The sequence below is a fragment of the Salvia splendens genome, chromosome 8 (assembly GCF_004379255.2).
Source record: "Salvia splendens isolate huo1 chromosome 8, SspV2, whole genome shotgun sequence".
NCBI lineage: Eukaryota > Viridiplantae > Streptophyta > Magnoliopsida > Lamiales > Lamiaceae > Salvia > Salvia splendens.
The window spans coordinates 14,781,360-14,853,448 of record NC_056039.1 but is presented as its reverse complement, the minus strand read 5'-3'; the positions used below and the strand labels follow the sequence as shown (position 1 = coordinate 14,853,448).

The 72,089-nt window shown below is 40.2% G+C and overlaps 3 protein-coding genes, 1 long non-coding RNA gene and 1 pseudogene across 7 annotated transcripts in view; 3 read left to right on the top strand and 2 right to left on the bottom strand.

The window, feature by feature from the left end:
* LOC121743965 overlaps positions 1–145 on the top strand; it is a 2,237-nt gene extending 2,092 nt beyond the window's left edge. Inside the window, exon 3 of the mRNA XM_042137384.1 lies at positions 1–145. This exon is cut by the window's left edge and continues 735 nt beyond it. The gene's annotated coding sequence lies outside the window, so the exon portion shown is untranslated.
* A 214-nt stretch (positions 146–359) lies between these two features.
* LOC121743961 lies at positions 360–4,083 on the bottom strand. Of its 4 annotated transcripts, none has more exons than XM_042137377.1 (4): positions 3,506–4,083; positions 1,465–1,533; positions 1,188–1,372; positions 360–1,078 (listed from the first exon to the last, which is right to left on the bottom strand). In XM_042137377.1, exons 2-4 carry the CDS (start codon positions 1,484–1,486, stop codon positions 614–616), a joined length of 672 nt encoding a protein of 223 aa, XP_041993311.1. In that variant the 5' UTR covers positions 1,487–1,533; positions 3,506–4,083; the 3' UTR covers positions 360–613. The 4 variants fall into 4 exon arrangements, with proteins under 4 accessions (XP_041993311.1, XP_041993312.1, XP_041993309.1 ...); XM_042137378.1 differs by having other exon boundaries at positions 1,188–1,369; XM_042137375.1 differs by lacking the exons at positions 360–1,078; positions 1,188–1,372; positions 1,465–1,533 and adding exons at positions 1,569–2,239; positions 2,330–2,555; positions 2,650–3,293 and having other exon boundaries at positions 3,506–3,899.
* A 1,495-nt stretch (positions 4,084–5,578) lies between these two features.
* Positions 5,579–8,911, top strand: LOC121743967 (UDP-xylose transporter 2-like). Its single transcript, XM_042137386.1, has 7 exons — positions 5,579–6,023; positions 6,416–6,600; positions 6,691–6,758; positions 7,157–7,289; positions 8,002–8,163; positions 8,241–8,510; positions 8,594–8,911. The coding sequence occupies exons 1-7, from the start codon at positions 5,903–5,905 to the stop codon at positions 8,708–8,710; spliced, it is 1,056 nt and encodes a 351-aa protein (XP_041993320.1). The 5' UTR covers positions 5,579–5,902; the 3' UTR covers positions 8,711–8,911.
* Positions 8,912–18,507: 9,596 nt separating this feature from the next.
* Positions 18,508–22,370, bottom strand: LOC121743973. Its single transcript, XR_006038353.1, has 2 exons — positions 20,796–22,370; positions 18,508–19,051 (listed from the first exon to the last, which is right to left on the bottom strand). It is a non-coding gene; the product is annotated as an uncharacterized LOC121743973 (long non-coding RNA).
* Positions 22,371–31,043: 8,673 nt separating this feature from the next.
* On the top strand, positions 31,044–68,693 carry LOC121745812 (annotated as a pseudogene).
* Positions 68,694–72,089: the final 3,396 nt, after the last annotated feature.

Sequence of the window (72,089 nt, the reverse complement as noted above, 5' to 3'; positions counted from 1 at the left end):
TATGTTTGGGTAACAAGCTGCAATATGTTTGCAGAACACCGCTTGGGCATCCATTCCTATTTTGGTTTTTGGTGTTTCATGGCAAGGTCCATAGTAGCCATAGCATTCTCGTTTTGATTAGTGTCTGCTTTAGGACTTATGATTACCTTCATTGGATGTGTTAATGTGTAATTATGGTTTATGGAAGTTCAATGAATTAGGTTAATCTACTGTTGATTTATTGTTGATGAAAGTATATGGCCGAGCAACTATCTGATTGTGTAAAATAATATGGTCTACAATGTGTTATTTTCATCAAACAAGATTAAGCACATACCATGATTATTTTCATTCAGACAAATTCTTCATATGGAAACAGATGCTACAAAGAGTCAGAGCCAAAATGATTCATACCCAACAAAGTCTACTACCCTGTCACTTTAGCCGAGAAGAATTGAAAAGAGGGTAGGCGATCCACATAATCTAGTACATATAAACTACTACAACCATATTACGGTTAAATTTACAAGCCAAAATACCATTACAGTGCACGAAGAAATAACATCAAAGACCGTGGATATATAATGAGTGCACCATCGGGACTACATTGTGCATCACCATACAATTCATGCCTTCATTTATGAAGGTGTGGCCACCGCCCTAGTGGTGAGTTGGAACCGTTGGAGCTTGCGTTCGATGCCCGGTCAAATTTCTTCACATTAGACTCATTCATTGGATGATCCTTAGGTAGTACCCGGCCACTCTCTAGTCTCGTACGTAGCTTTCCATCCGGCCCAACGTCAATGAAATATATGCCCGGCTCAGTTGTTGACTCCCTGTCCGAGGGTCCGTCTAAGTCGACAAACAACTTGCGGCGGACATTGGCTGGTGGGATGACATTGGGCGAGTTCACTTCTTCATTTCCATCCGGCACCTCGTAGCAACTAGGCTGCTCTGATGAGAGTTTCTCGGTAGTGTCCGAGATGATGATCACCTCCTTCACAGCCTCTAACTTAATATCGTCCATCCCAAATAGGCATGCTAGCTGAGTGTATTCGGGCTCATCGTTGTAGTAGTAGGCGCCCGCGAGATAATTTTTCTACAATAAAGTGGAATAGAAGAGTGAAAAAAGGCTACGCCAGGCAAGACACCAATGCGAACTATTCCCCAAGTATTTCTCCAAATAATATAAGGAAAGAAGTGATTACCTTACATATCTTCTCCCACAAACAGTCGGGAGCGATTACAGCTCGTGTCTCAGGAACCCATTGGACGCCCTTCTGCTTGCATAGTTCCTTGAACGTGAGGTAGCGCGTATGCAGTGAATCTACCCGGTCGACGAGCTCGAATTCATCGAACTGCACAACCAATTTGTCCTCGATTTGTTTGCCTGCTGTGGCCAAAAAATAGGATGGGTACTGATTTATAATCCCTTTCGATTTACTCCACCAATAAATACCAATTTCAGGTGCATTGAGTTCTTACAAAGCTGTGCTGCCGCCCACATTGATTATTGTGAATCAAATTTAATCCCCTTGACACGATTGATCGTCTCTGCATTCATTTGAAAAACGAGAAACCAACTTATATAAATGCAACTGCAATACTTCACATCATATTAATCAACACCATATGGCCAAGTTGAGCAAAGTGCATTTACAAGTTGAACAATAGTAATGACAGCCACACACACTATCAAAATAAACTAGGATGATAGTTTCCAAGTAATATCAAGTGGCAGTACATAGTTAGCTAACCAATTTCTACAAAAACATGAAAATGGAAATTCACAACAAGACTACACAGGTCTATCTGTTGTTCCACATGTTGAGGGCTATGTCATCACGTGATTGTGTCCATTCAGCTGAAGGCTCGACGAAGTCTACGTAATCATGTCCTATGAATTCTTCGTCTACTAAAGGTTGCCCATTCTCACCGTCGAGCTCAACTTCTACAGGATCCACTTCCATCTCCCGTCGGATGAAGTTATGTAGTAAGAAGCAAGCCATTATAAGGCGTATCTGTGTTTTTATTGGGTAAAAGGATGCACTTCGTAGGATACCCCATCGCATTTTTAACACTGCAAACGCTCGCTCAATAATATTCCTAGCTCTCGTGTGGCGCATATTAAAGAGTTCTCGAGGGTTTTGTGGACACGCTGTACCTGGGCCCCACTCCCGTAGGTGGTACCTAACCCCTTTGTAAGGTGTTAAAAATCCATTACTATTGGCATAACCGTTATCGCACAAGTAGTAACAACCTGCCACAAAATTGAAAAAGTGAATGTTATTGATTCAGCTTTGCAAAAAATAAAGCACATGACATAACGTGGTAAAGCAGCTTCTCTAACCTTGAGGAACCTTTAATCCGGTCGGCCGAGACACAGCATCCCGTAGCACACGTGAGTCACCCGCTGACCCCTCCCACCCGGGCAAGATGTATACAAATTGCATGTTACGATCGCATACAGCTAGTGTGTTAGTCGCTATTTGCCCTTTCCGTGTCCTGTAACGTGGTTTGTCAGAATTACTCACCAAGACGTTGATGTGTGTACCATCTAATGCCCCTAAACAGCCCTGCAATAAAACATATAATCAAATGCATTAATATGTCAGATTGTGTATGTAATATATTTGCAACCTAATGCAAGTTTCAAACATATTAACTTACTTTGAACCATTTCCAACGGTAGTCGTCACACTGATCTGACACAGGTGTCGGTTTCCGCAGAAGAACCGGATGTAGGTTAAGTACTGCTCCAAGCACCTTGTTAACATAATAAGACACTGTTGCACCTGACCTCTGGAAGTTAAAACGCACCACCCGATTCTTGGTATGATGTGCAAGTACTCCGACGAATATAGCCACTTGTTCTTCCACTCCGAGGCATTGACCAGTCCGCAACCCTCCTCTTTCAACTAGAACTCGACATAATCTCCCAAATGTATTACGATCCATACGTAGATTAGCAAGACAATCTGCGTCGGTTACATCGACTAGTCGGGATAGGTGTTCCAATTGTGCAGGTATTTTATTAAGCACGCTATACCGTCTTGCATGCTCTAAAATTACACGTTTCGCTCTTCGAGTCCGTGCGCTCGCATATCGATGAATGATGAAGTACGTTTCAGTGTGGTAAATGAGCATAATGTCTTCGAGTAACATGCACAGCCGTGCGGAATTATGCGAAGGGGATCTCATCTTATGTGTTAATATTGGAAAAAATGCTTTAGAAATTGCTTGGGTAACAGCTAAATGATACACCCACAGTAAAGTCCCATGAAGTCGGCATTTAGCAGGGCGGATTCAGGATTCTAGCATAGAGTCACGCAAGCGTAAACCAAATAACAAATGCGGGCAGCAAGTAATCATATGGAAACAAAGCGAAACGAGTCAAAACAAGGGTTTATCATTACCAATTACAATATCCCCTATGGATCAGAACATCTTTATAAACATTATACTCCCACAGACATAATTTTACCTAATTAGTGAACTATTATGAGCAGGGTATATGAGTGCATACCTTGTCGACTGTGAGAACAGGATCGACGTTACTTCACTTTCAGACACACAAATCTCGGTCTAAGTTGTGCCGTGGTGAGCTGCTGAAATTCAAGACATCCATGTGTGAGGAAACAACAACCAAAATTAACAGAGCAGATGCTAATGCTGTGAGTCGATAGAGATTTTTTAATTCTGAAAAGATGTGTATGATTTGGGTAAGAAATGGAGTGATGTATGTAACAGAGGTAATTTTCGAGGCCGGTAATGGCGGCCACTCCTCCGAGGTCGATCGCAGAGAGGCGTGCGAGATAGAGAGAGAGAGAGTTAGGGCTGGATTGAGGGGATGACGATCAAATTTGGGGGAAATCAAATTTTGTGGGGTAAAGTAGTCAAAAAACAACCTATTATGAAGTAATCTGGATGAGTCAGAAATTAATACCACCTTTTGTGGAAGATTTACATCCGGTCATATTCTGGTGAACAGTGCCGGGCCATGTTGGTAATAGAGGGCTGACCCTTTTAAAAACATGTACACTGAACAACCAGAAATATTCAGATTTAGGCTATTAACTGACTATATCCGCCAGACTGAACGGCTCCTTAACATATTATTGCTGAACTCTACTAAAAAAAATTATCTATCAACATGAAATGAAGGAAGGTGAAGCAAGAAATTGAAATTAAAGTTTTTTATTAATATATCAATACAAAGAGAGTGTCGAGTGTAACGTAATGCAAAGTTTTTTTATTTACGTGCAAACGTTTGACATCCATCTTATTATAATTTTACAAGCTGATTCATCATTTAATCACCAAATTATGTTGAGTGTAACGTAAATCAAGGTTTTTTTTCTAAAATTAACGGTTTTTGAAGTGAAAAGGTTGTTAAACCCATCGAATATTTCCTTAAGAATACGGCATAAAATATGATTAGTTGGTTTTCGGTTTCTAAGATAAAATAATATTAAAATATAATTTATGATTGAGTTGTGAGATTATTTTAGTCATAGGGGGTTAGCTATATCTAGGCATGCTTAACTGGTTCTCCGGTTCTCAGGTACCCGGAATCGGAACCGACCGGGTAATTGAGGAACCGGGAACCAGAGAGCCGGTTCCGATTCCGGTACCGGTTCTAATGTTTTTAAAAATTTCGGTTCCGGTTCTACCCGGAACCGAATAATATATCAATTTTAGATTTTATAAAACTGAATTTTTTTCCTAAAATTTAAGTATAGTAATTAACAGTAAATTATTTATTAATATTTGTCAAGGTTGGTTTTAATTCTTTAGTTTTACTGAATGTATTCTTCTGCTACTTGGATATTGCTTAACATAAATGCTAGCTTGGGTTGACCATAAGATTTTCTAATTTATGTGTTTGGATATTATACTTCATTTATGACTTCTATTATTTACCATCATACTCATCGACGAAACATGCGAAGGAAATACCCTATCTCTAGTTTGACATTACAGACAACTCGTGAGCTAACGGGAGGATCAAATTTCTTCATACTACTATTACTTAGTGGAGATGGTGTGATTTTTGTTGAATCTAAGTTAAATTTGGTGGTGTTAGATTAAAATTAGGGCAAATAATAAAGAACTTACCGTTACTTATTATATATAAATTAAAATTAACATTACAAAACGGTTTCGGTTCGGAACCGGAACCAACCGGTTCTTACCCGGTCCCGGGTCCAAGATTCCTGAAAATTAGCAACCGGGTACCCGGTCAACCGGACCTGGTAGAATCGGAACCGGCTGAATAAGTAGGCCTAGCTATATCCCATGATCATCCATCTAGGATTGAATTATTAGATTTAATCTTATAAACCAAACACACTACAAATTTAATTTCGGGATACAATCTTGCAAACCGAACATCCCTTAAGCACTATTGAAATCTTTAAGCGGGGATGAGTAAACGAAATAAGAATAAATCACGAGGAAAAAAATATTATTATAAATTAAAAATATATGGATTCATGAAATAAAACAGTTGAAGTTTGCAGTTGCAGTGTGGAGAAATAGGGAAATTACAATCTACTCCCTACAATGTGATACGTCATTGTAAATCAAGTAAGCTTTGAAAACTGGCGCATAAGCCCGTCTTCAATGGTGGAGGCGATGCAACTGCAATAGCAATACTCAAACCGAACCCGCCTACCTCTCTCTTCAATGTTGACTCGATCACATTCACACACAATCACACTCAAACCGAATTGACTGAAACCCCTTCCTCTATCCCCTCGCCTCATATACAAACCTCGACTCCAACCAGACTGCTCGCATTTTGCCCTAATTCAAACCTTCTCGTCTCTCAATTTCCGATCGCGCCGCCTGTCAACTACATTTCAATCGTTTCCTCGCTCACACTGCCTTGTTTTGTTTGAGGTCAGGTCCAGCAAAGAAGATGGCTGAGAATAAGAGTTTTCAGCTGGGGACGATCGGCGCGCTCACTCTCTCCGTCGTTTCCTCCGTTTCTATTGTGATCTGTAATAAAGCGCTCATGAGTTCTTTGCATTTCATTTTCGGTAAGCCATTAGCTATATTCTGATCAAGGTATCAAATCGTGGTATGGTTTGTATCAGATGTTGAGCAATTATTTGGATTACATCCTTTTTTTATCTATTACATACTCCGTGTTTTAGTAATTCTCGAGATTTTCACTTTTTCTCTACTTGTTAGTTCAAGATGTTAATCTCATATCTATTGTTAATTCTTCACTGTATTATCATCAACCATTTTCAATGCAATGTGTAACATAACACTGCAAATTTTGCTGCCTAGCTCTTTTTTTGGAGTAGAGCTCGTGAACTCTAATTTGTGTTCGTCGAATTGAAATGCCGAAATACAGCTTGTCTACAACCACAGATTGCAGATATATAACTACATCTGATTAGCATAAACTTTCTTTTGAATGTAGCTACAACACTAACGAGCTGGCATCTCCTGGTCACATTTTGTTCTCTTCATGTGGCACTATCGCTGAAATTCTTTGAGCACAAACCAATTGATTTTCAAACTAATATTGGATTTGGCATCTTAAATGGAATTTCAATTGGAATGTTAAACCTCAGCTTAGGTTTCAATTCAGTTGGTTTTTATCAGGTAAATTTCTCCTCAGTTTCCTTTCGTGTTTTGACTTTGATTCGTGGCCACGGTTTCCTGAATGAAAGATCTTTCTTCTTTACCTTGTAGATGACAAAGTTGGCTATTATTCCCTGCACAGTGCTCCTCGAAACCATTTTCCTTGGCAAGACATTCAGGTTGGTCACATGTCCCATACAGAAGAAGTAAATGTCTATGAGCCAAATTTTTTTAAAAAGAAATTGGTCTCTCTGGTTCTATACTGATTGGTCATATTAATCTGTTTGAGAAACGCTAAAGGGTGGCATATTGTGATCTTGTAGACTTTTATTTTCATTTAGTAAATGATGAATATTCCTAAGACACAAGCTCCTCTTTCAATTATGCCTTACATGTACATAACACAAAACAGATAGTATTCTTTCACTTCTCCGCAAGATACTTTCTGTAAGAGATATTTGATCTAATGTCAAATGCCCTGAACCAAGAATATCGCGCAGTATGTAAATGATGGTTTTGTTCCTCTAACCCTTTTTTTCTTGGTTTTCTTTCTCTAATGCTGGATGTGTCATTGCAGTAGGAGTATCAAGCTTTCTCTGGGCTGTCTGCTCTTAGGTGTTGGAATTGCCACAATTACTGATCTTCAGCTCAATATGCTAGGCTCAATTCTCTCTCTCATTGCAGTTATTACCACCTGCGTCGCTCAAATTGTATCCTTTGTCTACTTACATTGATCCTTTTGCTTTAGCCGATACAGGAAAACCTAATGGCAGGAAATCTCTGGAGAATGAGAAACATGCAGAGTTGCATTTTACACACACTAAAAAAAAAGAATTAGTCGTAGAAGGGTGTGAATACAGCTTGTGAACTAGTCGCTCACTTGTATGATGTCTAGGGATCATGCATGCCTCTCTTTTTCTGCATGTACGGAGTTGAGATCTTAGCAATGCAGGAACACCATTTTGTTGCATCAGAGAATCTAAGGCAGTTTAATGTTTATTTTATAGACCAACATGCTGTTCACCTTCCCTTGTATAAGGAGGCATTGCCATTTATTGGTTATAATAAGATTAGGATAAATAACCCAGAATGTCCCCCGAAAACATATTGAGCCTTCTTTTCTTGGATTAGGTACCCTCACACCTTCTCACGGACTGTATCTGCATATTTACAGCCAATTTGATAGCTGTGTTTGATCTTCTAATACTAGATTCCAAGTCTTTTTGGGAGATAGGCTCTCTTACCACCATTACATCATTCATAATGGTTGTCTTGCAGCATGTATTATGGATCTGTCGATTTGGTTAACTCTGTGGAGACATGGGCATCACATTCTTGAAAATAAACTAATTTTTCCCAGCATCTTCCATTTATTTCTTGGTATGTCTATACATGTTTTAAGATCTTAACTATTTCCTTTAGATGACCAATACCATCCAGAAGAAATATAAGATTTCATCAACCCAACTGCTGTATCAGTCTTGTCTATACCAAGCACTGGTCTTGCTCATCTCAGGTCCATTTTTGGATAGGTTTTTGACTAACCAAAATGTATATTCATTTGAATACACGCCAGAAGTTGTTGTAAGTAATATGAGAATTTAGATCTACGTTCTTCGTCCTAATTGCACCAGGACCTAAATCCGTGTTTGATGTTGCAGGGTTTTATAGTTCTGTCCTGTCTGATCTCAATCTCAGTCAATTTTAGCACATTCCTTGTGATAGGAAAGACGTCACCTGTCACTTATCAAGTCCTCGGGCATCTTAAAACATGTTTAGTGTTAGCATTCGGGTATTCTTTGCTTCAGGATCCATTTAGCTGGAGGAACATACTTGGGATAATGGTTGCATTGGTCGGTATGATCTTATACTCATATTATTGCAGCCAGGAGAACCAAGCAAAATCTGAAGAAGCTTCAGCACCGAGCCAGGTATCTAGAGCTGCTCTGTTTTGCTGATCTATAATCTATATACCAAACAATTGTTACTAAGCTTTATTTTGTGGTGTATCCAGCGAAAGGAAGCTGAATCTGATCCTCTTATAAATGTTGAAAATGGTACGCCAATGACAAACGAGCTGCCTCTGTCAAAGGGCACGGCTTGGGAAGTAGACAAAGATTTGCATGCCTGAAGAAATGTGTCTAATGGTATACGATGCCCCTTTCTACACATGAACATGATGAGTTCAAGGAGTCTTTTCTATATTCTTTGTGCTAAGAAATTCCCATACCTAACACGCCAAGACTCTTTGTATGATCCATTAAGTAGACAGACATTATTCCTTGTTCTGATAAAAATAAGAAAAAATAGTGAAATTACTTGTTTCTCTGTACATAGTTTAGATGATAACACCTATTTCGCTCTCCAAAATAAATGACCAATTTAATCTGATTTCTATTAGCCACCATTTTGCATATTCTTCCCAGCATATGCTAGTACTACATTAAAATTCAAATCCAAGCTCGAGAGTTTGATAAGTACGCCACGTTTTATGGCTCGCCAAGGATGGACGACTATGTTTTTTTTTTGTAATGCAATATGTTAAAGCCAAAAAATAGTAGTACAAAAGCAATTAAAAATAAGAAAATTAACGAAACAACAAAGCAAGCGTGCTATATAAAATTGCACATAAATAAGAAATCAGAAACAAATAAACAACATGACATTATATTTTAGTCTTTATCCACCAAAGCACCAAAGAGTAGTGGTCTCACTGCATGATCGTTCCAATAATAATCTCAAAATAATGAATGAGTGACACATATATAAGCATAAAATGCAAAGGATGTATTCAGATTCATAAGCTAAATAGTGTTCAAAATCAAAACACTTGTAGTTCATTGGATCTTGTGATTTAACGGTTAACCACGTGTAACATTAGTATAATAATGTAGCTTAGCTAATAATGTAACATCTTAGTCTAATAATGTAGACCATCTCAACCATCCAATCCAAGAATCCAATGGTTGTGATTTGTTTGATGTTTAACACTAAAAAGCTATGAGGATCATAACTAAAATGCAAACCACATATATTTGGTGCCTCCTACCCGAACAAAGTAGCGCGAACTATATGTATTAGGCGCCGCATGGGGGTGTTAATTCAACTTGAAATTTAGGGGTTAACCTAAATAGCTCGAAAAAATTAAACTGGAAATTTATAACCCAAGAAAGATCTCAACCCGAATGGCAAACTGAATAGCTTGGGTTGATGATAGGGACTCGGACAAATAGGCCATCGAGGCATCAACTACGACAACAAGAAGGTCCGATCATAGGGACTCCAACAGCTCCGGCAGAGACAACAATCAATTGGCCCGGACACAATGCCGAGACAGCTGCACCTACAAGTCGACCCGGGCCCAAGGGAAGAAGGGCCAAAGAGGAAGACATCGAGGCCCGCTCGTTACCGCTATTGTATTTCGCGCTAGATTCAGTTGATCTTTCTTTTATTTTTATTTATTTTTTTTCAAAAAAGGAGGATCGACGATGGTTCCCCATCTATCCCCGAAGTGACTCAGACCCCCGGCCTAACGGTCGGAGGTGAAGCGTCTTACCACCGAGACGCGCTTCGTTGTCGGGATGGGAAGGAACGAGTCAGCCAACCTTTCTTCCGTCTGATTGGTAGCGAATCTTTTGGGAATCCAAGCGTCACATGGACGTCTTATGCATCGATATGCAATGACTGGTTTCTTGTTAGATTGACACTGCTTGACGCGATATGCAGATTTAATACAATCCAGTACGTGAGAGTGCCCGGTAGGTCGGTCAATGAGAAATGCAGCAGCAGTTCAAATCCCATATCTCGGACTGCATTTCTCTATTTCAAATTAAAACTAGCAATCAGATCATTAAAATGTTCACGAGAACTCCTAAAATATAGTAAAATTATCTCCTTTTAATATGCTAAACTTGTTCAGCCTTGGGATAAGTTGCCTCATCAGCTGGAATCTTTCCTTTTCGTTGCTTGTTAACTGAAGGTGTAAAAAAACACTTGAGTCAGTGTAGGACAATAAGTCAATAAGCAAGCTTCTGAAGTAAACAAAGCATCTCACTAATTAAACACTCTCGAATAGAATAAGCAAAATATTCAATAAATTAAGCAATGTCCAGCGCAAATGTAGCCCATGCTAAAACAAATTAAGCTAAACTAATAATCCCTCCGTCTCACTCATGATGTCCACATTTTTTAGTGACACAAGATTTTATGAGGAGTTGTTTGGTGGAGTAAGTAGAAAGAAAAATGTGGAGTAGTTGGATATTTTAATGAGGAGAGAGAAGAGATGATTTCTTTCCAAATATAGAAGGTGGACATCTTGAGTGGGACGGAATGAATCGAAATATATAAAAAAATCAATATGCAACACTTTACCCATATTTGCTATGGAATAAACATATTAAACATGCCAAAGGACATATTAAGCACCATCAAGAAGCAGTACACCGTTTACAAGACACTGTTTCAAATACTATACTCGGATAATCCCACAAATAACGCACGAAACAATACATAATTAAGCAGCAAAATAAGCATTAAGCAATCTGCCATACCGCATAAGTGAATTATCGATTAAATTAAACAAATTTTTGCAAAACAAAAGCAACTGCTAACCCATAAGCATAGTTTAGCACAAAGTAAGCAGACCTTCGTAATAAAATTGCAAAATTTAGCAAATTCTCAAACAAAGGAAACAAGCAATAAATTAAATTAAGCATATTCTCCAAAATTTTAAGTAACATCTCGAATAGCTTATGCAAACCAAAGAACAATACACAAAATTTCAAACAAAATAAGCACATTTACAAAGAAATTAAGCAAAAGTAATTAAGTCAACAAAAAACAAGTTGTCGCTATCAACAATCCATTATTAAACACATTAATCAAATTCTGCACAAATTAAGCAAATCATCAGTCGTAATAAGCAAGAAGAATACACCATTAACCAAATACCACACACCAAATCAAATAATCTACTCGAATTCTCGCAGAAATTCAGCGACAACCTGACAATATTAAACGGACAATTAAGCAATTAACTGCACGTTACAAAAAATTCTTTTTTCACATAATTGAAGCAACAAACCAAAATTCACAAAACACGAACCCAAATAAAACACGGAATTAGTACCATTTCGAAATTTCCCGTCTTAGAGCATCCACAATGGCGGTCCGCTCGCCGAATCATTGCAGCCGGTGAGAGGCAAATCGGCGAGAAAAACGGCGAGCGCACGCCAATTTTCGGGCGCTGGCCGATGCGCTGGCCGATCGGCTGGCCGCCATTGCAGGCTCCCGATCGGCGAGCGACCAACCAACCGATTTTTATTTAATTTTTGAAACACTATATATACGCGATTTGCACGTCATTTTCATTTTCCAACACTTGTTTTAACGAGTTTTCTCTCTATCTTAATTTCTGTACAAGAGCAACAACGCAAAATGGAGCACAACAACGAGTTTACTCCAGTGACGAGCGGGTCTCAAACTCCCATGGTACCCTTGGGAAGTGGATGGGGTCCGATGGCCGGGTACTACAACATGTGTCAAATACACCAAATCAAAGACTTACCAAACAAGGATGCATGATAAGAGGAGAGACCCATGAGACTTATATAGTGGATTAAACTCTTTGTGTACACCGATGTGAGATATGATTATATTCATTTTTATGTTTCAATTGCCAACAACATGTACCCTTGGCAGCAGATGATGCCCGAGATGGCATCCGGGGGTAGTATGCCGGGATGGCAGGGGATGTAGGGCGGGCCGGCGATGCCGGGCGGGCAGGGGGTACCGGGGATGCAACCCGGGGTGGGCACTCGGGATGCATATGATGCCTGGGTGGCAGCCGGGGATGCAGGGGACGCCGAGGGGGGGGGGGGACAACGTCTATCGTCCCAGTTTTGATTTTTTGACCGCTTCTTCACACACACCGACCCCATCGGAGACGCAGTTCACTGGGTGTGATACTTTCTCCTTAGAGGAGTTGGGGATAGATCTCGGGGATGCGGACACTCCCGTTCAAACGGGGGGAGTAGGGCGCGGTCAAGGCGCGCCAAAGAAGAAGAAGGGGAAGGGCAAGACGGTGGTCGGCGAGTCATCGCAGCCGGCCGATGACGACAGCCCGGCACAGAGGAAGTGGACGGATGCGGAGAACGTCGCGCTGTCCAAGGCGTGGGTGAGTGTTTGCGATGATCCCCTCGATTCGAACAATAAGAGGATCGTCAACTTGTGGGCTAAAATATCAGCAGCCTACAAGGCATTTTGCTCGGAGGGGAGGCCACACAGCTGGGAGGAGTGCCGGAAGGGGTGAGTCCGAATCAGGGCTGCGGTCTCTCAATTTTCGGGCTTGTACACCAACGCCCTCCGCATGCAGACCAGTGGCCAAACTGACGAGGATTGCAGGAGGATAGCGGAGAAAGCCTTCCCCGTGCCTGGGCTTTATAAGGAGTTCACCTACTAGAACTGCTATGAGGTGCTGATGGACTCTGAGAAGTTTCGGGCAGGTGTCCATGCTGGCTGGCCGAAGAAGCAACGACTGAACTATACCGGTAATTACAGCGGCAGCAGCGGCGGTTCCCACGACCTCCCCGAGGATGTTCAGGAGTTCCCGTCCCCTCCCGCGTTTACTCGCCGCACTCGCCCGATTGGTCAAAGGAGGGCGCAACGGGCTCGCCAGGGGTCCCAGGAGGTCCAGTTGGCATCCCCCTGTTGGCAAGTCGATAGCCGAGGTCCAGTCGGCATCCCCCCTGTTGGCAAGTCGACAGCCGAGCTCGCCTTCTTCGCGCGTCAACAAACGCGGGCTCAGATGTACAAGATCTTAGCTGACTGGAAGACGACAACTGACCCCGTGGAGAAGAGGTTTCTTCACTCAATGCTCGAGAGTATGCGGGTCGATTTGGATGCCGCCGCGGCACAGTTGGGGGCTCAGACGCGGGCGGCAACGACGACGGCCACAGCAACGGCCACGACGAATGAGGCGGGGACGGGGGCTCGTGAGTGGAAGAGGGTTTTTTTTTTAAAATTAATGTAATTTTTTTAATTAATGTACTTTTTTAAAATTTAAATGTTATTATTGAATTTTCTCGTATTTGTGCCGTAAATTTAATTCCGTATTTTATGTGATTGGTAATTATTTATTTTTTATAATTTTGTTTATTGTGGCTAGCCTATTGCTTATCCTGATGATGTGGCAGGAGGAGTTGTGGCTAGCCTATGGCTGGCCTATGGCTTGTCCAGAACCATTGGAGATGCTCTTATAGCCATTAAGCGAGTTGGTGGTCGGTAGGTGGAAGAGATTCACACTATTCGCAAAAAAGTAAATTTCGGGTCTCAGAAATGTGTAAAGCGGCAAGATTGGTCTAGGGTTTCAAATTGAGAAGGTGGCTTTCCGTAGAAGTGGAATGGATTGGAGTGAGAGTTGAAAGATGTGAGATGAGTTGAATGTTAGGGACCCAAAATGTAGGGGTGTGCATTCGGGTTTCGGTTCGGTTTTTTGCCAAAACCGAACCAAAATCGAAAAACCGAATTTAGTTCAAAATCCAAACCGAACCGAACCCGAAAAATCGAAACCGAAAAACCAAAAACCGAAAAACCCGAACAAAACCGAAAAACCCGAAAAAACCGAAAAACCTGAAAAAATAAATATAATATAAATATATATTTATATATGTGTATTTTATTTTATTTTATATATACTAATAAAATATTTATATATAATATAAAATTTATAATACATATAATATATATTATATAGTAGAATATATTAAAAGAATATATATATTATATATAATATAATATAATAAATTAATAGAATATATATATAATTCGGTTTTTCAGTTTTTTTCTTCGCCCGAACCGAACCGAACCGAAAAACCGATTTTTTTTATTTTTAAAACCGAACCGAACCGATAAACCGAAAAAGCCGAACTGAATTTCAAAATTTCGGTTTGGTTTGGTTTGGATATTCTGTTTCCGGTTTTTTTGGTCACCCCTACCAAAATGGGGCGCCCGATGGCACACCCTATGCGTGCCATCGTCCTCGGGCGCGGACGATGCCTCCATTGTAGGTGCTCGCCATAGGGCGCGCCCTATGCCCACGCCCTAAGTTTCGGGCGCGAAAGAAGCGCGGACGATGGCCTATCATCCGCGCCATCGTCCGCGCCATCGAGCACCATTGTGGGCTTGGCGGATGATGGTCGCGGACGATAGGCCATCGTCCGCGCCATCGTCAGCGGCATCTGGCACCATTGTGGGCTCGGCGGACGATGGCACACGTTTTTGAATTTTTTTCTTCCGAATTTTGTCTATTTAAACATCGTTTCTCATTCACTTGTTCATACGAACATCTCGCCTCTCTCATTTCTCTCATCTCTTACATTTCTACCTCTCTCACATACCAAAATGAACCACGACGACGACACTAGTTCTAGTTCCTCGGAGTCAGGTAGTTTGGCCTAGGAAGCCTTAGAAGCAGCCGTTGAAGAGGCCGTGGCGGAATGTTTAGTCGAAATGCAGCGCGAGGAGGCGGCGGCGGCGGCGGCGACAGAGCAGATCCACAGGCCTATTCGATGTCGGATGGTTGTCCGACGCGACCACGCAGCAGCTCACCAATGTCTAATTGCAGACTATTTTGCCGATCAACCACGGTGGGGACCGACCGTTTTCCGCCTTCGGTTCAGAATGCCGAGTTACCTTTTTCTCAGCATTGTCCGGACTTTGTCTTCACGTGATGAATACATGACGTATCGGGAAGATGGCGTCGGCAGACCCGACCTTACACCGTTGCAAAAGTGCACGACTGTACTCCTTCAGTTGGCCTACGGCACCACAACGGACATTTTCGACGAGTAGCTCCACGACGAGGAGACAACAGGCCGGGAGTGCCTGAAGAGATTTTGTAGGGGAGTTGTGGAGGCCTAGACTACACATATTTGCGCAGGCCGACTGCCGTTGATTCCCAGGGCCTGATGAAGATGCACGAGACGGCGCACAGCTTTCCTGGGATGCTAGGGAGCATCGACTGTATGCAACTGGAGTGGAAGAATTGTCCGACGGGGTGGAGAGGCCAATTCACTAGTGGATACAAGGGCAGCCACCCGATGATGATCCTCGAAGCCGTCGCTGACCATCGGCTCTGGATCTGGCATGCTTACTTCGGCGTGGTCTGGTCGAACAACGACATTAACGTCCTCAACTCATCCACCCTCTTCACCGAGCAATGCAATGGCAACGGCCCGACCATCGAGGTCACTGCCAATAGGCGCCAATACCACATGTGGTACTACTTGGCCGATGGCATATACCCACGGTGGCCTATTTTTGTGAAGACGATCAGCTGCCCAATTGGTGAGAAGAGGGTTTCATTTGCGCAAAAGCAGGAGGCGGCGCGGAACGATGTCGAGCGGGCATTTGGTGTGCTCCAAGCAAGGTGGGCAATTGTGAAAGGTCCGGCTCGTCTCTGGTTCAAGGAAGTCATCGTCGATGTCATGTATGCGTGCATAATCATGCACAACATGATAGTCGAGCATAAAGGAGGGACCATCACCGACTGGAACGATGATGAAGGTGCATCTAGCTCGTCCAGCACCGAAACCGAGCCCCCCGCTAGAGGATTACCGACGGGCTTCAATGAGGTTCTCTCTAGACAGGCCTCAATGCGCAACCAACAAGACCATGCCCAGCTCATGAACGACATGATTGAAGAAGTGTGGGCCCGTAAACGCCGTCGCTGAGTTTGTGTATTTTTTTAATTCGTATTGTAATGTAATAATTTTTATAAATGAAATGAAGTTTTTTCCCAATTTTGTAGTTATTTAAATATTCAAATAAAAGAAAATGCATAGGGCGCGCCTTAGGGCGCCACACTGCAGGTGGGAGGGTAGGAGGATAAAAATGATGACGTGGCGGTGCATAGGGCGTGCCTAAGGGCGCCCCATTGCTAATTCTCTTAGAAGACTAATAGTGTATTGAATGATAGTTGAAATCACGCACCTTCTATTTCAGAGAGTGGGTGTAATATACGAACTGACTGATTGACCCTTCTATGCAACTAAAATGCCCTAAAATACAACCTCAGTTGATGAAATCATAACCCCACAAAACGGCTCTTATAGGCAGTATGTTATAAATATATAAGTACTACTTCCTCTGTTCCTTAAAAATAGACTACATTTGGAACGACACAGGTTTCATGCACAATTGGTAAAGTAAGAGAGAGATAGAAACAAAATGTGATTGGAGTATTATTAGTGGAGAATGAGACCCACCTTATTAGAGAGAGAAACTTTTTTAAATAGGATTGGTTTGTTTTTAAGGGACATTCCAAAATGACAAATGTGGTCTATTTTTAAAGGACGGTGGGAATATTATTTAGGAATAATATGTATTCTCGCGTTTGAAAGATTTATATACCTCCTCCGTCCTATCTCAAGTGATTGACTGCTTTTCGGCACGTGTTTAGGGAAAATGGTAATAAGTACTCCCTCCGTCTCCCAAATTTTGTCACAATTTGATCGGACACGGGTTTTAAGAAATTTAATGAAAAGTGGGTTGAAAAAGTTGGTAGATGTGGGTCCTATTTTTAAAGTATTAGTTTTATAATAAAATATGAGTGGAAACAAGTTAGTGGAATATGAGGCCCACTACCAAAAATGGTAAAAAGTGAAATGTGACAAATTTTGTGGGACGGACGAAAATTTCAGGGACGGATGGAGTAGTTAAAATGAAGAGAAAATAAACAAGTAAGAGAATAATGTAGATACAACTCTATTCTATATTATTTTCTCTCTTACTTTACTTTCTCTCCAATCTAACTATTATTATCATCTTCGCAAAACAACGGTTAAAAAGAAATCAATCACTTGAGTTGGAACGGAGGGGGTATTAGTTTTTTGAGTCAAAATGACTCATACTTTTGTGTGTGTTAAAACACATACTCCATCCGTCCTTGAAAATTATGAACAATTGGTTAGACACGGGTTTTGATGTATAATTGGTAGAGAGAAAGAGAAAGAGAAAAGGCAGTGTAGGTAGTGTTAGTAGAGGGTGAGCTTCATATCATTAGTGGTATAGTGTAATGGTATAAATTGTAAATAAAATGATGCGTTTGGGTGATGTGTTGTTTAACTTTTCAAAATTAGAAAGTTCATACTTTTCGGGAACGGATAATTAAAAAAAACTAGTTGAAGACAGGATTTTTGCACGTGTGTCGTGTGCACGTGTCCCTCCTTCAACACGATTTATAGTTTCCCACTTTTGCAACTAATATTACAAAGTATAAGCGGCAAGAGCGGGGTCGAACCACATAGACTAGGGGACCTACTCGAGATCGTTTCTACGACACGGGGTTGGTGTTAGCCACCACGCCTTAAGCACTTGAACATGGACCTAAACACTAAAATGGAAAACTTGAACTTTAAACACGAAAAAACTGAGTTTGAGTGCTTAAACTAAATCTAACCTAGTCAGCATGATTGCACGAGAACTGAACAACACTTTGAAACAGAGAGCTTGAAAACCATATGAAAGCATGATTACATGAGTGTAGTCTAAAAATTTGCAGAGGTTGTTTGAGCTCGAAAAGGGAATGAAATCGGTTTTGCTTACATTAACTAATAGACTACTCTAAATTAGATCAACAATTCTTACGCAAACTAAGGCCTTAAACAAATTAAATAAACACTAAACTAAAGTAAACTCCATCATATCCTGCTGAACAAAATCTCGACTACCCAAGTCTAGAATCACTAGACTTGAGTTTTAAAACAAACTAACTCATTCATGAAATTAAATGAACCTTCTAACAAATGAAATGCTATTAATCAACCTTCAACTGGAATGAGATAATGAAATAGCCAAATGACAACAAGAACTCAAACAAAACTCATTAACTGGAAGGAAAAAAAAGGAAATCAAATGGGACTACTCAAATTCGAAAAGAAACTGAACTAATGGAACGGTAGCTATCAATTATCTAAACACCATTATGCAATCTGGAGAAGAGTTGGAAAATGGCAGGAAACAAAGCTAAAGGGAAAACTAAATCTGCACTAAGCTAAAATAAGAGCTGAAATTCCCAGAAATAACTGCAGTAGTCGAACAATGAAGTAAAATAAAGCAATAAAATGAGTGTCTTCTATCCCATAGTTTCTGAATTGCAGCAAAAATCCTTTGCAAACAGTAGCAGCATGAAATGAATCTTCAACCATTGTCTAAGAAAATTCTCTCCATTATGGTGTGAGATGATGTGAATTCTGCGTGGGATCCTCTCTGAATCTGCCCTCCTTTTTTTCTTTTTTTTAAGTGGCGGCTCCTTCTTGAGCTAGGTCACAAGACTCCTATGAAATGAGTCTTCAATCCTTCCTTTCTTTGCAAATTGCAGATTAGTCCTTCAATTTTCTTTTTTTATGGTTTTTTTGCTCCACATTTAGCTATCATTGCTCTCCGATGCTTCCACTTATATTTCTTCAATTTTCTACACCAAAACATACAAAAAGTGTATATTAAATCCAATTTAATCTCAAAATGATCCAAAATAAAGTGCAATAAATACGAGCGATCAAACCTCATCACACTAGAATTATGCTTGTCCTCAAGCATGTAGAAAAAAGAAAAGGATAAGAGCAAGTATTTGTGGCACATGACCACCCCTCAACCAACTAACAAAACAAATTCACAACGAGAAAAAAAAAAACACAGAAAATAAACAAAAAGAACAAACTAAGGCACACGAAACAAGTCAGGCAGCCCATTGGTCATCTTCTACAGACTCTCCCACAATCCTAAGATCCCATAAGAAAAAGTCATTCAATCTCAACACATGACTCCAATTATCAAAAATTCAAGACAATTAAACTTGAGTTGGATGTTCTGGTTCACTCAACTTACAACTCTCATTTTGGAATTTTCACTCAACAAAAGAATAAGCATTTCATCTCAATAAGATGTGGTCAAACCTTGCAGCTCAATAGGGACTTTCATTTTGGACATAATGGGGCTCAGGGGTTAATAGATGTATAGGTAAGGGCCTAGGGGTCCTAAGCTTTAAGAAATGAAAATCACATCATGCATTTGCAAATTAGAAGTTGCACTTACCAAAAACCATCAAGCACTTACAATGTGTTTCAGATAAAATAAATAATGCATTGCATGCTTTAAGTGAGGGGTGTTAGCTTCTTATCTTCATTTTCTATCTCCATCCTTTCTACCTTCTCCCACTCTTTCTTTTCTTCTCTTCTAATTTTCTTTCTTCATTCTGCCTTTTCTTTTTCATTCCTCTTCTTGTTTCTGTTTGACTTCTTTTCTTGTTCAGTTTCTCTATTTTTTTCTAACTTTGCACTGGCATTTTGACTATTGCCTTTCACTTCACAGCTTCACTTTCTTTTCTTCTCATTGTTTTTTCTTCTTTCTTTCCTTCTAATTCTCTTTCTTCATTCAGCTCACTTTTTTTTCATTCTTCATTCAGTTTCATTTTTTTTGCATTGGTACTTGCCTTCTCCGTTTTCCTACATTGATTCCCCCTCTTTTGTTTCATAAGCTCGAAGCATTGCATTTAACTTGGACCATAAACATGTGTACAAGATGGATTCTAGTAAGTGCAAAAAGATATGCTGATGGAGGCCAAAATGAAGTCTAAAATGAAGCTTAGGTTGGAAATCTTCTGACTCATGAGAAAGAATAGGTCTCAAGCTTCAAAATGGCTCACTATGGATAAGATACCAAGGTAGATAATCAAAGAAAATAAGGCTCAAAGTGGCTATCCTAAATGTCCTCTATGACTTTCAAATATTGACCACACCATATAAAGAATCAATGAAAACAAAGTCACTCGGAAGAAATTAGAGAGTGTTTATCATCAAGGCTCAAATCTCACATTATGTGGCATCCATCCAACTCAAATTCAATATTCCATCGTTCTTAAATCACTTAACCAGAATCATGTAATTAAAACTGAACTCACCAAACAAAAGCATAAATTATTCATCTCTGAAAGTGGGGAGAATCAGGTAGGTACACTTAGGGCATGCTCAACTTGCTACTAAAACAACCAGGCAAATACACGCAAAATAAACACACAACTCAAAAACACAAAGACACAAAGGCCCTCCTCACACTAAGGCCTTACTTGCTCGTCAGCAAGTTGGGGCTTAGTGTGGAAGAAAACTCCAAACACTAACCGATAGAAAAAACATTAAATAAAAGAAAGGGAAGAGGGTCACCGGGTGCGCTAGGCAGGGCAGCTTCTGCACGTTTCGTCTTAGGCATATCATGGATTGGGCAGTTCAATCTCTTTTCCTTGAGTGGGAAGCCTGCTGTGCTGTTGTAGCCATTTTAATCACACCATCCTCAGGAAGTGTGGTCCAGGGTCAGGGTTAAGTATGGGCTCTCTCTCTTGGCTCAGAGGTAGCTGGTTCGGAGTCAGTTGGCTTGAGACCGCGGTCTGCTGGTCCTCTTTAGATTTAGCTGGCTCCTCTGCAGCCTTGGTGGATTTCTCCTCCTCCAACTTCTGCTCTATCATCTTACTCCCATGCACCTCAATTTTTCTTATCCAAGACAACCCTCTCATTTAATCTCCTTCTTCTACTCTTTTGGCATTTTCACTCCACAACATTGTAACATAAAGAAGAGAAGAGGGATTAGTGCAAACCAAAATAACTCTAAAGTTAGTGGGGGAAAATATGAAATTGCAAAGGGAAACAAAATTTTGGTAAAAGAATTAGCCCAAAACTGAAATTTGTCTTTGCCAAAAACTCTATTTCCCTTGCAAATTCTCACATAATTAAGCACATTTTCTCAATAACCCCCAAAACTAACTAAGGCAGAAAAGGGAAAAAAGTGTTTACAAGAAACTTGAATGCTTTGTGTAGCCTACTTTGTTTAAACATGTTTTACTTAGTAACCTCAATTCAAGAGGGATTCAAACTGAACTTGTATAGGCTAGCAAAACAATCAAGAAATACACTTATTCTATTTTGAGCTTTTTTCTTTTTAAAAAAACTTACTAAAACAAACTAAACTAAATCAAAATATATACAAACATGTTTTGCTGTTTTTTTAGTTTTTCAATGTTTTTTAAGAAATAAGCCTAACTGACAAAGGTATTTACAAAAAACTTCAAAATCTTTTTGTTGATTTTCATGTTTATTAAATGTTTTTGGATTTTCTAAGAAAGTCCTTTTTACCGAACTAAAATCAAGGAAAATATTTACAAACTAGACTTTAAGACTTTATATCTAAAGATCAATGCATAAAATAAGTATAACCACAAAATGAGAAAGATGAGAGAAACTTCCTGGACTTGTGCTCTCCAAAGGCTTCTTTCAGCCACTTAAGATTTCCATGCCTCTCTTCTTCTCCTCTGTCATGTTTATTTCCAATTTGTAAGCCCACATTATCCTAGATATAAACAGTTGCCCAAACCAGAATAAAGGATCAAAGAAAACTTACTAAAGCAAACTTTTGAAAAAAAGGTATATACAAACAAGAGTCCTGACATTTCTCTTCTTTTTTTTATTTTTAGTTTTATAGTTTTTCTGGATTTTTTTAAGAACAAAATCTGAAGTACACTGATAAGTCGTATTCTAGGCCTTGGTTACTGGTCAGTATGATATGCATAATTGATTATATCTGCAAAACAGTTGCTTAAAGTGTGCAGATTGAGTGTTCAAGCCAGTAGGCAAAGCTTCAGATACTTCAGGTGAAAAGGGCGTCAGAACGATTACGTACTGACCAGTATACATGCAAAAATGGCTCGAGATGGAGAAGAAGGATAGCTGGGACTGATCAACCACAATTAAGGGCAAAGAAGTCATCTCGCCACAAGGTTTTACCCTAAAATCAAGGGTAAGCCTCGCTATAAAAGGAAGCCACTTGGAGAGAGAGGGGACAGATAATTTTCATCATCATCACTCTTAGGTAGAATTCTCTCTGTAGTTCAGTCCTTCAGCCCAGTCCAGAGTCTCGTTCTTCGCCACAGCCATGGTCACTTGAAGATCATCAGTTCACCGGAGTTCCATTCTCTCGTTCCAGCCAGTTTATTCCGTAGTCGTAGCAGTTCCATCGCCCGGAGTGGCAAAACAATCTTTATTTGCTTTCTAGTTAATCTTGTTTGTTTTCTCTACGTTGGATCTTTCGCATTTCCAGTATTTTGCTTATTTTGAAGCCTTGGTTGTGATCCAAACGTTTTCTAAATGCTATGAAGTTGTTTTCCAGCATCGGTTCATGTTTGTTTTCGCTTCTTTCTGCCTAGATAGCTTAGATCTAGCTGTTACGGTAATTTCCAGTGTGGAATCGCATGTTTTAACTTCTGTAGATGATTTCTCTGAGTTTGCAAGTCTAGATAGCTGTTAGATTTTAGATCTGAATTAGTTAAGTGTGAAAACCCAGTTTACGTGATTTCTGACACCCTGCATGTTGACCAGTAAGCATAATTGCAGTTTCAGTGTTCGATCTTTTGATTCGAAGTTTTAATTGTAGATCTGAGCTGTGAAGTTTGTTAATCTGTGTTTCTCGTTCATGAAATCTGAGATTGTTGATCTGAGTTTATTCATGTTGAAGAAGATAACATCCAAATCCAAGTTTGGGACCACTTTTACTTTTTAGTTACTTTTGCTTTTGTCCTTTACTTTTTCTACCTTTTCAGCTGGTACCCTACAGATCTGTCAGTCTAGTCACCTAACTACCTCTTTTCCTCTGATATTCTGTTTAACCTTTTATAGTAAACTAGTACTTTCCATATACTTCCTGAAAACCATGTTCCCCACTTTCCACATACACAGCCGCCTGTCCAACACCTTTCCCACCTCCTAGTCAGTAGAGTACCACCTTAAATTCCAGTCTAGATAAGTCTAAACCCAAAGCGTGGTAGCTAACCAAACCTTTCCAGAATATCACCACAATTCCCAAAACGCATTCATCTCTGTGGGATTCGACCCCTACCTTCACTATACTACCCAGTAGAAGAGGGTTGAGGAATTATTGATACAAGGTTCAGGTTTAGCAGGGACTTCCATACTGATCAGTAGGATACACCCTTTGCTTGAAACGACACCTGCACAAACCTGCTCTTTCATACACTTAGTTAGAAAGAGGAATTTACAAAAACCGAAAATCTTTTTGTAAATTTCTAAATTTTAAATTTTTTTATTTTGGATTTTCATAGAAAAATATTCACAAGAAATAAAAATTGACTAAAAGTATTTACAAAATGAGCTTCTAAAATATCCAAATACTATATAAATCAAACCAATGAACATAAAATGGAAAAATAAGAAAACTCCCTGGACTTGTTCATCCCATAGGCTTCCTTAAGCCACATGTGATTGGAGAGCTTTCCTTCTTCATTCTAGTCATGGTCTTTTCAACCCTTGATACACCTTGGATAAGAAGCACTTCCTAAACAAAAGAAAACGATCAAAAACAGGAAATTAAAGAAAGTCAAAAGCTATTTACAGTGTCATAGAAACAAAATCAAGTAGATAACACCATAGTCCCCGGCAACGGCGCTATTTGAAGACATGATTTTTGCACGTGTGTCGTGTGCACGTGTCCCTCATTCTACAAGATTTATAGTTTCCCACTTTTGCAACTAATATTACAAAGTATAAGCGGCAAGAGCGGGGTCGAACCACAGAGACTAGGGGACCTACTCGAGATCGTTTCTACGACACGGGGTTGGTGTTAGCCACCACGCCTTAAGCACTTGAACATGGACCTAAACACTAAAATGGGAAACTTGAACTTTAAACATGAAAAAACTGAGTTTGAGTGCTTAAACTAAATCTAACCTAGTCAGCATGATTGCACGAGAACTGAACAGCACTTTGAAACAGAGAGCTTGAAAACCATATGAAGCATGATTACATGAGTGTAGTCTAAAAATTTGCAGAGGTTGTTTGAGCTCGAAAAGGGAATGAAATCGGTTTTGCTTACATTAACTAATAGACTACTCTAAATTAGATCAACAATTCTTACGCAAACTAAGGCCTTAAACAAATTAAAAAAATGCATTTTAATATACTAGACTAGAGAAGATTAAATAACTACACCCCCTTCTAAAGAGCACCTTAACTAGAAATTAAATAAACACTAAACTAATGTAAACTCCATCATATCATGCTGAACAAAATCTCGACTACCCAAGTCTAGAATCACTAGACTTGAGTTTTAAAACAAACTAACTCATTCATGAAATTAAATGAACCTTCTAACAAATGAAATGCTATTAATCAACCTTCAACTGGAATGAGATAATGAAATAGCCAAATGACAACAAGAACTCAAACAAAACTCATTAACTGGAAGGAAAAAAAAGGAAATCAAATGGGACTACTCAAATTCGAAAAGAAACTGAACTAATGGAACAGTAGCTATCAATTATCTAAACACCATTATGCAATCTGGAGAAGAGTTGGAAAATGGCAGGAAACAAAGCTAAAGGGAAAACTAAATCTGCACTAAGCTAAAATAAGAGCTGAAATTCCCAGAAATAACTGCAGTAGTCGAACAATGAAGTAAAATAAAGCAATAAAATGAGTGTCTTCTATCCCATAGTTTCTGAATTGCAGCAAAAATCCTTTGCAGACAGTAGCAGCGTGAAATGAATCTTCAACCATTGTCTAAGAAAATCCTCTCCATTGTGGTGTGAGATGATGTGAATTCTGCGTGGGATCCTCTCTGAATCTGCCCTTTTTTTTTTCTTTTTTTTTTAAAGTGGCGGCTCCTTCTTGAGCTAGGTCACAAGACTCCTATGAAATGAGTCTTCAATCCTTCCTTTCTTTGCAAATTGCAGATTAGTCCTTCAATTTTCTTTTTTTTTATGATTTTTTTGCTCCACATTTAGCTATCATTGCTCTCCCATGCTTCCACTTATATTTCTTCAATTTTCTACACCAAAACATACAAAAAGTGTATATTAAATCCAATTTAAGCTCAAAATGATCCAAAATAAAGTGCAACAAATACGAGCGATCACTAGTTCATACTTTTCAAGGACAAAGGGAGTATATTTCTTTAGTTTAATTGTCTAACGGATTAACATGAACATGAAAGTTTGGGGTTAGGGTTAACTATCTATAACCCAAATTTTTTTTAACATGAATTAACCATAGCTATATAATCTGAAAACCTAATAGGGTGGTGTTCGGGTTCATATACCGTAAAACATGTTTTGAGTTGTGTGTATATGTAAAACTCTATATCCATTAAGAAGAAATATTTTTCTCGCATTGTGTTTTGCTTTTCATTTATGTTGTGTTTTACATGCATTTATGTCTAAAAGCAAACGAGTCTAAGTCTTTTACATTGTAGACTAAGTAGTGTAACAAGTCATCACAGTAGATGACTCACTTAGTTCCTGAAAAAGTAAAATAGTACTACTCCGTCCCACAAAAATATGCACCTTTGGTTTGACACGAGTTTTAATGCATGATTGGTAAAGTTAAAGAAATAGAAAGAAAAAAAGTAATTAAAGTATTGTTAGTAGAGAATAGGTTCCACCTCAATAGAGATAAAATAGTAGAAAGTGCATACTCTTGTGGGCCAGATTAAAAAGGAAAGAACGCATACTCTTGTGGGACGGAGGGAGTATTTCACAGCGTAGATAGACTTTGATTACCTATCGTGAAATGTTGCAGTGTCGGTCTAAAATTTTCCTTGTCTAGGGAAACTAACAACACTGATGAGACAAGTCTAAGAGTGAGGCTAATCTTAGTTGCTATTTACTAAAAGATGAAGTCTCGGTGATTGTTACTTATTTCTTAATTTTTGTGTATAACATTGAACATATGATATCAATAATGCATTGTTTTGACTTATAAATATGTGCTAGATTTTCATTACCCAAGCAGTGTTAATTAACGTCTAGTATTACTAGAATTGTTATTGCATTGAATCATGTTTTAGACGAGTCTAAGTTGATAATATTTTCAAGAGGTGTTTAGAATTTTTTTTTATTATTCGGAAATCCTATTTGTTAGAATTTATTTTATAAATAATAAATACTCCCTTCGTCCTGTCTCATTTTGCTATTTTAGGATGTCCACGAAAAATAGTCTAATTTCTAAAAATGGAAAGTTTATATCTCATACTTTACCTATTTTTTTATTTTATCTCTTACTTTACCAATTTCTCATTAAAAATCGTGTCATCCACAAATAAGATTATTTTTTTATGAACGGAGGAAGTAATGTTTTGAAGCAAACCACTCTTAATATAAGACATTAATTAATTAAAGTAAGTAGCCAACTTAATTAAATATTTATGTCTTAAATACAATAAATAATTAAATTAAAGAGGAAGTTTGGACATATTAGCCCATCCCATTAACCGGTGACGTGTCCAAAAAATTTCCAACATCATTGTATATAAAAATTAGATTACTTTCAACAAATTCATGACATGTACTAGTACTTTTCAGCCATTGCTTAACTAATGCTTTATTTGGAAAAGATCTCATTGCATTATTAGTCTTTTCTTCAGACTCAATAGTTAGGCGGGATGGGATTCCTGCTGTGCAAAATGCCACAGCAGGGTGCTGTGGTGAATCTAACCATTGATTTTTTACATGAAAAATAATAATACAAGTAGAGGAAATTAATTTATGGTGTAGATCACCACAACACCCCCTGTTGTGGCATTTTGCACAGCAGGGGATTCCATCCCTAGTTAGGCCACCCGCAACGCGTCTCGCAGGTGGCTCGTATCTCGTCCCGTCGAGATGAGACGGCGGCGAGATGCGTTGCAGCGCCCCGTCTTGTCCCGGTCTTGCCGAGACGCCGTTCCACCGAGACACCTCGCGGGCTGTCTTGCCACGCGCTTGCGCGACGTGGCGCTCTCCGGCGCCATGCGTGACGCCCATTTGCCGGCCCGTGATAAGGCCTATTTCATGCATCGGTTTAGGGGTAAATTGTATGCTACTTGATCAGTTTATCGCGCAAAGTAAGTGTTAATTGTGCAGGAATGCCGCTTGACCAAGGCAACAAGGCCAAGCTGATCAAGTTGGTACAAAAGGCGAAAAATGCCAAAAATCAGGTGAAATGATCAAGGGGGTGATCAAGCAGTTAGGCGGGGACCACTGCATTCTAGAAGAAGGACACGTGAGGCTAATGAGCTGGATGATGATCATCATTCTGTTATCAAGGACGACGTTCTAGAAGGGAGCACGTGCTGAAACGCAAGACGCAAGGACGGAGCTGAATCATCATTCTGTTATTGAGGCGCGACGTCATTCTAGAAGGAAGGCACGTATCAATCGATGAGACGCTCGATCACAGCGTGAGTGAATATCCTCTTCCGAGATCGTTATCCAGCTGGAGGTCATTGCGGCGAACTTATAAATAGAGGATGTGCCACCATAATGAGGGATTTTCTTTTTCAGCATCTTCCTTTTAGTTTCTTTTTTTAGTTTAGTTTTCAGTTCCGAGATAGCTTAGTTAGAGAAAGGTTCAGTCAGAAATAGAGCGACCGAAGGGAGCGCGACAGAATACTCAATATCTATTCGGCGTCTTCTCGAAGTTTCCGACCGATAAGGCTTTACTCGCTTTCTTATTTTCCGAAGTTCATAGCTTAGTTTAATTCCGTAGTTAAAGAAACGATCTTTTTGTATTCCGCATGTTCACCGCACTGTTCTGAGCTATAAAAGTCAAAGTTGTTTTGTTTTCGTCATCTTGTTTACTATTCCAGTTCAGTTTCGCTTTTAAGTCTTCGATTAATTGTCCGAATCTTTATTATGTTGAATGGAAAAGTGTTTGTGTTTTTCGTAGCATGCCTAGGTAGTTAAGATCTTATTTCCGCCTGTCGCTTACTTGATTCGTTAAATTGTGTCAGCATGATGAGTAACTTGATCAAGTAGATATTTTACATTTTGCCTAGCGTAAATCCAGTAGCTTAGAAACTCCTAAACTAAAGCGTGGCAGCAGCCGAACCCTGTTCACTACTCACACACTCGATACACCTGTTTCTCTATGGGATCGACCCCGTACTTGCCGCTTTACTGTTAAAGTAGTGCGAGTCTGGGAGTTATAAATTACATTGGTGGCGAGCGAGAGCGAGAACGCCTTGATCAAGTGGCAACGATATTTGCTAGCTGATCCATCCGATTGGTTATCTTCTATATAATTTGATTAATCCAAATCATTCCGCGTTCGTACCCACCAAAATGGCGCCGTTGCCGGGGAAGCATGGTGTTATTTTATGTTTGTGTGTAGTGCATAGGTGTAAATAGTTTTATTTTTTCTTTCTTTTCTCATTTGTTTTTCTTTCTGTTCATGAGAAGGTACTGACGTGGTGGACACTGGAATCATCCTCATATATACAGAGACACTAACGCTCATTGCCGAGTCTAGGAAGCCGGTGTTGTTACCACTCGATACAGAGCCGCACTAGCAGCAGCAGTAGCCGCTGATCAACTGACCAGTGAAGAAGAAGGAGAACAGAACGCCCCACCCCAGCCACCACCACTTGAACAAGCAGAAGCAAAAATGGCCCTCGTCGAAAACGACACAGGAATTGGCTCTCTGCACGCTCATGATGAAAAGGAGCCCACCCATGCCATTGCTGTTACTCATGGGATGCGGACCATCGTAATCAAATCAAGAGTACTGGCCGTTTTGTCCAATTTCTATGGCCTTTCGAAGGAGTGTCCTTACGCCTTTCTGGAGGAATTCTGCAGATACTGTGATATTCAGCCTGTGCCGGCTGGATCCACGTCCGAAGATTATAGGATGAAGGCTATTCCCTTCGTCTTGAAGGGCGATGCGGGGGTCTGGCTGTCAAGGTTGCCAGAAGGATCGATCAGGACCTAGGCCGAGTTCCGAATGATATCTTTATATCGCTTATTCCCAGCGTCGAAGACGAGTGCCCTTAAGCGGGAGATTACAAGGCCAGACAGGAGTATGATGAGCCCCTCGGCCAGTAATGAGATAGATTCTAAGGGCTGCTTCAAGCATGCCCCAACCACAAGATGGGAGAGATGGAGATATACTCAACCTTCTACGCCGGACTCACAGTGGATAGCAAGAAAGATCTCAACCTAGCAGCTCAAGGGGATTTCTCAAAAACCTCATTCAGCCAAGCAAAGAGTATCCTGGAGAGACTTATCGAAGCCAAGCGATCGTATGAGACGTCCCGTGGCCAGTACAAAAGAGGTGCAATGCACGCAGCAGAGGCGCGCAGTGATAAGAAGTTGGAGGCTCGATTCGAGCAAATGGAGAAGAAACTGCTAGAGGCAGTAGAAAAGTCTAGAACACCTCTACGGCCTGCACCGAAGGAGAAACAATTTGTGCCGCCACCGCCACCGCCACCGCCCGAGGAGCACCACTATTATTATTATGAGTTTCCGCCTGAAGTGGAGCCGCAACCTCAGGTGAATGCTGTCGGCCACTGGAACGAGAGTGGCAACTGGATCCAGGGGAAGCAAAGGGATGCCCCGTGGAGAGACCACCCCAATTTCAGGTGGACTGGTCAGAATCAAAGCCATCCGCCTCAACCATCGACACAGTAGATACAACCCTCTGAAGGGCAGCCCAACTGGGCCGCTCGGAACCAAGAAAGATCCAACAACGGAGGGAACCGAATGCAGGGAGGTCAGGCAAGTTGGTCAAGTGGACCTCAAGGGAACTGGTCCAGTGGAGGACAGCCCAACTGGTCAAGTAGACAGAATGAAGGAAACTGGGGGTACAGACATCAAGGCCCCTAGACAAGCAACTAGGGAAGGCACCTGAACAACCAGATGGTGAGTTATGTCCCGCCACATCAAAGAGGCAACCAACATCACCCAGGGAACCAACAGCACAACTAGCCACAGTACCAGCAAGAGCACTCTGGGCAGTCCGACTAACCACAGCCCAACCACGGTGGGGGGCCCTCAAATCAAAGATATAATCGGCACCCCAACGAAGGTCAAGGAGATATGATAGTCCTACACCTTCCTAATGATGCGATGCGGGAAATTCAGAAGGCTCAGAAGGAGCAAAGGGCAACGTTGGATATGCTTACGAAACAACTGTCTCAAGTTGCGATGTCGCTGGGAGAGCTGAGAGGCAACGAAGGAAAGATCCCTGCCACTGTGCAATCACCTGGTCGTGAGAACATTAGCGAAGTCTCCCTGAGGTCAGTGAAGGTTTATCAGAGCCCCAGCCCACCTGTGATGTCTTCGGCGTCTATGTCGGGACAGAGCCGTGAAGATGAAGACGAATCCAGTGGAGCGGATCTAGCAATAGGGAGAGAAACAGGCAAAGCAAAAGTGGGAGGTGAATCATCAGAAGAAAGCCAAGAAGCGGAAGCAGAGAAGGTCAAGCCATATCCATACCGTGGAATGGTGACCAGGAAGAAAGATGCCACGATTGACGTGGCGAGTATGTTCAACAAATGTGGAGGTCAAGGTGCCGCTCTTAACGGCATTAAAGATGCCCTCGATTAGTAAATTCATCAAGGACTACCTGGTAGGGAAGGTCACTGAGGAGGGCAGAATGATTGCAGATGAGAATGTGTCCGCAGTGATCCAGCGGAGTGATTTCCCCTCTAAGAAGACTGATCCGGGAATGTTCACACTCCCGATTTCAATCGGAGATATTCAAGTGGAGCACGCGATGTGCGATTTGGGGGCGTCTATCAATGTTCTGCCGTACTCCATTTATAAAAAGCTGGGAGAGGCTAAGCTCATCGATACTGATATAATGATACAGTTGGCCGACTGATCGTGTATTCACCCAGAGAGAATTCTGGAAGACGTGATCGTGAGGTGAATAAATTTCTATACCCAGCCGATTTTTTCGTAATCAAGATGACAGAGCCGGCAACAAGGGAGTCGAGTGGGGTCCTTCTGGGAAGGTCGTTCCTGTCTATGGCCAGCACCATAATAGACGTCCGTAATGGGACGAACAGGTTGGACTTCAATGAAGAGCAGTTCACGTTCAATATTGATGAAGTTATGAAAAAGTCAACACATTTCTTATCACTTACCTTATTCTTTCTTAATCTCTCTACCTTTTTCATTTCCTACTTTATTCTTCATTTACTTAACTTATTTAACACAATTTTTCTTAAATCGCTTGCCGAAAAGAAACGCATCCACTACTATAGAACGGTAGGAGTATTACTCTTAAAACTAATGATGTTAATAAGGTAGAAATGCTAGTCAATGTGCCATTACACTAAAACTAACGTAATGGCTTTGTAGAAGGCCGGACGTAGAAAATTGTCATTGTAGGGGCTATATATTCAAATTTTGTGCGAGATAATAATCTTTTTGTACTTTGTCATTTTGGTAAGGGCTTTTGCATATTAATTTACACAAAATAGTAACAAAAATTTAATATTATACAACTAGAAAATTTTAAAAAACAATAGTTTGGGAAGGACGGAAGGGCTTAAGCCCTCCCTTAGGCTTATGTGTGTCCGCCAATGGAAGGTTATATTGTTGGCAAATGAAAGAGAAGAGTTGAAAATCAGTAGTCGGATTGGACAAAACACATTGAAGTTTAAAGTTAAATGGAAGGCGACAAACATGGGAAAAATGGGCGGTGTTCGCTCAACACTTTGTGACACGAATGAAGTTATGTTGTATAAAGTGTTGTTCAAATTTTACAACAAAGACACATCTATTATCCTAGGTTCGATCTCAAGTAGATACCTTATTGATTAGTTATGTTAATTATTTCCATCGTACTTATTGATTAGTTATGTTAATTATTTCCATCGTGTATCGACAGCCTTGTAATGAATCTGGTATACTCCAACTCTAAGAGCATCTCCAATTGCGGACGTCCGGGACGTCCGCCATTGTAACGAAGCAACTCGGATACGGACGTCCCGTAAGGACGTCGGATGTCCTCAGACGTCCGAGCGACGGGCGGGCGGGCGGACGTCCGGTATTATTATTATTTTTTTAAAACTCTATATACACGGCTCGTTGAACTTCATTTCATTCGCACCACTTGTGTTAACAGATGGGGTACCTCATGGAGAGGTCTGGAACTGACTCAGTGGACCAATGAAGATGATACGGGTGCCGTGACAAGTCACGGCGTGGCCACCGCGTATGTGAATATGGGGGTACCTCATGGAGAGGTCGAGCGGATGCGTGCATTTGCCGACATGCTGCAAACAGATGCCCATGTTCGACTTCAGCACGATATTATCGAAGAGGTTTGGACGCGGAGGGGTTGACGTTGATGTGATTAATTTTTTTTGTTTTATTACTATTTTTTTTCGAATCATGTATGTTTTTTCTTAATGAAGTTGTTAATTTTTCCCGTTCGTATTCGTGTTGAAATTTTATTTCCGTAAACGTAAATTGCTTTATTTGTGAATTTGTGATTTTTTTTATTGCGGGAAGTCCTAGTGGGAAGAGCGATGGGAAGGGCGGATTGTGCAGGGGAAGTCCTAGTGACGTGGCAGTGGGATGGGAAGTCCTAGTGACGTGGCAGGAGGTGTTTTTGGGAAGTCCTAGTGGATGTCCGAGTGGGACATCCGTGCATTGGAGATGCTCTAAGTGACATATTTCTCTTTTTTGGGATGTCCTATTTTAATTGACACGTTTCTAAATACATAAACATCACTGTCTTTACTTTTCTCTCTCTTATTTTATTCTTTCTATTTTACTCACAAAATAATAATACATAAAATCCTGTGGCGAATTAAAAATACTTTATTTTGAATGGGAAGAAGGGAGTACAGACAAAGTTATCATTGATCAATGATCCGTATAAATAAAGGTAATAGCCAATGATTGAATAAAAGCTTGTGAATAATCAAGGCAGAACTAGATCAACATTAAACAATAAAAAAATTCTTACATTGGAATCAATTACTTTCAATTCCTAAGATTATACTTTCACAGTCTCATAAAAATAAAAGCATTTGAAATGACACAAAAATTAATGCACAATTGGTAAAGTAAGATATAAGAAGAGAATGATAGTTAAAATAGTGTTGGTGAATAGTGAGACCCACATTTATTAGTGTTTAATGAGTTGTAGTGATTAATCATAGTGGTATAAGTTGTAAATAAATTGATACACATGAGTAATGGGCTGGGACAACTTTCCATAAATGAAAATGCTCATATTTTTATGACACGGATGGAGTAAGAATATTGCTATCTACTAACAAATAAATTAAAACCACAATTAAAAACATCACTTGTCAATTAAGCCGTATTCTAATTTCCTCAAAATCTCTTTGGATCTTATGATTCTTCAATGAATTTAGTATGAAAAGCTGATTTAGAGATACGATATTATAAACCGATATGAGGTAGTTAACTATTTATTGTGTTCCAAATCTCTATGTTTGAGTTGAGATAGGTATTGATTAGGTATTTTTGGATTTCGCATGATATAGCTCTAGTTGGAAAAGATTTAGCTTTAACAAACAATTATATATTGAAACATCCCGAATTTCTGCCAAAATTCCATAACTTTTGGACTGGACTGGACTGGACTGCACAATTTTTGTAAAACAGTTACTTTATCTACAAAAATTCAATTCAGGTGTACGAGATATTCATCACGCGAAGCTATTTCAAAAGTATAGATGTTGGTATCCATTGAAGACGGGTCAGAATTCATTAGTTGTACTTTTTTTCCCTTCAAAACTTAAAACGCACTATCAAAACACCAAAAATTTGAAATATAAACTAAGACAGACCAAATCAATATTCATTCATTTCAAACCAAGTATAGCCTCTAAAAAGTGTAAAATCCGTGTTTATTAGTTCCCCTCTTGTTTATGGTGTTCCTTTCGTGAGTTGACCCGTGATACAGAGCAACAAAACGAACTCCAACAAGATTTAATTGAAGAAATTTGGGCTCACGGCTCACCCTACTTTTGACATAAATAATTTAAATGGAGGTAAACATTGATTGACCTAATATTATTATTAATAATGCATACATACGATATCACTAAATAAAAAATAAAAATAAAAGATATGGAGTTTAAAATCTGACACAGTAAATCCGGTTTGTAGCGTGCCCGCGCAAAATACTTTTGATGGAGCCCTCCTCTCTCTTCCCCGGCGACCCCTCTCGCGGCCGGTATAATCTCTAGAATCCATCTCGAGAACTTCATGTGCCACAGCAATCTCGACATCGACTTCGGAGACTTTGATCACCGGTCAAAATGGGAGTACGCCCCCTCACTCTCTATATAAATACACATATCTCTGATTTGGTTGCTATTTTTAATTTTCCTGTTTATTTAGGTGGAAATAGCGCAATATTAACCGCACACTGTGTAGCATTCGGCTGCCGAGCTCGCGGTACGCAGAGAGCGAATACTCTTAAGGATTTTATCAAAACTGGCTGCAGGTTTGTTTTATTTTTTCACTTAGGTTTAGGTTTGAAATCGCAATCAGATTTTTCTAATTTAGCGAAGATGCATGTGTGATATGTAGTACTACTACTTGTTTGATTTGAAATTTTAGCCTTCCAAGTTCCAAATCAAATATCGTGTCTCATCAATTCTTTTATATGCAATCAAATATCATCTGTCCAATTTGGAATTGTTTCTTGTTATACTGATCTCGCTACAAAACCTTTTTATGTTCATGTACAGCTCTGCACTTGTTCAAGTTGAATAAAAAATCAAGGTGAAGATGCTTTCAAGCATGAATTGTATGGAGACGTCATCATTGTGGAGCGTAAAGTTACAGAATCTGCTAGTGGAGGCATCACATTAAGAAACAATCGAGGTTTCATTACTTGGTTCTAAGCTCACATCTGTTTTTTGTATATGTCCAGAAAAAGTTGAATATCTCCAAACTCCAAAGTTACAAACTCCATGCCATTAAAATGATATCTTAAGAATTGGAGTATATATAAGAGTTAAAGTGATTGTGAATTTTCAAACTCCTTTTGTAATGCCTTCTTTAAACTGTCAGATTTGTTGATGCTTTGCCTTGGGAAATCGTTTCTCATAAATAAATTAGCTTCTTACATTTGGTGCAGATTACAAAAGAACTAGTGCCATTACCTTGTTATTATTCTATATGCATATTTTCTAAAATATTTATTATTGTCCCTGTATCTATACATGTATATAGCTATTAGAAATGGGCCACTCACCCCTTAAAAGGCCTTATAAGGGGGAGGGTTATCCATACTTTTATAGGTGAGCTAGGATCGTTACCAAGTCGATGTGGGACAAGATATTAAGAATTTTAACAATAGCTATTATTGATTAACCTATAAGTATACCTATGACATGCTCTTTGTTACACTACTGAAATTTCTTTTTGACATAGGAAGACAATTAAAGTGTTAACATTAGTTTTCTCCCAAGGGAAAAATTGTTGTCTTGTTTTTTTTCCCAGTGCTCAGGTAACAATACTTTTTGTAAGATGTGCTTCCTTGCATTTGACGTTTTGAATCTCTGGCATCTTGGTAGTCTTCAATTTTATTAGTATTCTCATGCATGTTTCTCTTTATATTACTCCCTCCGTCCCACTCTAAGTGACACATTTTCCTTTTTGGGATGTTCCATTCTAAATCACACATTTCTAAATATAGAAACATCACTCTCTCTTACTTTATTCTCTCTCCTTTACTATAAAACATCAAAACATAAAATCTTGTGCAAAATTAGAAATGCTTCGCTTAGAGTGGGACGGATGGAGTATATATTTTACTATCTTTAGTTAATGACCACACTAGATATCTGAATGCTATCCTGATTGCTCACTCATCCAGGTAGGAAAATTGGCACCAAGAAAGAGGATCTTCGTGAGCTTGTATATTAGTTTAATGTCAGTACTACAAACTTCTGCAATGCATTTCATGAAAGATGAATTGATTCTGCTGCAAATTTTTTTATGTAATTTTACTTCTTTTATAACTTAGGGAAGCTATCCTTTTGGTTTGATATGAACAAGTTATTGACTTGGTTATTTGTCCCTTATCTGAGTTCTCGACTCTGGCCTTGTTGATTCAGGATGCTCTCACTTGATGTTTATTGATCAAACTATATTGATTCACTTAGCAAATTGATGTAGACATTTGGAGTGAAAGGGAGACCAGGGGACTATAATGGAGAACTTCATTAGCACTTACTGTACCTCAACTTAAAGAATATATGTTTGAGTGTAGACATATCTTCCAATGTTTTTGTTCCACCCTTCCATAATGCTAGCGTGAGATAACATTATCTTGACACACTATGTCCAGACCTGACCGTAAAGTATGGTATTCTTTGTGGGCTATAGTCCTTGAGGTCCTAGAAATAGTTTAGTAATGCAAATTTTGTTAATATCTTTTAGTTGGTTAAGCTTTATATAATGCAGTGTTTCATGGAATGTTTGAAGCTTGAGTTGCTCAGCTATCTCTCCCAGTTGATAATTACTGATTTGCTACATTAGATATAATATAGGGAATCATTCTCTCTTTCTAGCTAGAGGAGAGAGAAAGATATCAATCTGCTACCTACAAAGCTATCCTCAACTGTACCAATGATTGGACCACCTTTGTATGTTGATTTTGTACTAGCATGGTTGTCATGGTGATCGGTGGGAAAGAATTGTTGTGTTCCTCTTTTGAATTGGTATATTGTTGAAGCCTGAATGGGAAGTTGGGAAAAAAATCTCAGTGGGAGTACTACTAAGAAAGGACCATGTGACAAATATCCTTTGTCTCCAACTCTTTTGTATGTCTGGTGAGTTGAAGTAAGTGCTGTTACTGAGTGAAATTTTTTCATTGATTACTGAATACTGACATAACAATTATGGATGTTGTGTTTACTCTTAGGGATGTCGATCCAGTCTGAAACTGGTGTGTCGGCCATAATAAACTGAGAAAAATGTAGATTTAATAAGACTGCACTGAATGGAGGCATTGGAAAGCCAATTCAAAATATTGCCAATCATATGTTACTCATTTCGAGAGTTCAAGTATTGTAAGAGTGAACAATGTAAAATTATAGTTAGAAGTAGAAAAGTCACTAAATATTTCCATTCCCCATGCCCCCCTCAATTTTCTTGTGTACATTAATCTTCAACAATCATAAATTCTTCAGTGAGCTGCTTATAGTGTACTCTTACATGCGGGGAAGATAATAAGAGTACCATTTTTACTAGATTTTCCATGATTAAGTGTTCTTAAGGATCATAGTGTGACTCTGCTTAGCAATCCACCAGTGAACTGACACTGTGAAAACTTACCTTTTGATATTTCCAGAGTGTTCAGATAGTATAACAATGCCTGTCATATGATATGCATGTGACAGAGTTCTACATATAGCTTAGCAATTTATTATGTATTTACAGCCCCATCAAATGTAAATTTCCCTCATTAATGAGTAAAAGAAAACAAGAGGAGAAAGGTTTGATACTGGAGATAGGCAATCCTTCAGTATAAATAAATACATTCAGTTTGCAACATGTAAGATCTCTTTGTTATATCTTCAATAGATATGACGACTACTATCAGAGTTGTATGCTCTTGACTGTGCTAGTTAATACGAGAATTCGATTTGTAATTTGGTATACTTCAAATTCAAACAAATTGGTCAGCTGGTTTGAGGTATCAATGTGCTAAATCACTTATTTGTCATGGAAATTATCAACCAAATCTATTAATGAGCTTGGCTTTCCTTATTTTAGTACTTAGATTTAGAACCTATGTTCATATTAACGTGGACTATCAATTTAGGAAGTGTCTTTATTTTGGGCTTGCTTGTAGCCAATCTTTTGGTGTAACTTATCATTGTATTCTGTTGAGATATCATTAGTTCATTACTGCATCTCAAATTAATATTTCATCATTATGCTATTTAAATATATATTGAAAAATGCCCCGCTTCTTATGCCTCAAATATGAGTGTGTTAGGAACAAAAAGGCACACAATAGTATTAGATAATTTCATATCCTCTAATTTAATTATTTATATCCCCTCCCCTCTCTTTGCCTTTAGTTTTGTGGAGATACTGTGATCTTTATTTTCATGTGGTTGACCTGTCTTGTGATTCTGCTATATAGATTGATGTAGAGAATCCATGCACAATCGTGGGTCAAGAGAAGAGCAGAGAATTTCTACATTCGGGGAAAAAGACAAATTCAAGGTAACAATAAACTTGTAATTAGTTAATTTGTTACTTCCACATAGCCAACTGAATCTCGTTATTTTGGATAAGTGTAACCACTAGTTTTACAGTTCTTTTACAAGGCAACACTTCTTGAACAAGTGGATGACCTACTAAAAGGTATTGGAAAGCAATTAAATGATGCAAATGGCCTAGTTAGTCATTTGGAAGATTCCTTGAGGCTGGCAAAGAAGGAACTTGATGAATTGCAGGAAAAGATAAAAAACATGGAAGTTATGGAGGAGATAACACAACATGTGCAGTTATTAAGGAAAAAACTAGCTTGGTCGTGGGTATACGACGCTGATAGAAAACTTGATGCGCAACATAAGTTGGTTGACAAGCTAAAAGGAAGGATACCTAGCTGTCAAGTGAAGATTGACCAGAATCATGTATGTAGATCTTTTTCCCCTGGAAATAACATTATACATTCTTTGTCTGTTTATTTGTCTCCAAAATGCCTGAACACATTGCAAATCTTCTGTGTTAATGTTTAATTTCCTACCACTGAGTAGTGAAAATTAGCTGGGGTGTGATGTCATTCATTGGCATGGTTGTGAAAATTTAGTGGAATCTAAAACCTTTATTCTTCAGAGTACTCACTAAACCCTATTAGTGCACCCATCCGGCTGGCCCCATTTTTGCCAAATTCTTTTGCCAGATACATGAGCTCTTGTCTGAGATTTGATTCAAAGACTTAGCTAACAGAAAAACTCCACATTCTTATCACAGCACAAGACGGAAGAACTGAATGATCGATTGGAAAATAAAAAATGAAATAAAAAGAACATCTGAAGTTAGAAGAATGAAGGTGGATCTGCAGCAAAGTCTTTGTATGGTATGATAATTGTATTCCACTATATTTTATGTACGATCAAAGGCTGAAAAATGCAGTCTTGTTTAGATCTCCCACTTCCCTTAGGTTCTAGTTTCGGCATTCATTTTCTATCACGTTCTTCTGCTTGTGCCAAATAAATGTTCTTTGGAGTTAGCCTCCACAAAATCTTCAAGTGTATATCTTCTCCTTTTCTTGTTTCGTTAAGAAAACTTGTTTGCCTCATCTACTTTAGCAACTGCTTGAACTTGTTTCCTTTTACATTCAGCACCATAATTAGTGTTCTCACTCTTTTAGAGTATTAGAAATGGGTCACTCACCCCTTAAAAGACCTTATAAGAGGGAGGGTTATCCATACTTATATAGATGAGCTATGATCATCACCAAGTCGATGTGGGACAAGATTTAAGAGTTTTAACACTCCCCCTCACGTGTAGGCCGGAATGACACATCAGACTTCCATTATGGGTAGGCAAAAGAAGAGATAAAGAGATAAAATCCATCATCGACTTATGGTTATTAGCACGGCCCAAGTCGATGATGGATTTTATTTCTTTATTTCTTCTCTTGCCTACCTATGTGATGGAAGTCCGATTTGTCATTCCGGCCCACACGTGAGGGGGCGTGTTGAAACTCTTAAATCTTGTCCCACATCAACTTGGTGATGATCCTAGCTCATCTATATAAGTATGGATAACCATCCCCTTATAAGGCCTTTTAAGGGGTGACCCATTTCTAATATAGAGTTTCACAACAGGGTTATTTTTGTGGTTAAGATCCTTACATGTAAAAATTTATTTTTGGGCTGTGAAGGAGCAGCTCGAGCTAACTGGGGAACAAGAGCGCATAAATATGCAAATTGCAAATATGGTTAAACAGGTCAGATCACTCAAGAGGCACATTCAGGAAATGAATGAGCAGTATGAGAAAAATACACAGGTAACACACTTGCTGAAAATATAATACTATACAAATGCCAAGCGGCCTTTTAAAACTCACATAGGGGTCATTGGTGTTACTTGAGATGTGTCTAGACGATATTTATGATAGGAATCTGATATATGTGCAATTTCTCCATTCCAATGTATTTGAAAAACTGCCTCTCATTACTTCGTGTTGAAAACCTCTATTTTTGTCCCACATCGACTTAGTGAGTCTCTGATAGGAGGTAAAGGCTGTTGACAATAATGAGCACAAGACGTGCTTGATAAAAGGCTTTAGAAGGATATTATAGAATCTGGAACTATAATTGACGGTTTTAATGATGGAACTGGAAAAGAACAGGAACTGAAAAACAAAGAGAATGATTGATAAAAGAAAGGAAACACTCCTCTCGTGAGGCCAAGGATTTCTCCGCCTACGGATTAACTCCCTCCAAAATTGATCTCTCCAAAAGATATCAACTACTCTTACTGACCCACCTTATATAGGCGGCTAAACAAATCTACAATAATTTAAATAACAATAAAATCTCCCAAATTGAACTAACTAGTCAGGCGAGATAATCTTGGGATTTCCCCACTAACCGCTTCCCTATTATTCTGGCCAAACCACTCCCCGCAACCAGCATCCGTATCAGTCTCATCTATATAATCTTGGATAACCCTCCCCTCTTATGAATCCCTTTAAGGGGGGTGTGGCCCATTTCTAACACGTCCCAATAGCTTGTGCCTGAAGGTACATTTAATTCCTTATTATTCCGTGAACAGCATTTTCATGTCTTTCAGAATATTATATCAAATTTATCTGAGAATAGCAAATAGATCCTATTGTGTTTCAAGCTAAAAAAATGGATTATTATACGTAATGCCCTATTTTTTTAGGAGTATCTATCAGCTTTCATTTCTCATGACGCATTTTTTTTTCGCATGTGTTTTGATAGTTAAAGTGAAAGAGAAAGTAAAGTAAGAGAGAAAACTCCTCTACATTATTCTCTCACTTACTTTAGTTTCCCTCTATTTTACTATTTATTATTATTTTCTCAAAACACGTGCAAAAAGGAAATGTGTCACATGAAATGGGACAGAGGGAGTATATCATATCATGGCATTATTTGTTCTCTCCACTTCCTATTATCCAAAATTTAACTTATACAAAAGTTGTAATCAGTGTTCTAAAAAACGCTTATGGTTAGCAAACCTATCGAACTTCTTTGGGTAATATCATAGAATGCTAACTGGATCATTGAATTCAGACCCGTTCGTAGAGAGATTTGGTGGTTTTGAATGTGACATTATTATCAGATCATATTAAATCTGTTCATAGGTATACATCTGTCACTAAAATACAACTGAATTAGCTATAACTTTCAAGTATTATATGGTTCAATAGGCTGAAGAAAGTGAGATGGAGGAAAGGCTTATGGAGCTTCAAGTTGAAGTTGAGGAAGCCAATGTCAACATTCAGAGATAGCATTCCATTCCAAAATTTTGTCATCTGCTATGTGCTTTCTTTCATTCTTTCAGAATTGAATGGTCTTTTCATTAAAATGAAATTGTCATTCAGATCGAAGGAAGAGGAGGAAAACATGAGGCAAAGGATAGCATTGGTTAAAAATGAAATACAACAGATTTCCTATCAGGCAAACCTTTGCAATATGTCATGTTTCTAGATGTTTCATGTGCCTGTTTCTTTCCATGAAATCTTAATTTATGGATAGTTTAGTCGGTAAGTTTGTCCTTCTCCAGATTGAAGATATCGAGAAAAGCAATCGTGATATTGCCTCGCGGATACGTGAAATCCAAATGCATCAAAGAAATAAGGTCCTGATGATCATTTTGTTGATATACGTATATTATGTTACATCTAATTTCTTCTATGATCTCAGTTTTTTGTCCTTGAAGGTTACTGCATTTGGAGGTGGTCAGGTAACTAATCTCTTACAGGCGATCGAGCAGAATCAGCATAAATTTAGTACTCCACCCATTGGTCCTGTAGGCGCCCATGTGGTATATTATTGAAGTTCACTGGCATGCTTCATCTTGCATGATACTACCTATTTATGCTTGTTGATGGATCTTCATGGTTTACTATTAGTTTTTGCTACATAATTTTCTTCTTCTATTTCTCCACATATCCCTTAGTGAAATATAACCAGCTAGTGCTGTTTGAGAATGAAAAGCATTTGTCTAATAATTATGCTGAAAAGGAAAAGTAGATCACTTAAGCCAAAGTTTGAGTTTGAGAGCCATTAAAACAAGCCATAAAATCTAATGTACCAGATTTGTTCTCGCTGAATTAACTTAAATGTGTATCTACTTGGAAGATACATATTAGGATCTATTTTTTTGTTCTTTGTTGTGAAACTTTGAAGTATCATCGTGTTGCATTGGTTTCTTATCAAAGTAATAGCAACATGCCCTTTTATCTATTTTTTTCTATTTTTTGTGAAGTATTTGTACTGTTTCTATGACTGATTAAGTAAGTTGCATCATTAATCCCATCTTGGTTTATGATTAGATTCTAGAAACTTGTGGACTTTGATTGATGATAAAATGGGTCATATTGAAAGGATTCTTGTTCCAAGTGAGTTGATGACAATTTCAAATGCTTCTCCTCTGCGCATGTCATTTTTTAATTTCCGCGTAAAAATTTCCCAAGTGCATTATGAAACTTAGTAGTTAACTAATTGTAGAGGACATTTTATTCTAGTAAGGATATTATTATTGTTAAATCCCTGACTAACCTCACCTACATCCAAATCCAAGAGTAACAGGATAGACACTATTGTTTGACTTTGTGAATAAAAGGACTCTTGGTTGTTTTTCAGGCATGAGAGGTTTCTGCAATTGTTTAAGGTAGTGTAACTCCTTACGTTTCTGAAATTTTTATTGCAGGAATTGGAACATGGAGACATGTGGGCTATGGCTATCGAAACTGCAGTTGGCAGGTTGCTCAATGCTTTCATTGTCACAGATCATAAAGATTCTCGTATCTTAAGAGCGTGTGCAAGGGAAGCAAACTATAACCACTTACAGATTATCGTACATGATTTTAGAAGACGGGTTGTTAGCATGTCTATGCGGGCTTTTTCTTTTTTGATTCTAGACTACAATTAACATTCCTCAAGTGTACTGGACTTTTTTTTATTCCGCCTTTGGGAGAGACGCATGACCCTCATGCGTCTCCTTTTAATGAAACGCATAACGGAGATGCGTCTTTCATAGAGACGCATGAGAGACATGCGTCGTTCAATTTTTAATTTTTTTAAATTTTTTTTAAAGACGCATAAGCGTCATGCGTCACAGGAAAAGATACATAAGCGTCACGCGTCGCTATTTTTATTTTATTTTATTAGACTACGCATGAGCATCATGCGTCTTAGGGAGCCTCATGCGTCTCTAAGTTGCATAAATCAGACGAGAGAGGCATTAGCGGGCAGAACGCGAGTGATAGTTTATCAATTACAGTTGCAAGATACATTTATTGGTAGATAATTTGTGAAAATCCAATGAATTGCTATCATATTGAGGTTAACTTGTTATGTAGGAATTATAAAGTTAGTATACTTACTAGGGTTAATAATAATTTCTAACAGTTTATTTAGACTTATCCCAACATGTACTACACTATAAAATATCATGAAACCACATTTTTACTGTCTTCTTTAGTCTATCAGTTAATACACAATGGATCAAAGTCTTCAATTCATTCAAAATGCACCAACAAACTCAATAGTTAAATTGAGAGTCACTACAAGTTATACTTTAATTCCATTAGTCATTCTTAGAGACGCACGAGCCTCTGGCTTTTCTGCCTCCCTCGCTACTGATTTTAAGCAAATTAGAGACGTATGAGCCTCATGCGTCTCTCCCTAAGATGCATGATGTTAAGAATATTAGTATTCTGTCCCACATCGGTGATGTGACATAGCCTAGCTTAATCTCTTGTACTATATATATGTGTCCTGTGTTGAGTAATAATATACACCAATTACACTACTACTTTCTCTACTATGTCTATTTAATTTTCCGTTTATATCTATATTTTACTGTTCTACATGGTATCAGAGCGGGCCCAAGTCGATGATGGTTTTCTCTTTATCTCTTATCTACCTCACGAGTGGAAGACCGATATCCTTTCCGGCCCACATCGATGATGATTCTCTTATCTCTTGCATTGCCTACCCACGTGATGGAAGACCGATGTCCTTTTCGGCCCACACGTGAGGGGGCGTGTTAAATTCTCTAAAAATTCTGTCCCACATCGACTTGGTGAAGATCCCATTTAATCTATATAAGTGTGGATAACCCTCCCCCCTTATGAGGCATTTTAAGGGGTGAGTGACACATTTCTAATATGGTGATGTGACATAGCCTAGCTTAGTCTCTTGTACTATATATATGTGGCATGTGTTGAGTAATAAAATACACCAAATACACTACTACTTTCTCTACTGTGTCTATTTACTTTTCCGCTTATATTTATATTTTACTATTCTACATGGTATCAGAGCGGATTAATCCGTCTCTAGAAAATTAGGGTCTCCAAAAAAAAAAAACTAAATTAGGGTTTCTGCCGCTGCCCGCTCTACTGTCCCCACTTTGCTCTTCCGTCACTACTCTACTCTACCAAAAATTATGTTTTGTTCTGCTCTACTGCGCTATTATGCCAAAATTTGGGTTTCTACCACTACTATATTGCGCAACTGCTCCTATGCCCAAACTAGGGTTTCTGACGTTGCTGCATTCTGCGCTATTATGGTTCTGCTATACCACTCTTTCCGAAATTACAGTTTGCTATGCTCTACTCCGCTACTCTGCCCAAACTAGGGTTTTTACGTTGCTGCATTCTGCGCTATTATTTGCATGCGCTCTTGCTTGCTTTTTATCTACCTGTGTTCTTGTCAGCAGTTATTATTCTACTCCTCCTACAGTTGTCCTCCTGCTACAGTTGCTACTCTGCTACAACTGTCACTGCCCTGCATCTGCTACTACTGCTGCTACAACTGCTCTATAGCTGCTGCTACAACTTATGCAACAGCTGCAACTACTACTGCCCTATAGTTTCGGCTACTACTATTGCTGCTGATGTCTGAGGAAAAACATTTTTGAGAATTTTGTACCAAGCTGGACACAATATAGATGTTCCCGCTTGAGGGGGAGTGTTAAGAATATTAGTATTCTGTCCCACATCGGTGATGTGACATAGCCTAGCTTAGTCTCTTGTGTTATATATATGTGGCATGTGTTGAGTAATAAAATACACCAAATACACTACTACTTTCTCTACTATGTCTACTTACTTTTCCGCTTATATTTATATTTTACTATTCTACACATGACACTCATGCGTCGTCCGTGAAATAAAAAAAAAAGCATGAGGGAGATGCATCTTTTATAAAGACGCATAAGCGTCATGCGTCGTTAAAAAAATTCGAAGGGCGTCATGCGTCTTTATGAAAGACGCATCTCCGTCATGCGTTTCATTAAAAGGAGACGCATGACCCTCATGCGTCTCTCCAAAGGACTAGAGGAATGTTAAAAAAGAAAAAACCCATGTCTATGCAGTAGCATCAATTTCTGACAATGTGTTGCAGTTGATTGGCTCTCACAGTTTAGCTGTTTCTATGTAGGATCAACATTCCGAGGCACATGCTTCCTCATACTAATCATCCTACTGCATTGTCAGTTCTGCATTCAGACAATTCTACAGTACTTAATGTTTTGATTGATACGGTAAGCTTTCAGCAATTTCTTGCAACACCCCTTGTTTTTACTTAAAATAAACCTACTTTCTTAATGTTTTACACTATACATGATGGCTCATTCCTTGTATTGATTTTCTTTTGGTGTTAATAAAATACTAAAGTGAAAAAAAGGAAGATTGTGTACGTCCAGTGGTGTTTGGAAATTGTTCTTGTTCTTTTTAGGGGGAAATGGTTCTTGTTCTTATTGTAATTGATTCCTCATATATTTTGCCATATCTGAAATAGAGTACGTGTTTTCATGCTAAAAAAAATTAATATCAGAAAGTTACTGCAGACATATTTTATGGAGAAAAGACTTTTGCTGTTGGGTGATGAAGTGTTAAGTTTGATTCCCACTTGATATTTAATCACGAGTCTCCCTGTTTATGTTCTCTTTCTTCAGCTGCGTATCGGCAATATTTCGTTTTTTGATAATATGTGCATCACTTGCAGGGTAAAGCTGAGAGGCAAGTGCTCGTAAAAGATTATGAAGTTGATAAAACAGTTGCCTTTGATCAGAGGATACCAAACGTTTACACAACGGATGGGTACAAAATGTACGTTGATATGGAGCCTGTGTACATGCAAACAACACGAGCCATCTCTTTATATTTATGCTTTTTCTTTTTAGGAATGCATCACACTGATTCATCTTAGAGCATCCGCAATGGGCGGACGATGGCACGCCCGATGGCGCGCATCGTCCGCGCCATCCATCGTCCGCACCCATTGCGGGTGCGTGCCATAGGGCGCGGACGATAGTCGCGCCCTATACTTCGGTCGCGGAGGATAGCGCGGACGATGACCATCGTCCGCGCCATCGTCCGCCCCATTGTGGAGGTCGCGGACGATCGACGCGGACGATAGCACGCGGTTTTGATTTTCTATTTAAATCTCGTTTCTCATTCAGTTGTGTATACGAACATATCGACTATCTCTTTACATATTCTCTCTCTACATTCAACCAAAATGAATCTCGCCGACGCTGAGTTTGCATTTTTTTTAATTCGCATTGTAATGTATTAATTTTTATTAAATGAAATGAAGTTTTTGAAATTCGTATTTTAATGTATTATTTTTTTTAAAATTCGTATTGATTTTGTAAATATTAAAAAAATGATGACGTGGCGCGCCTTAGGGCGCTCCACTGCAGGTGGGGAGGTAAGAGGATAAAACTGCTGACGTGGCGCACCTTAGGGCGCCCCATCGCTAATAGCCTAAGATACTGATAGGGCGCCCATTGCTAATGCCCTAAACTAAAAAAATCATAATCTTGTTTCTATAGAAAATCAATGGGATGTGTAGTATTGAAACAACATGACCCTCTGTCCCTCTATAGTAGCCTGTGTACCTACCTTATTGGGCTGTCCCACTACAAGTGCCCTAGTCCAAAAAGGGAACTTCTTTACCTCAAAACGTTAATCGACTTTAGTGGACCCTACCTCTTTTTACACACTACACAACTTTCTTATTCTACGTTCCCAATTTGTGTCGGCCACTAATAGCAGGGTGAAGGTGATAATAAATTTTATGACTGATTGGCAGATTTAGTGTAATTTTGATGTACCACTTGTTAAATTTATATTATAACCTAGTAGACAAAAGAGGAGGGTACAATTGCACTCATTATACTTCCTAAAGAATAGTCATATCACAATAAACTGATCTGAATGCTTATCTATATCAATTTTCTCTGTATAGATAAGGGCACCCGCAACGCGTGTCGCCGGCGTTCCGCGTGCCGTTCCGCCGGAACGGTTTCACCGCGGAACGCGTTGCGGCGCACCGTTCCGCTCCCATTCCGTTCCCATTCCGTTCCGCGTGCCGACGGCACGGAACGCGGCACGGCTTGTGCCGCCACGCGCTCGGGCGACGTGGCGCTCCCCGCTTCGTGCGTGCTTCCCACTCGCCGGCCCGCGAGTGGGACACGTCAGCGATGACACAATAATTAATTTTTTTTTAAAAATATATTTTTAAATTTTTTTTTAAACGGTCATATTACCGTTTTTTTAATTTTAATTTTTTTTATTTTTATTTTTATTTTCTTATTCTATAAATACACCTAATTTATTACATTTCACACACAACTACACATCTACTCTTCCTAAACCAACATCAATTCCTCTCCAATTTTCTATTTCAATCTCCTTCACAAAATGTCCGGCGACGGGAATTACGGCGGTGGTGGCTCCGGTGGGTGGGATCTCAACGCGTTCGGCGATTGGGAGACCATGTACAACACACTAGGTGGTTCCGGGTCGTCGACGCCGGGCACCCAGGGGTCGGCGACGCCGGGTGGGTACCAACCACCCACTTTCGATGTGGATGCCTACGCTCGACCACCCGGCTCGCGGCTTTCTCAAGGTTTGTCCCAGATTCGGGAGGATATCCCCGTAGAACCCACCCAGGGAGGAAGCCGAGGCGGTGGAAGCTCTAGGGCTGCGTCTGAGGCACCCGAGGAGGAGGAGGAGGAGGAGGATCTGGGCCGGCATCCGTACAACAACGAAGAAACTAAGGCGGTGTACACCGCCTGGCTCACCGTCTCGTACGATCCCATCGTCGGGAACCAACAAGCCGCCAAGTGCTTCTGGGAAAAGGTCCGTGATGTCTACCACCAGACTAAGCCGAAAGGGGCCCGGAAGCGCAAATATACAATGCTCCGTGCTCACTTTGGCCGAGTCGACGCACAGGTCAAAAAATTTTGCGGCATCTACTCGGCCGAAGCGGCGAACTACCAAAGCGGAGCTGCGGGCGCCGACATTCTGAGGGCGGCTTTGTGCGTCTTCTACCAGGACACCGGTCTACAGTTCAAATATGTTGATATTTGGCAGCTCGTCAAGGACGAGGAAAGGTGGGCCGGCGGTGTCCGCTCGAGCTCGGGCTCAACCTCAAAGCGCACGAAGCACACGGCGAGCGGCCACTACTCGTCTGGTGACACCGGTGAGGCCAACGAGGGTACACCGCAGGTGTTTGGGGGTACTGGGGATCCAACGCCCGACGAATACGGGGGATCCAGCCGTGGGCGCCGTCGGCCGCAAGGGACGAAGGCGGCGAAGACGGCTAGAGCGAGGAAGGGCCGAGGCGAATCAAGCCAGTCGGCCTCGGGATCGGGCTCGCGGGGAGGCTCGGACACACTTACGGTGGCGTACATGACTGCCACAATGGCGGACACTTCCCGCTTCTCGTACGCCCAATTCACGGCCTGGTGGAACGGAATTGTGTATATGGCAGCACAACTTGGCCTTCCGACTCCCCCTCAACCTCGACCGCCTCCGGAGGATGATTCGCCGGCGGAGTAGTTTTTTTATTTTCCCACGTTTAATTGTGTGTTTTTTATTTTGTGTTTTTTATGTTTTTAGGATTTTAATTGTGTGCTTTTTTTATTTTTTTTAAGTTTAAGTTTAATTTTTTTTAATGTTGTGTGTTTTTTAATAAAGTGTGTTTATTTTTTATTAAAGTGTGTTTATTTAAATTGAATTGGGTTGGAAATAAAAAAAATTGAAATTGAATGAATAGTAATTTAAGGAACGGTTAAGGAACGGTTAAGGAACGAAGAGGCAGGTTCCGTTCCTTAGTTAAGGAATGGAGTAAAAAAGTACAGTGGGGCCCTCAAATAGTGGTTTAAGGAACGGTATAAGAACGGTATAGGAACAGCGTTGTGGATGGCCTAAGTAACGTTCCTATCTAATTGCATTATCTTCTTTGAAAATTTGTGTATTCTATTTAATTTGTTGATTAACAATTGAGTTTCTTTTCCCTTTTTATTTGCGTGCCAGTTTTTAAGTGGTTTCAACTTTCAAGTTTAATTTTTAGGTAAATTCAATGATGGAATTTCGCAGGTTTTACCGCATTTCAGCCCAAACTATTTTTCCACCAAAGAGAAACATGAGAGCTGGCCGTCTCTCTGGTTCATTTGATGATCAGATAAAATATCTAGAGGGAGAAGCATCAGAAACAAAACTGAAAGCTCAACAAGGCCGTGGACAGAAACGGGCCATGGAGGAAGAAGTGATTGATCTTCAAAGCACCTTAAGCAATGTAACGCGAGAAGTTTCTTTTGAGCACGAGATTTAAGAAAATGATATTTATTGAGTTAAGTGAAAAGAATAAAGTATGAGAGATGAAAAAAGCAATTGGAAGATTATGGGACTTAACATTGGTATATTACTGATTGGAGTTTCTCATAGTCATATTCCTTCATATTTTTCAAGTATCTCTGGATCATTATTTGCCTGGATTGTGCTTCTAGTCCTATAATATCTGATGATATGCGTTGCATGTATTCCTAATTTATGATGCAAAAATTCTGGCTACATTTTTTCCTGGAATGTTGCTTGATTATGCTGATCATATTTGCTTTAACTTCTTGCAGATTTGGAGCGGCAATGTAGGTCGAAAGAATTTGAGCTGAAAGATGTAAAGAAATTACTTTCATCCGAAGCTAATGCAGCAGATGACTCTAATCTGGATGAGACTCGTCAAGAGATATCTGTGGGTCTATTTAATAAATTCCACCTTAATCGTTGTCCTACTTTCTTGAGCTGATTTAATAGTGTGTATTTGGAGATCTGGTATGTGTAGTGGGCATCTTATATAATAATTCATTCGTGGTCCCTAACTTGGGATTTATGTGTAGAAACTGCAAGACGAAATACAAGAAAAAATGTATTTGCTAGAGAAGGTTCAGAGTCGAGTGAATGTAGCAGGAACTAAAGCTATAGATCTTAAAATGTCATTGGAGAATCTTTGTGGTATCCTCTTTCTGTATTCGATTGTTATGTTCAGTCTTAGTGGTTACTTTATGCCTTATTTTAGTATTTATAATGTAGATTCGGCCAAGGCTAGCAGAAGCAGAGAACGAACTGATGATGATTGAGAGAGATTTACAAGAAGTTGAAAGGGTCCATTTCGTTTACCGTGTTATTTATTCTGCCACCATTTCTCTTCCTTTGCAATAATTTGTTTGCAGTTATGATTCTTCTGTTGTTTTACCGTGTTATTTTATCCTTCTGTTGTTTGAAGTGATAATTTCTTATGCAGATTTCCAGAATCTATTGATGATCTCAGAATGTTATATGAGAAAAAAGAGCGGAAAATATCAAGAAAACTGCGTACTTACAAAGCCTTCCAGGAAAAAATGGAAATGGGTTAAAGCATCCTTAATTTATCATGTTTCTTCTCCACTATAAATGTGGTCTATGGTTGCTTGATATCTTGAAGCATGTTAATTTATACTATCTACTTTAGGCATGTGAAAAGGTATTAAACTTGAGAAGGAGCAAATTCAATAGGAACGCAACTCATCTGAAATGTCAGTTGACATGGCAGTAGGACCTCTTCTCTTTTTGTCTCTTATTGTAGGACTATGATTTAAATTAAGTATAGCTGATCTAATAATTATGTCTGATAGATTCAATGGTCACTTGAAAAAGAAAGGGATCAGTGGTCAAATCAATGTTAGTTTTGAAGATCAGACTCTCTCAGTAGAGGTAAAGTGCCTGAATGAAATAAAACTCTACTCACATCAAGAATGGTTACTATCTTAGGTCCACTGCCTGCAATCTAAAAATAATTGGTAGTTGGCTGGATAGCTTCCCTCATTTCAATTGGTCCTTACCAGGTAAAGATGCCACACGAAGCATCAAGCAGCTCTGTTCATGACACTAGTGGACTTTCAGGTTTGATCCTTCTTGTTTAATCAACTTCTATAGAAGGTTGTGCTGATTTTCTCATTATACGTTTCTATGTTTTGACTGATTGTCGGCAGTATGGAATAGGGATAGGGAAAAACAATGAAATATCGAAATACCGTACTAAAAGAATACCGAAAATACCAGTTTTTCGGTATACCGCAATTTTTGGTACAATTTAATACCGTATCGAAAGATTTTGGTACGGTAACCATATCAATTTTCCTATATCGCGGTATACCGTGACATACTGAAGTTTCGGTATATACCGAATCCTCGATAACCGGTATATATTGAAATATTATACTACTATATTTATATTATATATAATACATTTATATACAAAATAGAATTAATAAGAAAGACCCTTCAAAACCTTACTTTTAAATATTTTGGGTATGAAATAGGTTTTCTTCGGTATAACGCAATTACGGTATGCCGTACCGTCCGTATTTCAGTATACTGTAAAAGTACGGTATACCACAATTATGGTAAGGTAACAATATAAAAGTTAACCATACCAAATTTCCAGTATACCGAATGCATGTATACCGAAAATTTGGTATGATATCTGTCATACTGCAGTTTTTGGTACGCTGTGTGGTATGACGTTCTCGGTACGGTATAGCGACCCACCCCTAGTATGGAAAACCAATTCCTGTCTCATTTGTGCTAATTTATAATAATTGTTATGAATTAAATTTGTATATTGCAATAACTAAGTACCAATTCTCTGAACATGTTTTTGTAGTAATGTCATAGTGTATGTAGTTAGTTTCACACATAACAATTACGAGAACAATAATATTCTCATTTCTAGTTTAAATAAAACTTTTCAATAATTCTAAAAGTTAATTACTCCCTCCGTTCCTAGTTGAGATACTCTCTTCTACCTTATTCTCTTTCTTACTTTACTTTTCCCTCCACTTTAACTATTTATTATGATTTTCCCATAACATGTGCGAAAAACGAAAAGGATCATTTTAACTGGGACGGAGGCAGTATAAGTTATTGCAATTAGTGAATGAGGGTACTGACTGTGTTCGCTTTGATTCTTCTGACTTTCTCTAAATGGATAAAAAACAACTGAAAAAATTAGCTGAAAACCCCCTGACATAGGCAGTTAACAGCATATGTCAACATTGGCCATATGTATATATCGGATACTCATATTCTGTAACACCCCCCTCAAGCTGGAACATCTATATCAATCATGTCCAGCTTGGTACAAAATGTTGAAAAGCTAACTGAAAACGTTAGACATGAAAAAATGTTAGAAAGCTAACTGAAACAAAACAGAATTGGCTAGGATACTGTTGTAATTATCTCTTATTTGATGTTTTAACAGGTGGTGAAAGATCTTTCTCCACACTGTGTTTTGCCCTTGCACTTCATGAGATGACAGAGGCACCTTTTCGGGCAATGGATGAATTTGATGTATTTATGGTATGTCCTTCCACAGCTACTTTTAGCTTCCTATCATTAAATTGCTTCCAAGATGAAGATATATTTGTTTGTCATTTATATTTATCTAATTGATGTAATTATGAAAATCATTTGGAGTTTAGGGTTGACATGTTTTAGGTCTTAATATAATCTGAAATTAAGGTGGTACAGAAATGTTGTGAATTCTTCAATATATATTACCCTAGACTTTAAATGTGGAAGGAACTGTATGAAAGCTTGGATATTTCTTGAGATAGAACAATGCCAATAGCAAATACCAGCAGAATGCATTTCCTCACTAGTATGAATGAAGTGGCATCTGTAAGTTTCCTTGATGGCTAAAAAAAAGCAAGTTCATCCCAAATAAACCAGCTAAATATCATTGTTGTCAGATATCTGCCATGACGATGGCAGTTTTTCGACCAAACGCTACTGCCACGCTGTGACATGGAAGTTTTATGTGGCAGTCTATGGCGGCCGCCATGGCAAGATATGACACGTCATTTGGTAACCCACCAACCCATTCAGCCAATTAAGTAGTGGTTTAGATCAGCAATCTCGATTCTCACTGAGCGAACTGCAATGCACACCTCCATTTTCTGGACTCCACTCTACCTTGGTCATTCCATTACTGCACCGGCGACCCACCTGTGCCAGCAACCTACTACTCAGGAAAAATTTTATTTTTTTCTTTATTCTTTGATGTTATAGAATATAGAATTATTGAGTAATTGCAATAATGTCCGTTGGTGAAGAAATTTCTTTCAACGGTTGCTAGTGGCAAAGGTTATAGTTCACTACTAATATAACTGATCTGGGCTGGAAATTTTGCACTCAAGGATTGACAAGCAACATAATGTTTAGCTTTTCTGCAAAATTGATGAATGGCGAATTGGTAGAGGCAAGGAGTGTTTAGGAGTTATTATTTTCCTAGTTGACCTTTTATGTGACTTTATTTCATATATACTACTTGAAGTGAGGTCTTTGCTCGACTCTAATGTCGAATGACTAGACTCAGGAGTAAGCGAGTGTGCACATATGAGAATTAATGCAAAGCTCGGTCCAGACACAACGCTCTTTAAATCCACTGGATCACTGGGTCCAGGAACTCTAGAGAACTACAGTGTCTTTGTTGTTGGACACACTCGACTCCCCTTCAAAAATAAATTCCTCAACCCGAATACTATGAATTAGTATAGGGAAGTGGGGTCGATCCCACAGAGATGGATTCGCAAAGTAGTGCTAAGAGACTATGGAAACAAACGGCTGCTGCCACACAAAGGGGTTGAGATTTAAACTACCACTAGATCTAGGCAAGAAATGTAAACGCTAGACCTAGGACACAGAAAACTTACTGGAATCAGACATCAATACCGACAGACACAATTACTCCCTAGACTAAGTAAACGACTACCTAATCTAGCAAACAGTAAGCAACTAACAGTGGGGACCATATTTCCAGAAATAGCAAGTACGGTAAAAAGCTGCAGATAACCAACCCATGCTCCAACTAACTACGACATGCACCTTCGCAACTAAACTAAACTCGCAGATGAAGAAAACAGAGCACACTCCTAGATTCAAACAGAATATAAAGATTTGGACGCCGGAAACTTGCTATGAATCGAAAATACATCAGATCTACATAAACTAGGCGAAATGAAATGAAAACACGTAAGCTAGGCATAAAATTAAAACACTCCTGCTCAGAATCACTTCAGACGCTTAATCCACTCCGGATCCAAGCCATCCGAACTCAACAACCAACAAAATCAACTCCATAACTCCGATTCTCACAGATCTGCTCCGATCAACTCCAAATTCCAACAATCACAAACAACTCCACAACATCAGCAAAACAAACCCCGATTCATCCACAAACAAACTCCATTCTTCCAGATCTCACCAGTAACCTGCAATAATCTAGAAAATAACCACGAAAATAACCAACTCCAACAATCCAACTCCAGAATTCAAGTAAACACAATCAATCGACAGAAATCATCACGATCGACGTAAGCGAAAACGAAACTTGCATAAAAGTAGAGAAATATCCAGAAACAAAAGAGGACCGAGCTTCGAACAGCGAAGCTCGGCGAATTCAGCAGAAACGAAAAGAAAACAGAAATAAATTGTTTCTTCGCCCCAAAGAAGGACGGTGTTACAACCCACAAACACTATCAGAAAGCTAAATGTGAACCCCAGCGCAAACTCGAAATCCTCCGCGAATTAGAACCAAGTATGTGAAAAGTGAACTGAGCAACAGGCTGTTCGTGAGGCCTCCACCGAGAAAGTCCCTCCAGCTTGCATGCTTCTTCCTTTTATAGATGCGGACATAGCCTTCTAGAGTCTTCGTAGAAATCCCTATTCTACCCTTCAACTCCGAGGCTTCCTCCGTCAAGCAATTTCTTTCATAATGTCCGCTCTTTCGCCAGTTTCCTAGGACTATGCAAGCGTCCTCTTCTTTTCCTGGATCTAGCGAAAACCTTCACACACCTGGCTTAAAACATGCGTTAGACCCAGTAATATCACGAAATAAAACCCCTAGACCGATGCATGAAATTAGCCTTATCAAACTGCTCACACTTAAACCATGCTTGTCCTCAAGTATGAAAGACAAGAGAAAGAAATAAGGCGAATTTCAATGCACGGTCCCCAAGAACGACTCTACAAACAAAAACAAAAACAGACTCCTGGACCTAGACAACTGGCAAAATAAAAAAACAGACTTATAAAAGAAAACAACACAAAGAATCAAAACACAAACAAGCATGAACTAGGTTCGACTTTTAGGCAACCGTCCCCACAAGCTTAAGTTCAATCCGATCGTCTACAGTCTTCAAATCTTCCCCCTTCCCTCTTCTACCTAAACGGTCCGTCAGTTCGTCAAGATAGCCTATTGACACCCCAGCTGTTAGGTTCGCTCGATTACTCATTCCTCACCAGGTATGTTAGGATCAAAACGCTCCCCAGTTAAAGTTATGCCACTGATGCGTTGGATTATGAGAGTTTTACCCTTCTTACTTCTCTTTTTTTTCCCATTGATTTTCCTGGGTCAGGTTGAAATTGCTTCCTGCCCTTGAGGATACTGATATTATATTTATTTATTTTTTTTTCCTGTATTATATCCCCTTTTCCCCTGGACTTCGTCCAGCTTATACCTCCAATTTTTTTTTTTTTTTACTCCTTCCCTGGACTTCGTCCAGCTTATTCCACCTTTTCCTGGACTTCGTCCAGCTTATACCTCCGAAACCCATTTTTTTCTCCTTCATACTCTACTCCCTAAGCATCAAGTGGTAGCCCAATTTACATGTTAGCACAAAAAAGTGTTTAGGCTTATATCTCGCTCTTATAGTAGGGCTGCACAGCTGGGTTATCTAAGGCTTTTTCCATCGTCCCAACTTCATTCAGACCGCCTTTGGTTTATTAAGGAAGAAGGTGTCAAAGTTGACATGCATTCTCTCTTCAATCGCTCTCACTAAGGGAAACCTGCCTTATTATCTCACTAGCTCATGCGAAATACACATCCTAAAGACTCTTAAAACAGAAAGAACACAAACACCATACTTACTTCCCCCACCTCCCACTTCACTCAAGCTTGTCCCCGAGCTATCCTAGTGAAGGGGGGAAAAGGAAGTAAGAACAGCAGACAACAGACACAAACGCAAACAAAGCACAAAAACAAAACAAACTTCTCACACTTAGAACGAACATCGGGCTAAGTGGGAGAAATCACAACATACAAAACCAAAACAAAACAACCCCTTCTCACACTTAGACCAAAAATTGGGCTAAGTGTAGGAAGGTATAACACATATATACAGAACGATGCATGCTGGCACATAAAAACACAAGCGAAAGAAAAACGAAAAGTAAAAGACAGAAAAGTAAAAGTTACTTGGTTCTGGGGGAAATTCAATTCGGGTTCTGGCCCCCGCGGGAGCCAGACTTGGGTGGCACTGTCTGTTGGGTCATTTTAACTTTCTTTCTTGCCGGTGACTCCGGCGTCTCCTTTTGATCTTCTGTGGGTCGGGGTACGGTTTTCTTCAAAAGCACGGGCCTGGAGGAAGACGGGGTGGTCTGAGGCCTTTGGGCTTGTGGTAGCTTCTGCACAGCTAGACTCCCTTGACCCGGCGTCTTGGAACCGCCGCTAGGTTCAGGAAGTCCCTTCGCTGTCTCGGGGAACTTTGCTTGAAGCCACTTCGTCATCTTCATCATCAGTGCGACGGCCTACGCCATCTTGTCGGAACGCCTTGACGATTCTGCCACTAGGTCGGTGATACGCCCCTTCAGGGCTACGGCCTCCTCTCTACTTCTCCCCATTTCCCTCCGTATCTCCGTCACTTCTTTTCGTACACCGATTACCTCATTCCTCACATTCTCTACTTCGTTTCTCACTTCCTCAACTAACTTTCTGACTTCTGCATTCTCAGCACTGTCCCTTCCTTTACCCCGTAGGGCCACAATCCCCTCCAAAACCATTTTCATCTCTGACCTCATCCATCCAACCTCTTTCCTTACTTCTTCTACTTCTATCCTGGCTCCGGCTTCCATGTCAGCAGTATCCTTCGCCTCCACCATCTCAGGCTCCTGCTTCGTCTGCGCCTCCGACTGACCAACCTAATAAAAGCACACGTCCCTTCCCTGTGTAATGAGCAGCCCTTTATTGAAAAAGTAGTCCACGTTGAACACCTCCGGGGGTAGACACATCTTCACTTCTCTGCAGGACTTGTGGATTTTCATAATAACGTTGCGTTGCAGGTAAGCCCCTAGAAGGTGGCATGTGTAAAGATGTCGGGAAGGGTTGGCTGTCACTTGATGGCAGGCTTGGGCTAACCAATAGCCCAAGTGAACACGTACTCCTTTGGCCATGCACCAAGTAAAGTACAAGTCGGGGGTCGTCAGAGCGTTGTTGGCTGTGCCCATCAGGTTGTAGCTAATGAAGGTCTGGGCGAATCGCAGGACCCTGTTTTCAATATGGTGGGCCTTCGACCAGCTGGTTTTGAACTGACCTACCCTAGGGTGAGCCACAAACTCCCATGCGTTCTGCGTCTTGAATCCCGGCGTCAGCTTCGGCGGACCAATCATTCTCTCGCTCCACAAACCCTCATCATCCTCTGTGCGCGTAAGCAGTCCCATCCGTAGAGTCCATTCACGGATGCTCATCACATGCTCTTCATTGAAGAGCCGGAATTTGATGGAGTCAGCATTCAAATCGGTGGTGGACTTAAATCGGAAGGTGGAGAAGAATTCTCTTGCCAGGTCGATTGGAACTTCGGCGGTGCTGTGCTTGAGCAACCAATCAAAGCAGATTGCGTCGATATAAGTTCGGAATTCATCATTGCAAGCGATCTGCTTGAGCTCCGATGAGCTGTACATTTTTCCAGACTTAGCGTACTTGCCCTGGGCACTCTTCTCCTTGTGGATGGTTGTGCGTTTCGGGTCGTCAAACTTTCTCATCTCGTCCAGGAGCTCTCTTGTAATCCAGATCTCAGTTGGCTCAAAGTTGAGCTCCTCTTCTTGTTCTTCTTCAGAGTCACTAGACCCAGCAGAATCCTCGGGCTCTGCAGCGTATGGTACCTTGGCAGGTCGAGGACGTGGGGATTCAGTGGATTTCCCTTTCGCCTTCTTGGTCTTGGAAGGAGCAATTTGTTTCCCCTTCCTTTTCTTCTCGGCCGCGTGGCGGCGTTCCTCTGCATCACTCTCCCCTCTGCTCGGTCTGGGAGATTCTGCCTGCTCAGGTGCTGTGGCTTCTGGACCCAGCATTTCTTCCTCCGTCTGCTGGACGGTTTCATCTATCTCATCAAGTAGGCTCCGACGAGCCTGTCTCTGCGCTTCCCTTGCGTTAACCGGTGAATCGGTCCCTTCGGGGACATCAGTCAGATCCACTATCAAATCCAACCTGACATCGACGGGTTCTTGGACATTCTCAGCACCGAGGGCTTCTCCTTCCTTGTTCAACAATGGGGTTGCCCCTGAAAAATAAACAGGGGTCTCTATCCCCTCCAAACCTTCTCCAACGTGGGTTTCTGTACCCGCAGACTTCTCAGGGGTTTCCCCCACTCTGACATCTTTCTCAGTAATTAGGGCTTCGTCGCCCCCAACCACTTCTGGGGTTTCCCTCTCCACATCTCTTTCAGCATCTAGGGCTTCGTTGCCCTCTGGAATTTCAACTCTATCAACAGGGGTTTCCCCCTCAACAAACTCCTCCAAAACAGGGGTTTCCCCCTCAACACGGCTGTCAGTAACAGGGGTTTCCCCCTCAGAAACACCAACCACTCTATCCTCTAAAACAGGGGTTTCCCCCTCAGTGGCAGATCCTAACCTGGGTGCACTTACGGCCAACAACTCCAACCCCGCGGCCAGATCTGCTTCGTCTTCGCGAGTTTCTGCAGCGGTTGGTTCTGAAACGGCAGCAGTGGGTTCTGCAACGGCCTCCGGCTCAGCGGTGGTTTCTTGAACGGTCTCTGGTGGTGGTGCGGAGGATGTTGAGGCGGTTGGTACGGATTTCCCCATTACAGCCGCGAACATGGCAAACGCCTCCATCGCCTTTTCTGGTCCCCCAAATTTTTGTAGCATGTCTGCCATAAACGCCGCCGCACTTGAATCGGCGGATCCTGAGGTGTTCCCCGCACTTTGCTTGTTATCCATGGAGAATTCTGCAGAAATTTTTTTTTTGACAAAGACTTGGACGGAAACTTCTTTGATTAGGGTTAGAAAAGAAAACCTAGAGAGAATTTGGGATGTAGAGAGAGAGAGAGAGTAAGTAAGTAAAAATAAAAGAACACGATTATTATCCGATAAGTATGGGCGAGGACTGTTTTTGCAGGCGGGTTGCAGGCATGACGCCAGCGACTGTGCGGCTCCCATAAAGGTGTCTTTTGAATCCGAACCGGTGCCAACTCCCTCCAAAATTTTACTTCTCAATTCCCTGCCCAAGTAACTTCCTTCTGCAAAATCACACTTAGAGAAAAACATTAAACTAAAAAAATGAAACGCCAGACTCCCCGGGTCTAGGGTATGACAGTATCAAAAACATTCCTTAAGGAGTCTAGTATTTCGAAAATATTTTTGGAAGATTATTTTTTTTCTGATTTGTTTGGGTTTTTCTTGATTTTAAAGAAAGCGATTAAATATTTACATTTTATGTTCAAGTGTTCTCAAGATTCCCTAGGTCAGGACATGTTAAAACTTCTTGGATGCTGGACCTAGGAAATTCTCTAAGAACACTCACTTCCCAGACCGATTATGCGATATCAGGGAGTGCGCGTAGTGGCATTTCGTCCACTACACACATCTCCGAATTATCCCTAAATACCTTCACCCTATGGCCATTGACAAGAAATGGAGTAGAGTTTGGAGCACTTCCCTGGATCTCTATTGCTCCATTTGCACGAAGACTCACAACAGTGTATGGTCCGACCCATTTGGACTTCAGCTTACCAGGCATCAACTTTAGCCGGGATTGGAATAGGAGAACTTTCTGCCCACCTTGCAATTCCTTGACTCGGAGGTTCTTGTCATGCCAAAGTCTTGTTTTCTCTTTGTACCACATTGCCGATTCATATGACTCCAGCCTTAGCTCCTCCAACTCCTGCAGCTGCAATTTCCTCTCTTCCTCGCAAGATTCGGGTCTCATGTTTATCTCCTTGACCGCCCAATATGCTCAGTGTTCTACTCCCACGGGCAAGTGACACATTTTGCCGAACACAAGCCTATATGGTGACATCCCAATAGGCGTCTTGTACGCCGTCCGGTAAGCCCATAGTGCGTCTCCAAGCCTCTTACGCCAGTCTTTTCTAGACGGATTAACCGTCTTTTCCAATATCGCCTTTATCTCTCTGTTGGATATTTCCGCCTGGCCGTTAGATTGAGGATGATAAGGTGTAGACAGTCTGTGGTGGACGCCATACTTTCTCATCAAAGCTTCAATAGTCCGGTTGCGGAAATGCGTCCCATTGTCAGATATTATAGCTCTGGGCACTCCGTACCGATTGAAGATATTAGCTCTAAGAAACTTCGATACCTCCTTAGCTTCGCAAGATGTGGTCGCCTTGGCTTCTATCCATTTCGAAACATAATCCACTGCCACTAGTATGTATGTATTCCCGTATGAAGATGGAAATGGACCCATGAAGTCCATTCCCCAAACATCGAAAATTTCACAAACGATCACCGGGACTTGCGGCATTTCATCTCTTCTGGAGATTCTCCCAGTCTGTTGACACCTCTCACAATTCTGACAAAACTCGAACGCATCCTTATGCAATGTAGGCCAGTAAAAACCACTATCTAACACCTTCCTTGCGGTCTTCCTAGGTCCAAAGTGACCTCCACAAGCTAGGGCATGACAATGATTCAGCACATCCCTCTGTTCCCACTCCGGAATACACCTCCGGATTACTTGGTCGGCTCCCATTCGCCACAAATACGGGTCATCCCAGAAATAGTTCTTGGCCTCGCTTTTCAATTTCATCTTCTGGGCTCGGGAAATTACTTGCGAACTGGGCATCTCTCCAGTGACTAAGTAATTTGCCAGGTCTGCGAACCATGGTTCAGCGTTTTGATGACATTTCCCTTTTTCGGCATCCCCTGGACCTGTTAACACCATAATCTCTTCCCAGCTGATAGGTCGAGGAATATTTTTTACGTAGTGCAAATGTTCCTCTGGGAATGCATCCGGTATTGCTTCCTCGGTCTCCCCTTGAAATATCCTGCTCAGATGATCGGCTACTTTATTTTCTGTTCCCTTTTTGTCTCTGACTTCCCAGTCGAATTCCTGCAAAAGCAACACCCATCGGATTAATCTCGGCTTGGATTCTTTCTTTGCCAACAGGTACTTTATAGCCGCGTGGTCGGTGAAGACTATCACCCTCGACCCAAGCAAGTACGGGCGAAATTTCTCAAATGAGTATACTACTGCCAGCATTTCTTTTTCAGTAGTGTCATAATTTCTCTGAGCTTGATTCAGCGTTTTTGAAGCATAAAAGATCACATAGCTTTTCCCATCAACTCTTTGACCTAGCACCGCTCCCACGGCATAATCGCTTGCGTCACACATAATCTCAAAGGGTAGATTCCAGTCGGGCGCTCTAATAATAGACGCAGATACTAGCCTGTCTTTTAACAACTGAAAAGCCTTTTTGCATTCCTCATCAAAGACAAAATTAACATCGTTATGCAACAAGTGGGTGAGTGGCTGAGCAATTTTTGCGAAATCTTTTATGAACCTCCTATAGAATCCTGCATGCCCTAGGAATCCTCTCACCTCCTTCTGATTCGTCGGGTAAGGCAGTTTTGAGATCACCTCAATCTTTGCCTGGTCTACCTGTATACCTTTTTCAGAGACTACGTGCCCAAGGACAATTCCCTCAGGGACCATAAAGTGGCATTTCTCGAAGTTCAAAACCAAATGTTTTTTCTGGCACCTTCTCAATACTATATCCAAACTAGCCAAACATGAGTCAAATGAATTCCCGTACACAGTGAAGTCGTCCATAAAAATCTCGATGCAGTCCTCCAAAAGATCCGAGAAGATACTCATCATACACCGCTGAAAAGTGCCTGGCGCATTGCACAGGCCAAACGGCATCCTCCTGTAAGCGTACGTGCCGAAAGGACACGTGAAAGTTGTCTTCTCCTAGTCCTCGGGATCCACATAGATTTGAAAATACTCACTATACCCGTCTAGGAAACAGAAGTATTGCTTGCCTGCTAGCCTCTCCAGCATCTGGTCAATGAAAGGTAGAGGGAAATGGTCTTTCTTGGTCGCTTCATTTAACTTCCTATAATCGATGCACATCCTCCACCCAGTAACTAGTCTGGTGGGCACCAATTCATTCTTGTCGTTCTTGACCACCTGTATTCCTGACTTCTTGGGTACCATATGGACTGGACTCACCCATTCACTGTCTGGTATGAAATAAATGATTCCTAGGGAGAGTAGTTTCAATACTTCTTTCAGCACTTCCTCCCTCATGTTAGGATTCAATTTGCGTTGAGAATCTCTGCAGGCTTTTGCTCCTTCCTCCAAGCGGATGTGATGCATGCACAAATCTGGACTAATTCCTACCAGGTCAGAGAGTGTCCACCCAATAGCCTTCTTGTTTCTTCGGATTACCTTCAGCAGTCCCTTTTCTTGTCCCTCGGTCAAGCTGCTGTTGATAATCACAGGGAAAGTTTCGTTCTCCTCTAGATAAGCATACTTTAGGCCTGGTGGAAGTGTTTTCAACTCTTTCTTGGGAACATCTTTTTCCTGGGGCAAGGGATTTTTCTCTGTTACTTCCATTGTCATTCCCTTCTTCGACCCAGCAGAACCTTCCACACTCGCCACATAAGGTGTATTCCTTGACCTAGCTAGCTCCGGATTTGCACAGAATTTTAGAATTGCTTCAGCTAGCTCCTCATCTGATAACTCGCTTGTGTTCATTGCTTGACACCAACTGGCCACTTCTCTATCAATGGCATGACTCATCCCGGAGTTCTCAATCTGTTCCTGCATTAATTCCGTCTCAAGGTATTCTTGGACCAAAGGGTTAATAACATCTATAGCATGCAAATTTTCAACGTCAAGAGGTTTCTTCATTGCCTCATCAATGCTGAATGTGTATTTCTCCCCATTATAATCAAGGCAAATTGTTCCATCAAAAACATCAATGATAGTCTTAGCGGTACGTAGGAAGGGTCTCCCTAAAAGTACTCCGCCCGACTCTGCAGACTCATCATCACTCATCTTAATCACATGGAAATCAGCAGGGTACAAGAAGTCATGTACCTTGACTATCACATTCTCAAGCACCCCTTCAGGACAGATGCATGACCTGTCCGCCAGTTGAATCACAACCCTCGTGTCTACCATGCCTACCCACACTAATTTCTTGTATATGGAAAATGGTAACACATTTATCGACGCACCCAAATCACACATAGCGTGCTCGATTCTCACATCACCAATACAGATGGGCAAGGTGAACATACCTGGGTCATTGCATTTTGAAGGCATCTTCCTCTTCTGAATCACTGCGGAGACGTTCTCGCCTATCAGAATTTTCCCACTGGGCCTAGCCTTCCCAGCTATAAATTCCTTGATGAACTTGCTAAAGACTGGCATCTTCAGGGCCTATAAGAATGGCAGATTGATTTCCAACTTCCCAAAAATGTCCATGAAGTCTACCGGTTCTTCCTTCTGTTTCTTGGCTCCCCCCCGACTCGGAAAGGGTTTCAGTCGCTTCCCTGCTCCGGTAGAACTTTCAGCTGATAACTCTCCAGTTTCTTTTCCCACTGCCTCATCTTCCAACTCCGGCTCTAGATCAAGGAAGAATGGTTCAGTTGATCTAGGCAAAGGTTTCTCTAAATCTCCTGTCTTAAGGTCATCCTTGACCAAGGGACTTCCTCCCTCCAAGTGTCTTGGCCTAGAAATTGTATCCTCTTCTTCTCTGTCTTCCTTGGGATCTGTCACCTCCTTTGTTCTTACCACTGGCCCATCATATCCCTTCCCGGATCTCAAGGTAATCTGACTTATATTAGCTCTGTCCGGTGGCCTTACGGAGGCGGGAATCTTCCCTTCATTTCCCCTCATATCACGCAAAGAAGTAGCGATCTGGGACAATTGCTTAGCCAGCATATCCATGGCTGCTTTCTGCTCCTGTTGAGCATCTTGAAGCTTGTGCACTACGTCATTGTTCGATTGCAGGTTGTTTTGCATATGTTGCTGAGAACTGACGAGGTCGTGCACCATATCATCGATACTTTTTGGTGGTTTCGGTGGCTGACTGGGTCCTGGGCCGATACTTAGAGTCGGTCCACTTGCTTGATTCTGACGAGCGTTTCCTTGACCGCCTGAAGAGTTATTGTATTGATTTCCTTGGCCCTGGTAATTGTTCTTAAAATTCCTTTGGTGTGGGGGTACATAAGAGTTCCCTTGACTGCTCTGATTCCTGTTTCCCCAGCTCGAGTGGTCTCCTTGGTTCCGATTAATCCAGTTGCCCTGCCCCTCTTGATTCCTTCCTGACCAATTACCTTGTCTTTCGGGCTGAGGTGCAAACTGCTGACTTTGTTGCGGTGCCGGCTGATTCTGTTCATTGTCAGTCCATCTGAAATTTGGATGGTTTCTCCAGGGCGCATCTCTCTGTCTCCCTGGATTCCAGCTCCCATCGGGATTCCAACTTCCCATTGCATTGACCTGGGCCTAATAATCTCCTTCCTGGGTCCCGTAATATTGTTGAATTTGATTATCTCCTGGACCAGGAGATTTCTCCTTCCCTTGTGAAGCCAGTGGAATCGCCTTTTCAATCGCGTTCAAAAGAGCCTTCTCGAGCCTATCCATCCTTGCTTCGACTTTGTCATCTTCTTGTTCTCTCACAGCATGCACCGATCCTCTTCTCACTGCATTCCTAGGGTTATCGTACGCCTTCTTAGCGTCAATCAACTTCCCTAGGATCTCTCTTTCCTCACTTCCCCTTTTTCTTGTGAAATTTCCCCCACTCGAGGAGTTCATTAAGTCCTTTGACTCGGGAGTGGTTCTTTCGTAAAACAGAGAGTAGGTCTCTCTCTGCCTCTATTATTCGGTGATTCGGACATGCATCCAACAACCCCTTAAATCTCGACTAATACTGACTCAACGATTCATCGTAATCTTGCTTACACTCTAGTATTTCTTTCTTAAGTGCATTCGTCTTGTTGGATGAGAAGAAATAATCTAAGAATTCTAACTTGAAGTCCCTCCACGTGCGGATAGAATCCGGAGGCAACCTCAATAGCCACGTATTAGCTTCCCCCTTCAAGGTAAACGAAATCGCTCGTAGGCGATAATCCTCCTCTGTTGCATCATTCGACCTCTTCTGAATACCACATAACTTACTGAATTCATTTAAGAACTCATACGGACACTCATTTCTACGCCCAGAGAACGTCGGCAAGATGCCGAGTACGTTTGTCTTGATCTCGATAGTCCTCTGGCGTGGATTCATCACTATAGCTTGAGCTGGTTCTCCATCTAAATGGGCAGTGAGAGAGCCGATTTCTGGATCCGGGTCTACCACCTGCGCCATGACTACTTCCTCTGCTTCCCCTGTTTCTGACTCTGTTTCTGATTCGGGTGGTGATTCTGGATCTTCGCGTCCTGATGACGTCCAAGATTCGTCGCTAGTGGATTCACTCAGAAACGGACCTCCCGTGGTGAACCCTGATCTGGTGGTCACAGTAGAGACTGTACCCTTAACCCGCCAATCAAACTGGTCGTGTTTCCACCCAGATGAGTTGCTCCAGTAGGTAGATCTTGAGCCTCTGCTCATAAACTGCAAACAAAAGAGAAAGAAAACAAATCAAAACTATTTACACCACAGACTCTGAACACTAACACTAAGCACGCCATCCATCCCCGGCAACGGCGCCATTTGAAGTGGGGTCTTTGCTCGACTCTAATGTCGAATGACTAGACTCAGGAGTAAGCGAGTGTGCACATATGAGAATTAATGCAAAGCTCGGTCCAGACACAACGCTCTTTAAATCCACTGGATCACTGGGTCCAGGAACTCTAGAGAACTACAGTGTCTTTGTCGTTGGACACACTCGACTCCCCTTCAAAAATAAATCCCTCAACCCGAATACTATGAATTAGTATAGGGAAGTGGGGTCGATCCCACAGAGATGGATTCGCAAAGTAGTGTTAAGAGACTATGGAAACAAACGGCTGCTGCCACACAAAGGGGTTGAGACTTAAACTACCACTATATCTAGGCAAGAAATGTAAACGCTAGACCTAGGACACAGAAAACTTACTGAAATCAGACATCAATACCGACAGACACAATTACTCCCTAGACTAAGTAAACGACTACCTAATCTAGCTAAACAGTAAGCAACTAACAGTGGGGACCATATTTCCAGAAACAGCAAGTACGGTAAAAAGCTGCAGATAACCAACCCATGCTCCAACTAACTACGACATGCACCTTCGCAACTAAACTAAACTCGCAGATGAAGAAAACAGAGCACACTCCTAGATTCAAACAGAATATAAAGATTTGGACGCCGGAAACTTGCTATGAATCGAAAATACATCAGATCTACATAAACTAGGCGAAATGAAATGAAAACACGTAAGTTAGGCATAAAATTAAAACACTCCTGCTCAGAATCACTTCAGACGCTTAATCCACTCCGGATCCAAGCCATCCGAACTCAACAACCAACAAAATCAACTCCATAACTCCGATTCTCACAGATCTGCTCCGATCAACTCCAAATTCCAACAATCACAAACAACTCCACAATATCAGCAAAACAAACCCCGATTCATCCACAAACAAACTCCATTCTTCCAGATCTCACCAGTAACCTGCAATAATCTAGAAAATAACCACGAAAATAACCAACTCCAACAATCCAACTCCAGAATTCAAGTAAACACAATCAATCGACAGAAATCATCACGATCGACGTAAGCGAAAACGAAACTTGCATAAAAGTAGAGAAATATCCAGAAACAAAAGAGGACCGAGCTTCGAACAGCGAAGCTCAGCGAATTCAGCTGAAACGAAAAGAAAACAGAAATAAATTGTTTCTTCGCCCCAAAGAAGGACAGTGTTACAACCCACAAACACTATCGGAAAGCTAAATGTGAACCCCAGCGCAAACCCGAAATCCTCCGCGAATTAGAACCAAGTATGTGAAAAGTGAACTGAGCAACAGGCTGTTCGTGAGGCCTCCACCGAGAAAGTCCCTCCAGCTTGCATGCTTCTTCCTTTTATAGATGCGGACATAGCCTTCTAGAGTCTTCGTAGAAATCCCTATTCTACCCTTCAACTCCGAGGCTTCCTCCGTCAAGCAATTTCTTTCATAATGTCCGCTCTTTCGCCAGTCTCCTAGGACTATGCAAGCGTCCTCTTCTTTTCCTGGATCTAGCGAAAACCTTCACACACCTGGCTTAAAACATGCGTTAGACCCAGTAATTTCACGAAATAAAACCTCTAGACCGATGCATGAAATTAGCCTTATCACTACTTCAACTGCAGTGAGGTTCATATAGTCAATGTATATCTTTACGATAACTGAAACTAAATTTAAGATCCCTAATTTTTTACTCTTGTTTAAATTGCAGGATGCAGTAAGCAGAAAAATCAGCCTGGATGCTATAGTGGATTTTGCTTTGGCCCAAGGTTCCCAGTGGATATTTATAACCCCACATGACATCAGGTAACAGCATAAACTTATCCATCTATGTCAATCACGAAAAATGAGTATTTGAGAGGACTACTGCCATTTCAATATAACTGTACTCTGTTTGGTGAACTCTGAAATCTATTGTCTTCTGCATATGATTCAGTATGGTTAAAAATGACGAAAGGATCAAGAAGTAAACAAATGGCTGCTCCTCGCGGGTGACCATTCAGAACTGCAACTTGTATCATAAAGTGCTGCCTATTCTCAAGGTTTTTGTTTGATTATCTTCTTTCCGTTGTGTGGTCTAAGCTTTATCTATTGAAGGTTCTCCCGTAGGTTTAACTGGGTTCGGAAATGGCACAGGTTTTTCCCCGCAGGTTCACTTAATCTATGAGTCATGCTGACAAGTTGTTGGTGAACTTGTTTTTCCAGATAGTTTTAGTTTTGGCATTTACTTTCCTCATTTGATATTTGCCAATTTCCAGCTTTGATTTACCTCCGACACATTTTCGCTGAAAAATTTATGGTTTTATATGTTACTAGTAATATCTATGCATGTCCCCAGTCTCATCTGAATGTTTTGAACATTTGGTATGTATTGCATATAAGTGTTAATAATGTAGTGCTTTCAGTTTTTCAGCATTTCCAGAGACATAACTTTTCATGGTAAAGATATCCCATCTTCCTATGCAAACAAAATATAAGTCCTATTGAAATTATTATACCTTGCGGAACATCTTATCACGTTGAACAAGAGCCGAACATATTTTAAGAACTAAAGTTCATTTTTTTTTATCGTAAATATATATACGTAAATAAAAATATGTGCACTCTCCAATTTCGTTTGTCCCACAAAAATATATGCATTCTTGAATATGTGTTGTAAGTGATACTCCCGCCGTCTCATAAAAATATGTGCACTCTCCAATTTCCTTCGATCCATAAAAATATATGCATTATATTTTTAGAAAGTTATCTCAATTTATTAACCATTATACATCAACTTATTTACAATTTATACCACTATTAAACACTACTGTATTATTAATGTGGGTTCCACTATCCACTGACAATACTTTAATTATCATTCTCATCATCTTTCTTACTTTATCAATTTTATATTAATTCCCGTGTTATATCAATTGCCCATATTTATATGAGACAGAAGGAGTATAATTTTCAAACTTAAATGTTTATTATTCTCATCATCTTTCTTACTTTATCAATTTTATATTAATTCTCGTGTTATATCAATTGCCCATATTTTTATGAGACAGAAGGAGTATAATTTTCAAACTTAAATGTTTACTTAATGGGTTTAACTGTTTTAATAATTTGGTTTCTGTGACTGAACCAGTAAAATATGTTGCAGATCGTCAATTAAAGTGTATCCATAACTATTTTAGGACAATGTATTAATGTTTTATGATCGAAATCTTGGTTTTGGTAAATAGGTTTCACTAAAAATGACCAAATCTCTTAGATATAACAGGGTTTAGTTACAATTTTATTTTCATTTTTTCTTTCTAATGTTGTAGCGAGTCTCTCGACCTATTGAATCTTTGGCCATAAAAAACAGACATAGTTTCGTACTACATGAGTTTTAATGTATAATTTGTAAAGTATGAGAGATAGAAAAAAAGTAAAAAAGAAGTAATGTTAATGGATTATGGAGTCCAGAGTAGTATTTATAAGTTTAAACTTTTTATTTTAGAAATTGGACCCAAAATGGTAAAACTGGTCTATTTTTTGTGGACGGAAAAGTACTTAGTGACAAACTATTCAATAGGTCACAAGACTCACTCTACACTCCATGCATACACATTACACATAACACACAATAAACACATCCACACACATTGATAGGCTTTAGATCATCTATCAATTCAGAAATCGTGCAAATAATAGGATAAATTGAAGAACACCAACCCTAGAAGGAAACTAGGGTTTTCGAGAGATGGTGTTTTGAGAAAAAGGTATTTTATTTTTTAGTTCTCAATGTTTTGACCCAAGGGCTCCTAGTATTTATAGGATCTCAACCATGTTCGATTCGACTCTATTAATCCTACTCGGTAAAGAATTAAAAAGATAACCCAGTGATAAATAGTTAAAATCAATGAACAAAAATGGGTATCTCAATATGAAATAAAATACGTAAGAATATATATTTATTCAACTAAAGATTGCTTATTTTGTAAAACATTTGTTTACTGTGTGATATAATTTGCTTATCTTAGAATTCGCATAATTTGTTAAATATTTTGATATTGTTGAGCGAAAGATTGTTTATTTTATAAAACATTTGCTTTATGTGTGAAATAATTTGCTTATTCTAGAATTTGCTTAATAATCTATTGAATATTTTGCTTATTCTGTTCGATAATCTGCTTATTTTCCTCGACTGCCTCATTCATCTATTTGTCTATTCCCTCTCTTATTGATCTAGAATGATTCAAGTGTTTTTATTCCACCTACAGTGAACAAGCAACGGAAGCGTGGAAAGAATCAGGCCGATGAGGCAACAGAACCCGAGGGTGAATAGGATCAGCAAAGCGAAAAGCAAATAAAATCACTACATTTTAAGAGTTCTCCTTTACATTTTAGTGGTCTAATTGATCGTTTAAATTTGAAAAAGAGAAATGCAGTCTGAGATATGGGTTTCGGACAACCGCTACATTTCTCATTGACCTACCTACCGGGCACTCTCGTGTAATGGATCCTTTTAAATCTGCATATCGCGTCGATCAGCGTCAATCTAACAGAAACCAGTCATTGCATATTGATGCGGAAGACGCCCATGCGACGCTTGGATTCCCAAAAGGTTCGTTACTAATCAGCCTGAAGAAAAGGCTAGGGGGTCACCCGTTTGTTGACATGATTGCAGACGTGTTGGTAATGATAGAATGCAACTCCTTGACACTTATGCCGAGAATAAGATGTACGCAGATGTTGAGGGAGACAACAACTTCAAAAAATATTTCTTGCTCTTAATGAAACTACTTTGATTGAAACACCTGGGACAGCTATCTAAAGCCAAAGATTCTAAACTTTGTAGACGTGTCTAAAGTGAGTGAGTATAATTTGTGTGTGTACACTCTTTCAGCAAGGTTTCATGAATCATGCCCACGGGAACGGGGAACTTAGGAAAGACAAACACTTTAGTGGTCCTATCGTTTTCTTAGTGGTACGAGGTTATATATGTAATGCAAATTTTTATTTATGTTATGCAACTGTTGAGATACCTAATGCAATGTTTTGCAGCTTTGCTATGTGGACCGCATGGTATGTTGTGCAGGGACAGCGAAAAACGTACCATTGTGCAAGGAAAAATAGACCGCAAAAAACGATGTTCTTGCACAATGTACCATGCGGTCTACATAGCAAAGCTTCAAAACACTGCATTAGGTGTCTCAACAATTGCATACCATAAATAAAAAAATTGCAATGCGTATATAACCTCGTACCTCTAAGAAAACGATAAGACCACTAAAGTGTTTGTCTATCCTGAGATCCCAGGTCATGCGAGGAATAAACATCATCGAAACAGTGTACGGACACTAATGATATTCACTTATGTTAGACACGTCTTCTAAAAAGCTCACAATCATTGGCTTTAGG

What these genes read in the sequence shown, in the direction of transcription:
- LOC121743961 (XM_042137375.1), bottom strand. Translation starts at nt 3,180, where the DNA reads ATGAGATCCCCTTCGCATAATTCCGCACGGCTGTGCATGTTACTCGAA. An exon ending in ACCGTTGGAAATGGTTCAAA is followed by an intron (nt 2,556 to 2,649) that starts GTAAGTTAATAT and finishes GTTTTATTGCAG; the next exon opens with GGCTGTTTAGGGGCATTAGA. An exon ending in CGGATTAAAGGTTCCTCAAG is followed by an intron (nt 2,240 to 2,329) that starts GTTAGAGAAGCT and finishes ATTTTGTGGCAG; the next exon opens with GTTGTTACTACTTGTGCGAT.
- LOC121743967 (XM_042137386.1), top strand. Translation starts at nt 5,903, where the DNA reads ATGGCTGAGAATAAGAGTTTTCAGCTGGGGACGATCGGCGCGCTCACT. An exon ending in TTCTTTGCATTTCATTTTCG is followed by an intron (nt 6,024 to 6,415) that starts GTAAGCCATTAG and finishes TTTTGAATGTAG; the next exon opens with CTACAACACTAACGAGCTGG. An exon ending in AATACACGCCAGAAGTTGTT is followed by an intron (nt 8,164 to 8,240) that starts GTAAGTAATATG and finishes TTGATGTTGCAG; the next exon opens with GGTTTTATAGTTCTGTCCTG.